The sequence below is a fragment of the Mus musculus genome, chromosome 9 (genome assembly GCF_000001635.26).
Source record: "Mus musculus strain C57BL/6J chromosome 9, GRCm38.p6 C57BL/6J".
NCBI lineage: Eukaryota > Metazoa > Chordata > Mammalia > Rodentia > Muridae > Mus > Mus musculus.
The window spans coordinates 7,743,762-7,815,850 of NC_000075.6; the positions used below are offsets into that span (position 1 = coordinate 7,743,762).

Here is a 72,089-nt window from a genome sequence, read left to right on the forward strand (position 1 = left end):
TAGCTCCCTGCAAATGCATTGTCTGTCTAGACTTAAGAAACTCAAGAGCAGGCCCCTCATAACACTGCTTCCATGCTTCCTGTAGTGCTGCACAGTGTCTTTGTTTGCTCTCTATCGATGACTGAAAGTGACTCCAGAGGGAGAGTTTACCTGGTTTATGGATGACAGCCTGTAGAGCAAAGCCAAGGGAAGAACTCAAGGAAGGAGCCTAGAGACAGGAGCTGAAGCAGAGACTTCGCCCGTGATGAATGCTGCTTGTTAGCTTGTTGGCTTGCTTTCTTCTTGATTGTGAGCCATCCTTTACAGGTGAGCCATCTCTCCAGACCTCAGAATGCTTCCTTATACCGGCCAGGCCAGCCTGTCCAGGGGTGGCATCACACACAGTGGGCTAAGCCCTAACACATCAAACACTAATCAAGAAAATGCTCCCATGAACTTGGCTAGAGGCCAATATGATGGGCATTTCCTCAGCTGAGATGCCCTTTTCCCGAGTGATTCCAATTTGTGTCAAGTTGACAAACACTAACCAGCACAAATAGTAAATGCTCAACAAAGAACTTCAAAATATTTTACTGACTTCATGTCACAGAGTCTGTGTGGCTGGGTCTCAGGACAGCTTCAGTTTCCAAGAAACTTGATTCAGGGCCAAGCAGACAAGCTTCAGTGAGTCAAAGCAGTAGCTGTGTGAACTTGATGGCCTGAGCTCCACCCCAGAAGCCATGTAAAAAGTTAGATACAGGGAAGTACACACATTTGAGATCCTAGGATGCACAGTGAAATGGCAGAGCTAACTCTGCCTCTGACCTCCACACAGTACTGGTGTGGACACACACCTATGTATACATATACTTATACCTGTGTATATGTGCACACATACACAACATAAACACACTTTAAATAATTTATTTGAAAGACAAACACAAAGACAAAAAGGAAGGGAGGGAGGGAGGGAGGGAGGGAGGGAGGGAGGGAGGAAGAGGAGAGGAGAGGAGAGGAGAGGAGAGGAGAGGAGAGGAGAGGAGAGGAGAGGAGAGGAGAGGAGAGGAGAGGAGAGGAGAGGAGAGGAGAGGAGAGGAGAGGAGAAGAGAAGAGAAGAGAAGAGAAGAGAAGAGAAGAGAAGAGAAGAGAAGAGAAGAGAAGAGAAGAGAAGGAAGAGAAGAGAAGAGAAGAGAAGAGAAGAGAAGAGAAGAGAAGAGAAGAGAAGAGAAGAGAAGAGAAGAGAAGAGAAGAGAAGAGAAGAGAAGAAACTTGGTTTAGAAGCCAAAAACAACTTAAAATCATTTGAGGAGCTCAAGACATGGCTTAGCAGTTAAGAACACATATTATTCTTCCAGAGAACCCTACTTCAGTTCCCAGCTCCCACATCAGGTGACTCACATGTACCTGTAACTCCATCTCCAGAGTATCTGACATCCTCTTCTGGCCTCTACAGGCATTTGCACACACATGGTATACACATACACATGCATACACATAAGCAAAAATAAAAGTAAATCCTTAAAAGGTCATTTGAGGTCTGGTAAGTGGCTCTGTGAGTAAGGGTACTCGCACCAAGCTGAATTCAATTTTCCAGAGCCCAGATGGGCATTCTGGGGTACAGATTATCTTGATGGTATTAACTATGGGTCATAACAAACCCTGTCTACCTTAAAGTGGCTTTTGTCAGGGAATTTTATAACAGCAAAGGAGAGAGAAACTTAAGATTATATGTATCTTAATTAGGGTTTTCATTGCTATGAAGAGACACCATGACCAGGGCAACTTTAATAAAGGCAAACATTTAATTGGGTCTGGTTTACAGTTTCAGAAGTTTAATCCATTATCATCATGGTGGGAAACATGACAGCATCCAGGCACATCCAGGCAGACATGGTGCAGGAGATGGAGCTGAGAGTTCTGCATCTTGATTGGAAGACAGCCAGGAGAAGACTATCTCTTCCAGGCAGCTAAGAGGAGGATCTCACTGCCCACTCCCACAGTGACACACTTCATCCAACAAGGTCACACCTCCTAACAGAGCCACTCCCTAGACCAAGCATATTCACACCACCACAACATGTAATAAACACACTGTGTAATATATAATATACAATATAAAGTTAGATTAGTAATTAAGTTTGAAATAAAAATAATTATATTTCCCTTTACCAAAAGTCTTAGTCAATGTTCTATTGCTGTGAAGAGATACCATGACCAAGGCAACTTTTATAAAGAAAAGCATTTAACTGGGTATTGCTTACAGTTCCAGAGGCTTAGTCCATTATCATCAAGGCAGAGAACATGAGATGTACAGACCTCAATGTCCTGATCCACAGGTGGGGAGTGAGGAGGCAGAGAGAGAGAGAGGGAGGGAGGGAGGGAGGGAGGGAGGGAGGGAGGGAGGGAGGGAGGGAGGGAGAGAGAATGAGACTAGATGCTCTAGAAACCTCAAAGCCCCTTCCAGTGACACACCTCCAAGGAGGCCACAGTTACTCCAATAAAGCCCACCTCCCAATTCTTCTCTGATAGTTCATCAACTGGGGACCAGCATGAAAATGTATAAATTTATGGGGGATGTTCTTATTCAAAGTACCACACCAGCACTCAACAGAAGTCAAGACTACTTGGAAAGTTGCAGCCAGTGAAATGGACTTATCTTATGAATTTATTGTCATTCAATAAATTCCGACATTGTAGAAATAAGAGCACAAACATGTCTGTCTGTTTTTCTGACATGCCATGCTCATGACACCGTTAGACATGGAGATTGTTAAGGGGAAAGCCTGGGCTCCAGTTATCTCAATGGTTAGATTCTGCCACTCATTTCCAATGTGCCAACTAAAAAGACACCTAATGTGAGAAGTAGAGAGAATGGCTGTGATCAGTGTAGCCACACTGGGAACAGAAACAGTGACCACACATCTGTTTTCAGCATTCTGACATGGGCTTAGTTTAATAAGAGGCGAAAGGTTTATATAATTAAGCATCCCTGGTGAGGATGCGGTCCCATGCATCATCCCCTCATCATTGTCTGAGCTGCCATCTGCTAGAAAGTAGAACAAATTGTTAATCTGCTAACCACTGTTACTATCCAAGGGGACCAACCTGACTCCTTCCAAGATGGTGACTTCTGATCCCAGGTGATCTGGGTAATTGGCCTCCCCCAGAAAGGCTCTGCTCTCTGAGGCTTTTGCTCTCCCTGAGATCCAAGGGGCTGCAGATTTGGACAATGACTTTATTTTTGTGCTTTCAGCCTTGAAAGAGAAAGGTTAGGTGAACAAACACTGGGGACGATGATTCACTGAAAGCCATGCTAAGGAGATGGGGAGGGAGGGAGGGAGAAGTATCCCCTCGAGGAGACAATGTCCACAGTCTACCCAGAAGCCCCTCCCCTATGCAACACTGGTAGAGCTTCCATCAATCAGCATTGTGGTATGTCTGTTTTTCAGAGTTCCTCAGAAAAGCGAGACTTTTCCTCTTTCCCTCTTCCTCTCTTTTTCTTTCAGATACTGACCAAAGTCTTGGCATGCTTTCCAGACACTGGTCTTTCTTGCTCTTTTTCTCTAAAGCTCCCTCCCCTTCTGCCACATAGACACTTAGCCTTTACTATGAAACTGTCTGCTTTCTTGTTTTTTTTTTTAAAGGCTTACTTTACTATTTTTAATTATGTGTATATGTATGTGTCTGTAGGTGGCTATGTGCACACGAATGCTGGTGCCTGTGGAGGCTAGAAACCTTGAAAACCCCTACAGCAGTTGTGAGCTGTCCCATGTAGATACTAGCAAAATTGGATCCTCTGAAAAGAAAGAATAGTATATGCTGTTAACCAGAGCCCTCCAGCCTCTGCCTGCTTTCTTCAAGGTGTAGGGGCACCACATTTTTTCCTGCCCAGAATGCTCTGCTCTATCTATCCCAGTCATTTGGGTGCTTAGACCCGTGAGGATGAAAGGAACATAATATGCACCCAGGCATCCCGTAAAGGCCATTGACCTTTTGATCTGGAATGCAATGTGGAGGGAGATAAGAACAGGACAATGGACTTCGAGGTGTTAAAAGTTGCCTCTGCCTCTGTAAAACCTGTTTATCACTATGGGAAAGGATGAAGTGGTCTTTTTACTACTATAGAGAGAGAAGGAAGACACAACTCAGGGAAGTAAAAACAATTTTCTCGCTCAACTGTGATTTCCATGGATATTTGTGTGCATACCTTTCTGATGGCTGCCCTTGAAACTCTCCTTAGCCTCCACTTCCATATGGCATGCTGTCTGCCTCTAAGACTGCCTTCCCACTAGCAGAAAGAATAAACTCACTTAACCTAGATTTGAATTGAGTCTAAGTCAATGATTTCTCCCAGTGGATTAAATGCCACCACACTTGCCCACCCATAGTTGATCTCTCAGACTCTAAGAATATTATCCTTAAGCTTCCACCTGAGTCCAGTTCTAAATTATTTCATTAATGAGTCTAGGCTCCCAAAGAGGAAAATTCAATTTTCCCCAGCACATCTCGGTGTGCATTTTTCAAACATTTATTGGGGTTTTTTTTTTGTCAATTTCATATCATACACCCCAATCCCACTCATCTCCCCTCCCCTCAGTACCCACCTTCTACCCTCCCAACCTGCCTCCCAACCAGAGTATGTGGGGGAGGGGGGAATCTCGTTGTAGAAGCTGTAGTGTGTGTGTGTCCCATAGTATACCCTCTTGCCCATACTTCTTTGTTTGCAAATGTTTGCAATTCATTATGATGAGTTGTTTGTCTGGTTTGAGCCCTCTGGCTTCTGCTACCCTATCAATACCTTATCAACCTCACTGGGACTCCTCTTGAATATCCCCTTGTTGTCCTGGGTCCTGAAGATCCTGTAGCTTTGAATCTGTAGGACTGGTCCCTTTACGCACTCTATCAGTTCAAAGCCCTGAATCTGGGCCTGAGAGGTATCTGAGCTGGTCAGCTCTGCAGGTTCTCCCACACTCACAACATCAGGGTGAACTCTCCTGCCCTGCCCTGCCCTGCCCCAGCTGGCCTATCCAATGCCACTGGCAGCAGGGGGCAGAGCCAGCTCTCCCACTCTCATGCCCTTGGGGCTGGTTCAACCTGAGCCCAGGCCATCAGGGCCAGCTCTACTGGGGCAGGGCCAGCTCTCCCACTCTCATGACCCAGGGGCCAGCTCTCCAGCCTGCCATGAGTAGCAAGGAATGAAGGGAGGGAGGAGGGCATCTTTCCCTCTTCCCACCGCACATTCTTTTTAAATTTTTTAAATTTGTTTTTATTTTAAATATGTGAATACAGTGTGGCTGTCTTCAGACACACCAGAAAGGTGTGAACCATTACAGATGGTTGTGAACTACCATGTGGTTGCTGGGAATTTAACTCAGAACTTCTATAAGAGCAGTCAGTACTCTGAAGCCATCTCTCCAGCCCTCTGCACGTACGTTCTTAATGGGGGCTTTATAACATCCAGAAATGACAGAAGGACTGTAAGATAGAATTTCAAAAGTGAAACTATTTTAAAATATGCTATATGGAGCTAACATTGGAATGCCCAAGCACAAAGAAGCCTCTTTTAATTTCTCTCACTCAGTTACCACATCCAAAATTGAATTTATGTTCAATGCATACCCTAAATACACTCCTGCCATGCTAGTTCTAACCCTACACATTCTCCTATGAAGGTTCATTTTCACTGTCCAGTTGGCTGAACAGAAAATCACCATGGAAATACTCTGCTTGGCTTGTGCACGAGTGTTTCCAGAGAGGGTTAACTGAAGGAAGACCCTGCAAGTGGGTGCTAAGTGGAGCTTGCGTACCAGACTGAGTAAAAAATGAGGAGACAAGCTGTACCTCTGCTTTCATCTACCTCTGCTTCCTGGCTGTAATGCCATGTGACCAGCTGGCTCATAGACCGGTGACCATGACTTTCCTGCTGTGAGGACTGTGTACTCACACTGTCATCCATAAATCCTGCCTTTGTGAAGTTGCTTTTTTCAGATATCTTTCAGGACAGTGAGGAAATTAAGTACTCTGCCTCTTAGTCACTCCACGGGCTGGGCGTGGCAGTGCATGCTATAATCTTAGGAGGAGAGCAGCAGGGTTGCTCTGGGTCTGAAGCCAGCCTGGAATACACAGAGAATACCAAACTACCTAGATTATAGAGCAAGACCCTATTGTTTTGTTTTAAGCAAAATAAAATAAAACCAACTAATAATAAATCCTAACCTCGCTTGCCATCCCTTGAATCACTTCGAATGCTTCGTTTTAAATGTTTGCAATGCTAGGTTTGGGTCCACGAGCTTCCCCAGTGCTGACTAGGCACCGACCATTGAGCCATATTCCAAGCCCCTGGTTCTTTTCTAAATATTCCAGTTCCTCATGTGAAAATTCTCAAGACATCATCAAGGACCTCGCTGCCCATATGCAGTAAGACCCAGGCATGCAGACTTGTGCTCTGTTCCCCTTCTCAGAGTTGGTGCAATGTAGTGAGCCAGGCTTCTTTCAAGCCCTCAGAGTTCTGCTAGAACAGTAGTCCCTATTGATTATAAAGTGCCCAACTAATTCTTCTCCAACACATCACAGTCATTGGTGTGTGTGTGTGTGTGTGTGTGTGTGTGTGTGTGTGTGTGTGTGTGTGTGTGATTGTTTTCAGCTGCTCAGTCTTTGGTTAAGTGAATGAACAGTGAGCCTAGTTACTGACTGTGTCCCAGATGAGAGACTGTGACAATGAGCAGGAACCAAATCTGTAGCAACTTCACATCCTTTTTTAAAACTTCCCAGATAGCTTGTTTATCTGTGTCTTTGATCTAAAACCTTTGTTTCTGAAACCCTGCCATTTGAAAAGTGTTTGTGTAAAGAAGAAGGAAGAGACTCGCCCCCCTCTCCTCCACCCTGCCCCTGCAAGGAAACCAGTAAAGGCCTAGGAGCAGAGAAGCAAGAACTCCAATCCAATGAACTGCCAGAAGGCCCTTCTCCACCCTCAGGTTAACCCACTGCTGCTCCCTAGGAATCTCACCAAATTCCTGTAATGGGCCCAGACCTTAACATAAATGACTTCATGAGGGAAGTACCATTCAGGCCATAAGCTCAGCACATGGACAATACCCGCCAAATCAAAAACAAAGCCCTAATCTATCCAAGTCTGGGAAAGTCCCTAACCTTGCCTTTTGCCTTCTATAATTCAACTTCTGGCTAACTGTTCTTATTAAATGAAGTATGTTAATATAGGACATGGTGTTTGTGCTTAAAAGCTCACTCTGAGAAAGGCTTAGGGCTACACTGGTAGTCCCAATACTCTAGGTAGTTGTCAGTCAGTTAGCAAAGACTTTCTATTGCATTAAACCTGTGTCCACATAGTCTTCTCTGGTGGACACCCCTACCATTTATGAAGAAAAGACAGACATGTTCGGAACCTTTATGCAACACAAGTGGACCCTAGCTTCGTCTGTCAGACTATAATCTCACATTTCCTATATTGCTTATATATCCCAGCAAAATCTTTCAAGCAGTGTATAATTACAATGTGATTACATTTTAGTTGTCTTCTCGTGAATGATTATTAATGTTTTTACAATGTGTTTTTCAATACCTTTACAAAATATAACATTACGTAGTACAGGTAAAGAAAACAAATTATTCTCAAAAACCCATGTACTTGTTATACCAAGCAACTCGTGTAAGCTAGCAAGGTAGTTTCCTCAGCCAGTTTCTCTTATTGGCAGGCAGCAATTTGTGGTAATAAAAAAAAGAAATAATTATTTCATTATCTATCTTTAAAAGTAATCTTGTAAGAACCATAAAAGAATCACAAATCTAAACTTTTATATAAAAATTAGTTGTATCTACCTTAAACCCTCAAAATACACATCTACTCATCAGCAATTCTTAATAAATCCTATCAGGAAGCTGAGGGGGGAAACTGGAATAAGAAATCAGTCATCCTCTTTCTCTTCCGGTCTCCGGCGCTGCGGGAGCCGCGGGTTACCGTGCAGACATGGCCAAGTCCAAGAACCACACCACACACAACCAGTCCCGCAAATGGCACAGAAATGGCATCAAGAAACCCCGGTCGCAAAGATACGAATCTCTTAAGGGGGTTGACCCCAAGTTCCTGAGGAACATGCGCTTTGCCAAGAAGCACAACAAGAAAGGCCTGAAGAAGATGCAGGCCAACAATGCAAAGGCAGTGAGTGCGCGCACAGAGGCCATCAAGGCCCTGGTGAAGCCTCAGGCCATCAAGCCCAAGATGCCAAAAGGCCCCAAACTCAAGCGGCTGGCTTTCATCGCTCACCCTAAGCTTGGGAAGCGGATTCGAAGCTACATGGCCAAGGGTCAGAGGCTCTGCCAACCGAAGCCTAAGGTCCAAACCAAGGCAGGGGCCAAAGCTCCAGCTAAGGCCCAGGCTTCAGCTCCAGCCCAGGCTCCCAAAGGTGCTCAGGCCCCCAAAGGTACCCAGGCCCCTGTGAAGGCCCCATAGAAAAGGCTCCTGCCAGTGTGAAGACAGACGGACTGCTGTGACACACCTCCCCACACACTATTTGCAGATGACCAGTGTCCTATGCTGTTCTTACAAATAAACTCAGGCAAGATCTGTTTAAAAAAAAAAAAAAAAGAAATCAGTCCAGTCTCAGTGAAGTCACTTCAGCCAGTGCTGCCATTGTTCTTGTTCCCTGACCATAAGAGGTCCCTAGCTTAACTAATAAGAGTATGCCTTTCTGAACTTCAAATTATTCCACAATATTTTTTGCATCAGAGCCAGTAGTAAAAAATTCTCAACCTACCTTCACTAACAACTTTATTTTTCCAAATATTTTCTAAGGGTGGTGGCCATTGCTGACAATCTACATTGCTTAGTTCTTTTCTAGGATGGTGATTAAATCATTAGTCTGCTCCAACAGCAATGCCTGAACGAGATAAAGCATTGGTACTGTGAATGCCAGAGATGCTGTCCAGTGAGGGAATTGAAGCCCCCTTAAAGTTTTCGTAATTCTTAGATTAAGAGGGATGTGAGGGCAGCAAGCAGAGCAGAACTCCATAACAGAATAAAGTCCTCAGGACACGTAATCCTCTGGGCCATGCCACACCGAGGTTCACCTATGTGGCTGCGGTAACCTGTGGGCTGCATTCCATGGGTTCTAAAGCAATTTGTCATTCCTTCTGCATGGCCCTCAGCACTTATGTCCACATACAAAAAAAATGTATATACTCTGTGTGTGTGTGTGTGTGTGTGTGTGTGTGTGTGTGTGTGTGTGTGTGTGTGTATTATACCAAAGTGGACCTGGCCTTCAGCTTCTCCCAACTTGCCTCAGTCCCTACCTGTTACAGAGCATGGCTGCTATACTCTCCCTCTATGCTGAACTTTCCAACCTAGGGGCTGGACTTCCGCTCGGCCAGCAGTTCTCCAGTATATAGTCCAGATGTTTTGGTTTCCCCTCCCCCCTGCATCTTTCTTCTCTTTCTGCACCTGCACTTTCTCTTTCTCTTCCTTCTCCCCTCTGTCTCTTTCTGCTTGGCAACTTCACTGACCCCCACCCCTCCCCACCCCCCTGTTGCTGACCCCCCCCCCCCCCGTGTGGTGAATGGCCCCCCAGAGTGGCCCTCTATAAACCTTCCTTTATACTTTAATTTGGCTTGAATTGGCTCATTTAGTCAGTGAGCAGAGATAACTTATCAAAAATGTTTTAAAGAAAGAAAAAATGGAGTAAGGGTTTCTTTTTTTTTTAATATTTATTTATTTATTATATGTAAGTACATTGTAGCTGTCTTCAGACACTCCAGAAGAGGGAGTCAGATCTTCTTACAGATGGTTGTGAGCCACCATGTGGTTGCTGGGATTTGAACACCGGACCTTCGGAAGAGCAGTCGGGTGCTCTTACCCACTGAGCCATCTCACCAGCCCGGAGTAAGGGTTTCTTAACAACATTTTGAGATGTAACATGGGAGCCACTAAAATGGATAATGCTGAGAAAATTCATTGAGACTCTCCTTTAAGGAGCTTGCAACCACAGTTGGCTACATTTTTCTCTTTTTCTAAGTGCCTCTTCTCCTAACTCTCATAAAAATCTCTAACTTGACTTTCTCTCAGTGACTAGGTCTGAAATTATTTTCTATATGAAAGCCACAAACCCCGGTTTGGTCTGAAGTAAGATAACTCCACAGGCTGCTGGGAAGCAGGCTGGCAGCCTGAAGCTGCCTCTCTGTCCCTGACAGGGTGACAAGAGGACTTCTGATTGACTCTACAGTAGGGTTGAAGAAACAAGAATCCCTAAGGACAGACAGCAAGATAGAAAACATCCCACAAAGAAGACAGTAAGGTATGATAAGCAACGGGGTACTTACCAGTAGAAAGGCCCTGGGGCTTTCCTGCAGCACCCAAAACTTGGAAGTATCTGCATCCTGCTGAGATAACTTCATTCTGAACAAACCCCCAAAACACCCCAAGGTGACCTTTCCGGGCAACCAATAGCTCTGCATTCCGACACAGCTTCCCCACATTTTTCTGTTCCAATGCCACAGACCAAATCTAGTGTCTAAATATGGTGGTTAGTATCATGTCAACAGAACAGAATCTAGAGTTGCCTAAGAGATGACCTATGGGTATGCCTGTGGGAAATTCTAAACTTTGGTGGGAAGACTCATATTATCTTAATCATCTTTTATGTGCATGGGTGATTTGTCTGCATATATGCCTGTGCACCACCTGCAGGCCCAGTGTCCCGTGAGGCATCAGATCTCCCATGACTGAAGTTGTTGACAGTTGTTCCATCATATGGGTGATGGAAGTGGAACCCAGGACCTTTTGAAAGGCAGCCAGTGCCCTTAACCACTGAACAATCTCTCCAACCCAGGGAGCACTCATCTTAATTCCCTGGGTGGGGATCCTGGGTCTTAAAATCGTAAGACATAGAGATGTGAACTGACAGCAAGCATTCACTACTTTTGTCTCTCAGTTTGGCCCACAGATGCAGTGTGACCAGCTGCCTCACACTCCTGCTGTTGTGACTTCCTCTGCCATGGGTTATAACCTGAAACCATGAGCACACTGGGAAAATGGCTCTGTGAAGATGCCTTTGTCCTGTGGCTAATCATAGCAACCGATAAGGGATAGAAACACACACGTGCCCCTCTCATTGTCCGTCAGGCTGGACTCCCAAGACTGAGAACACCCTCTGGAGCCCCATGCTGGGCCAAGGGAAAGGCTGAAGTTTTGGTGAATGCAAAGGAGAAACTTGTCTCCCAGGAGGATATTTCACACAGTTCTATTTAAGTGATCATGTCTTTTTCCTGGATAACATTTCATTTTTTTCTAGAAAACAGTAATATTACAAAAACTCCAGAAAGACACCAGGACTCTCCTTTGCTCTGATTTGACCAAAGTATAATTAAAAGAGTGTGTGTGTGAGTGTGTGTGTGTATGTGTGTGAGTGTATGTGTGAGTATATGTGTGTGAATGTGTGTGAGTGTGTGTGTGTGTATGTGAGTGTATGTGAATGTGTGTTTGTGTGAGTATGTGTGTGAATGTGTGTGAGTATGTGTGTATGTGTGTGAGTGTATGTGTGAGTGTGTGTGTGTGTGTGTATGTGAGTGTGTGTAAGTGTGAGTGTATGTGTAAGTGTGAGTGTGTGTGTGAGTGTGTGTGTGAGTGTGTGTGTGAGTGTGTGTAAGTGTGAGTGTATGTGTGTGCGTGTGTGTGAGTGTGTGTGTGTGTGTGTGTGTGTGTGTGTGCGCGCGCGCATGCATGCTTCACTCAGGAAATTTGCACCTATCGATGTAGCTGTCAGCATCTTCAGGATTGTTCAGCAAGTACTCTTAACCACTGAGCCTCTTTCCATTTTTCCTTCATCCATTTGCGTCTTAGCTTCCTTTAAGATGGTGGGTTTGGGGATCCAAGATCCCTTTAACAGCACCACTTAGTAGTGCTCCATTGTCTGCACCACTGAGCAGTGCTCCCTAGCCCTCCCCTTCTTGAGAAGCCATTCTTTTAGAACATCAATCCACTAGGAACTTTATTTATTTATCTTTACTTACTTATTTTTGTGTTTTTGAAATAGAGTCTAGCTTAGTATCCCTAAGCTGACCTGGGACTTGCTTTGTAGATCAAACTGGCCTCAAACTTGCAGCTCTGCTGTGTGTGGCTCCCAGAATTCTTTGCTCAGCCCCTTGTTAGAAGTGAAAAGTCCAACTGTGCAAGCATTTATCTTTTGCTTTGTCCTGGTTTTTTGCTTATTTATTCTCCCTTTTACTCATGTACCTCTAGAATCTTGTACCGTGTCAAACACAAAAAATACTCAATTCTTGATTCATTATATACACACTGGCTACAAATGTACTCTGAGAAAGACTGAACTAAAAGATGAGAGGAAGACGTGGTCAGGGCAAAGAAATGGGGAAGTGCACTTTCAATGTAAATTATGTCAATGTCTTAGCTGTCAGTCTGCTAAAATGGAAGGTACAGGCACAGATATGGAAATTTACAGCATTTTGTTTTATCTTTGCACAGCTTTACCTAATCTTTAGCTATCACAATTTCAAAGTCAGACAGATTCTGATTCTTTCCTCATGCAAATATTAATTTACCAAAAAGTCTTATTGGTCCACAACTATGAGTGATTATCCATAGCATGCAGAGCAGATGGACCCAGCTCTAGCATCTGCTCCATTGTTTGTCTGTTTCTTGTGTAGGCTGGCTAGCCTCAAACTATGTAGCCAAAGATAGCCTTCAATGTCTATACCTCCTGAGTACTGAGATTACAGGCATGTAGCCACAAATCCAGCACCTGTTCCTTTTTAACTAAAAATTTACTATGGTGAATTTTTAAGCAAGTAGGATAGTCTGTCTACATTGTCAACTGGACTTACAATCACTTAGCAAGTACACCTTTAAGCCTCTACTGAGGGTGTATCCTGAGAGATTTAAATACAGAGGGAAAATCATCCTGAAAGTGACTGGCACCATTCTGTAAACTGAGATCTTGCACTGAATCAAAGTTAAACAGGGAGAAAATATGGGTGCAACCTTCCTCTTTCTGCCTCCCTCCTGAGGACATGTTGTGACCAGCTGCCTCGGGTTCCTACTCCAACCTTTCACCCCTACCCCTATCCCATGACGGACCATACCTCTCAACTGTGACCCAAAGTACAGCTTTCTGTAAGTTGCTTTCAATCAGTACTTTGTCATGATGATAAGACAAGCAAAGCAGAAAGTTTTGCTGAGAAAACATGAAATCTTTGTAACCTTTACAGAATTATTATAAAGCAGCCTCTGCTGTCCCTATGTGGAAAGCAACTCACATCTAGTCCTTCATGAATATTTTATTGTTTATTGTTATTTTAAATTTTATTTATGATTGGGGCGGGTATGCATATGCCCACCCCATGGATCAGAGGACAACTTTAGAGACTGGGTTCTCGTCTTCCACATTTTTATGAGGGATGTTGTTAATCATAATATTGTATACTTGTACAAAAATGTATTAGAATTAGGAATTTCAAAAAACAAAGATTTAGTACTGTGCCTAATATATAATTTGAAAATAAAATAGCCTTTTGTTTGTTTGTTTGTTTGTTTTTTGAGACAGGGTTTCTTTATATAGCCCTGGCTATCCTGGAACTCACTTTGTAGACTAGGCTGGCCTCGAACTCAGAAATCCGCCTGCCTCTGCCTCCTGAGTGCTGGGATTAAAGGTGTGTGCCACCACACCCGGCTCTCTTTTTAATTTTTAAATAAAGCAAATTTACACCTAGTAGCATGCTTTTTTCAATTTTTATTAGATATTTTCTTCATTTACATTTCAAATGCTATACCAAAAGTTCCCTATACCGTCCCCCTGCCCTGCTCCCCTACCCACTCACTCCCACTTCTTGGCCCTGGCGTTCCCCTCTACTGGGGCAGATAAAGTTTGATAGACCAAGGTGCCTCTCTTCCCAATGATGGCCGACTAGGCCATCTTCTGCTACATATGCAGCTAGAGACACGAGCTCTGGGGGTACTGGTTAGTTCATATTGTTGTTCCACCTATAGGATTGCAGACCCCTTCAGCTCCTTGGGTACTTTCTCTAGCTCCTACATTGGGGGCCCTGTGATCCATCCAATAGCCATCTACCTAAACCCAACATACTTTAACCCCCTTCAGCTTTCTTGTCACCACAGTCAGGGCACTCAGTGAACTCACAGGTCAGCTTGTCACACGAATCCTTCTGACAGTTGTCATGCTTCTGCAGCATTCTGTGGTGAAAACACAGGCTTTCCCCTTTCCCCAATAGGGTAGCTGTTCAGGATCAAGCCATATGCCGATAAGTAGATCCTTTTCATCTCACCTAGACATGACTATGTCTAGTTTTAAGATACTATAAGGCATTTATTAAGTTCTTTGACATCCAAATTTCAAAATTCTTAAAATAGAAATATGATTTATATAATGTGCACGGGGATATAATTCCTCCCCTACTTTGTTTTTTAAGAAGCTATAGTTTAATACCTTGTCTCTGAGAGTTATTAAATTGTTGACAAAACATCTCAAATACTTAACTGTTATAGTCAGTTTTAATATAACATGGGCAGTGACTAATTACACTTTCAGTTGTTTCTCTTGAAGAGCAGTTGTAACTAGAAAGCTTGAAAAGTTATTAATAGTCACATGTGCATAATTTATTTATTAATCAGAAATAAGAGCATTCATTTGCAGCAATTGATTAAGTATAAGTCCTCAAGAATTAATACCATTATGTGAAAACAGGTAGAATCTGAGGATACCAAGAACAATTTTTTTTTCAATTTGACATGGACATTCTCTAAAAATACCAAAATAATATCTTAAGCCATTACTGTTTTGATTATATAAAGAACGAGATTATTCTTATGTAAGGCCTGTAATCTGCCGAGATATAAATCCAGCATAGCATTGCCTTAAGGGGTCTTGTCCAGGCAATCCAGGACAAATTCTTAAATGCCCAAAAACAGTCTTCTTAAAAGAACAGCATTTTTCTTATGAGTTATATATGCATAAACCATTGCAAATTTGAGAATTTATAGTATCTGAGGGATGAACAATTTTAAGCAATTGTAAGCTCTGAGATATAATATTGACTATTAATATACAAATTAAAGCTTGATTATTTAACATTTTAAAGCACCATCTACAGCGCACAATTTAATTATCTGTGCTGAAGCAGGAGGAAATTCAAAAGAATAAACATGTGATCTAATTCACATATACTTTTCTCCCATAGAAGGGCTGTTTTTAAACACAGTAAATGGGATGCATGCATGAATGAACTTATAGAAGGAACAAGAGCATGCATAAAAACAATTTTTAACTTATCTTTAGGATAATGATTATCAATTTTATTTTAAAATGGTATGCAAAAGGCCAAATATCAATATTCTGCAATAACCAAATTAATTGCTGTTTGGAACAAGGAACAGACACTTTGTCAGGTTCTTAAGACACAATTTTTTGTTATAGGTTCTCTAAAATATACGAATTTATCTTACAATTCTTTATTAGCACCACAGCAGCCTTAATAGGATGTCAAAACTTTACTTTGAGGTGAACATCACCACGGCCTCGCCTGTCGCTCCCCAGGCCAAAGAGGCTGAAGCAGCCAGCCAGGAAACCGGAGCACCCCAATCCCCAGCAGGAAAAATATAGCCACCCCCAGCGGGGACAGGCAGATGCCCATGGGAGCAATGGTGCACGTGACCAGCCATGCCACTGAGTCTGCTACAAAGGCGCCTGCTTTCTGGCGCCCTCCCACACCAGCACCGCTCAGGGAAAGCTGCATACCCCACAGCCCTACTCCGCAGCAGCCAGCAGCCAGCCGACCTGCCTTCCGCATAGGCCAACGGTTGGCCGGGAGGTGAAGAAAGATGGCTTTACAATAATGTTTTCTCTTGCCAAAGAATTGCTGTGGGCACATTTAATAACCCTAACTAAAATAAGCAGCTAATATTTAATTACCATTGATTACAATTGATAAAAATTATAAAAGCTTTCTTTATTTTCTGCAAAGCTTTTTGTTCTTTGCCAGTTAATTTGTGTCTCTCAAGATAACATCCGACAAAGGTTTAAGTCACTTTAAGACCGTAAGGCGAATCCTTAGCCAATTAACATCTCCTGGAAGCTTTTGAAAATAAAATGTTGAAGCAAATCAATTTTTCGTTCTTAGATTTTTTTCTGTACCACAACTTTATAGTATAACTAAAACCCTAAATATTAAAAAGATATTGCCTCTGAATCTTTTCTGGAGCAACAGCTACTCCACAGAACTTTAAAGCTCATTGTGTGAGAGCAAAGATTTGAAATAAACTTCCCTTGAGAGGCATTAGCTAATAAAATACTTCCACTTAGGAAACAATATACACTGAAAGATTCAAACTCTTAGCTTCTTGTATTGAAGCAGAGACAATAAAATTTTTCTTACATAATGTAAAGCTATATTAGCCATACCTAGAGGCAAAATTTTCCAGTGATTACCAGTTCACTAGAAGCAAAACCTTTACAATTATCAAGATGCAAAAGAAAAAACAAACCTTTAAACCTATAATAACTTTACATGAAGTAGGCAAGCCAGATTGTAATGCCTTTATAAGTTCTACAGCCTGATTGACCTTTTATAAACTTTGACTTTGAACTTTTTTTAGAAAAACATCTGGGTAGATCTGCAACAGTGTTCTTTTAGCTAAAAGAAAATTCCCCTGGAGGCAGGAGAGGCAAGTTTCAAGAACTTCCTTAGGCACACCGTTTGCAAAACAAAAGAAAGTCACATAAGCCTTGCTGAGGCTGCTCTGAGCTTTGTATGGCTGTATGGCCACAGAGAGCTGTATTAGTGCCCTCATAAGATGATTACTGTTGTAATAATCTTAATTAACAATATATGGGTGAGTAGAAAATCTTAAATTTTCAAACTGCAAGCTGCAGACAATGGAACACTGGCAGTTTTAACCATAATTTTCAAGTTTCTTTTGCAATGCTAGGATAATATCTACAACCTTGGGAAAGCAAAACCCAATTTTAAAACAATTTATCATCTTTAAAATCAATATTAGAAGCATTACTATCATGTTACAAAGTTTGGCTGCCAATTTATACCTATGAGTGCATGACAGTGCAAATTTTAATGCTTCATTAAAGAGACTTGGTTTTAAATCTTATCTTTAAGTCTACCTTTTAGGATAAGAATCACACTAAATATTATCTCAACTAGAAGTATCCCTTAGAGGCCTAGTTTTTTGGCCTGCTTTATGCCACGGGTTTGAAAGACTCCAAACCTGAGTTACCAATTTAAAGCTGTCTTGCTACCAATGTTACAACTTTAAGAACAGTAAAAAACCAAATGCAGCGGCTACACGAGTCTTATAAATTTAGACCAATCAAAGAATTTTATTGTTTATAGCTATAGTTATAAAAAAGCATTTGTCATTTGCTAAACACAATAATCACGATTGCAGAGAATTTTCTAGGAAAAAACCAACTATCAGCTTTTTTGCCTTAAAACTAAGAAGCTGCAGACTCCCTTTCTTTAAAAGCAGTTTTTCCAGCAGTGGCTCCCCTGCTCTGCTTGATTCTTGGCTAAAGTGTGAGCCACTCTTGGGCTTTGCTGAACGAGCAGATAAAGTCTTAATCATTTTTATTTTCCAACATGAAACACAGAACATTGTCATTCAGACAACGAAACAAAACACACATGAATTGACACGTAAACAGATTTGGTGCACCAGACATTAGATAACACAAAGAGGGCAGAGAACTTCTGCCGCAGGGGCCGGAGAGAAAAAAGCAGGGCGTCCCCCGATTTTCTCTCTGTCTCTGGAAGAATTTCAAAATTAATTTTCCTTTATTTTATTTTATTATCTTAAACCCTATTCCTCTAGCTTGATGCAGTTCTCGACTGCAGACAACCGCCTGTTTTATTATTTTAAACCCTATTCCTCTCGCCTGAAGCAGCTTTTGAAAGCTGTGGACAACCGCCTGTTTTGTAGTTTCTAGTCCTTCGCTGCCGAACCATAAGTGGACCCAGCACCAGGTCAGCACTGTTCCAAACTTAGCCCGTAACCTGTCGCACCTCCAGCAACACTTTAAAAAATGAAGTTTAAAACCAGCGCTAGCATAAATACCTGTTGCTCACCGTGCCTGATATGATCTTCTGATTCTTTCCTTCTCGTGGAGCTCCACACAAGACAGCGATTCCCTCAGTGTTTCCCCGCCACTCCCATGTCCCTGGTTCGGACGCCAATCTGTTGTAAGCCGGCCCGGGGCCTACATGAACCGGGCACACCTGGGAGGCAGGCTGGGGCTGAAAGAGACTTATACTGTGAGAGAAATTAATGGAGACCAAGACACGTTTCTGTTCAAGGCCCGCGAGTTTACTAAGAGACTGTGCATATAAGGGGGAAGGCCCTGCCAGTTCACTCTTGGTGCCTGGAGCCGTTCAGTCAGCACTTTGTCGCCAGGCTGTTGCTTATTCAGGAATCTCTCAGGAAGACAGGTTCAGCCTCTCAGCAGGTAGCAGAAGAGCAGGGCAGTTGTCACTTCAAAAGAAGCCAAGTCGGAAAGATGCACCGCAGGTGGCCCCACCTCAGTGGCGACAAGGTTTGTACCAGCCAGCTTCAGGCTGGGGGAGGCTACAATTGTACACTGCGAATAGTCATAGAAATTCCAGCAAGGAGAAGTTTCATGCTTTATTTTGTTCATTTTGGACATGTTTGCTTGTTTTATCGACTGGTTGGTTTATTGAGTTAGGGTCTGATATAGTTCAGGCTGTCCTCAAACTTGCTATAAAGCTAAAGATGACCACGAATTCCAATCCTCCTTCAGCCGCCCAAGTGATAGAGTTAAGGGACTGTGCCTCCATTCCTGACCGGTTTGGTTGAGACAGGGTCTTACTATGGATGAGCTCATCTTGGAACTCGCTATATAGCTCAGATTAGCCTTGAATTTTCAGCAATCCTCCTGCCTCTGTCTCCTAAGTACTGGAATTACAGTTTTTCGCTACTACACCAGCTAGGGAACTGTGTAAACATGTAAGGTTAGATTACATCAGTATTCTTGAAACATTTCTTCTTGGGAAGTCAAAGGTAATGCCAGCAACTGACCTGGTGTCTGTTGAAGGCCCCTGGTCTCAGGCCACTTTCATGAGGCACTTATTTCACTGTTGAGATCCCTGTTCTTCTAGCTCAGTCGCTTCTCCAATACCCCGCCTCTTTAAATCACCACACTGAGCACTGGGTTCCAAAAACTGGAGTCAGGGCAAGCATTCATTCTGAATACAGAATGATCCTTCCTAGTCCATGCCTGGAAGCACTTGGCTAGATTCTTCAGAAATAGAACCATCAAATCCTAAACACACAGCTGTTTTTTAAAGCCCGTGGTAGATGCTGGTATTTTCAGGTTGGCTGGTTGCAGTTTCATATGTCTTGTAAATGTAGAGAAAACGGGCCTAATTAATCCATGATCATCACACATCTATAACAAAGAAGCTTTGTGGAAGTCGAAAAGTATTTTTCATAACAAAGTTTTAGGCTTATCTTTGAAATGCCCTGGATCAGGTGTTAGAGAGCTGCAATACCCTGTGGAAGCTGTGTCCATCTTCCACGTTAGTTGAGTGATGTGTACTAGACACATAATTTTAGAATTCTGAGTGGAATCAAAATGCAGCATTGGCCCTAGGGCTTACGAGGGATTTTGCCAAAAAACTAGACTACAACAGGCTGTTTTTGAGTCGGGACAGCGAACTCTAGAAGACAGGGATCTAGGTTATAGGTGCTAAGTTTCCAACTGGTCTGCAAACTGCACCGCCCACTCTACATGTTTTTCCAGTTGTAGAAAAAAGGAGGCACAAGTGGAGTACCAAGATCATGACGGTTACTTTGAAACTTTTTTGAGTCTGACTTTCCTTCACTCCTCTGAGAGGCTGCAATCATCCAGTCTGTGACTCCCTCTCTTACTCCGCGCCGCAACCATGCCAATCCCACCCGAAAACTTCTAAATAAAGCCTGTCTTCAGGAAGTCCTGGTAGACGACTACCCCTTGAAAGTCAGAGATAGAGCCACAGCTGTCGTAGCACTTAGTCCGGACCACGCCACTCCCAAAACCACGACCTCATCCGCCTCCGAGAGCCCCGCCTCTTATCCGCTCCTCAGTACTGTTCAGAGAGCCACGCCCCTCCCGTCTGAGGCCTGTCCCCCTTGCCCCGCCTCTGTAAGCCACGCCCTCTCCCGGCTCTCCTCTTTTCTCAGAGCCACTCCCTCTCTTGGCCCTGCAGCTCTTCCCCGCCCTGCCTCCTGTGGGCCACGCCCCTCCTGACTTTGCCGACCACGCCCTGGCCCCGCCCCAGGCCGCCTGGCCTATCCCTATTTGGTCACTGGGGGGACTGGCGGCGGCGTCTGCAGGGGAGCGGTAAGGGCGGAAGGGGACGCGGAGCGGTCGCGTGCGCGGAGAGCAGCTCTGGGCGCCGGGCGGTTGCTGCGGGCGCTCAGGGGCCCTGGGAACAATGGCGCTGTGCGCGCGGGCCGCGCTGCTGCTGGGCGTGCTGCAGGTGCTGGCGCTGCTAGGGGCGGCGCAGGACCCGACCGACGCTCAGGGTAAGTTGGCAGGCGCAGAGGAAGCGCACTGCGGCGGCCTGCCTCTCCATGTTCGGCGTCCGCGTGGAAAGTTCCACGCGTCCACGGTAGACTCCCACCCCAACCTCATTTCCCTCTTCGCCCGCGGGCCACCTGCGGAGCGAGACTCCGTCTCTCCCCTGCTTGGGGACGGCAAGCCGGCGTGGTGTGCAGAACTTGCTGAGTTTCCCTGGGATGGCCCTTCAGCCGAAGACTCAAGTTGGTCCTCTTCACTGTAGTTCTGTGGCTGGTAGCAAGACCTGTAGATTGAAATTTGTTCGCTAACTGCCGCAAAAACAGGTCTGATTGTCTACCCACACAGCTTCCTGCTGAAGGTACTCCCAGAATTCAAGTTGGATTCCAGGGCCAGTTCGGCTGAGTGGGAACCTTGGGTGTACGCGCCTTGTTCCCCTGCGCAGATGAGGCTTGTGCTCGGACTGTAGTCACTACTGCTGCATACGCAGCAGCCTTGAGGTCCCTGTGGTCCAGAGCCTACGACGTCATCATTAAGGTCATAACAAGATGATGTTGACAGCCTTCTGTGTTGGGGATTTTGTTTCTCTTCGAAACCTTGACGTTTTGAACACTTTGAGAAGAACTCTGAGTTTGTGAAAATTCTATTGTCCCTTGTCATCTACTAGAGTCCAGTCGCTAGGGAAATAGTAAACTAGGATAAGAAACTTTAAATGACCAAAGTCTTTGTGATTTTCAGCTCAGTCATCTGTTGTGTTTTTCAGTCTCATCTATGAAGGGATAACCAGTGAGTTTACTTAAGCAGATGATTTAGGCCCAACACCTGCTTTGGCTGGAATAATCTGGGTGAATTAAACAACCCTATTTCTGTTGTGCTGAATTTCACTGTGTTTTGTAGAGTCAGGATCTCTTGTATCCATGAAGCCCTAACTGGCTTTGAACTCCCTATGTGGCTGAAGATAACCTTGAACTTCTGATATGCCTAACTCTACTTCGGGGATTACAGGGCTTCTTCACTTCGATTGGTTATGTTTTATGTTTGCTCTTTTGACTTGTACCAGTGACAAACTGGAATTGCAGGACTACTTCTGAGATCAGTTAAGGAAAGAATGTTGAGACTCTGTCTTAGAGCAAATATTAGACTGCTTATGGGAGGAGGCCTTTATCCTACCCAGCTGCTTGCCTTGTGTGTACAGATTTTTTTCCTCTCACGAATTACTGATTGAAGTGGAGTGCCCTTTTCTATCTTTTGCCCTCAAAACATTTTTGTTGTTGTTGCTGTTGGACTTTCTCACTATGCTCTGATTGTGAGTGTCTCACTAGAGAGGTTAGTGCTATTTGGAAAACCTGAAATGCTCTGATGCCATGATTTCATGAACTAATAGAACCAATTCAGTTCTATAGAGATACCTTCAAACTGTGCTAAAAGAAGGTGTTGTTAAGGGAGTGTCAGGACCAGGCCTCTGGCTAATCTGAGGCACTTTTTAAGGCCAGCCAGGGCTACTTAAAGGAGACAATATCTAAAGATTTTAACAGCAAGCCAAAAAAACCAAATAACTAATATTTGTAGTCTTTATGTACAGCATGTAATTAGTCCAATTGGCATTACAATACATGGTGATTTTTAACAGTGTTCTGAAACATAGCTAATATTCCAGGTTCATTTTCTGCCATTGTTCCGCACCACCACCACTATGCTAAATTGAGGTTTGTAAATCACCCTTAGAAACCTTACCAGCCATCTCCTTTTCATAGCTGAGAAATCCTAGACTTCATGCAGTAAGCTAACTTATTTAAAGTAAAACAAGTATTACACCTTTGACTTCAGAGCAGAATCCAATCTCAACCATTTCATCATCATGCCACACCTGCTGTCCAGGGTATTGTAGAAAAGAGGAAATAATGCCATTGAACTTTTGGCTTTTTAAAATACTATTCTGCTTGACATGGTGGCATACATTAATCCCAGCATTCCAGAGACAATGCATGTTGATCTCTATGAGTTTCAGGCCAGCTTGGTCTACATAGTACCAGAATAGCTGGGGCTGTATAAAAAAACCTCTGTCTCAAAACACCAAGATAATAAAATAAATATATTATTAATAATAATGATTCCAGGTGTGGCGGCACATACCATTAGTCCTAGCATTTGGGAGGCTGTTAGTATTTTTTGATGGCAAATAACAAATTCATTTTCAACAACCTTAGGAGAATGAAATAATTTTTCATTAACTTGTAACTAAAGTTACAAAACTTTAACTTGTAACTGAAAGTGTGGCAATGTCTGTTCAAACATTCAAATATTTTGCCCAGAAATGCTGTCTTGGGAGTGACAGTAACTGAGTCCAGACACAGGTTGACCATGCTATAGAGATGTGCTGAGTATTGTAGCAGTGGGACACATTGCTTGTTAATAGCTTGTTCACCTTGATGCCAGAAGAGGGAGGACTCACGATGACTTGGTTGAGGAAGGAGCAGCTGATGATGCAACAGCAGGACGATATGGGAGGAAGAACATAGATCTATGCTGGCTTTGCAGATAATCCACCTGATCCACATCCAGACTCACTAAAGAGTTGAATAGTTTTTTTCTGGGCCTCAGTTCCTGTCACTGCAAAACGATGCTCCTGTCATAAAATTACCAGGAGGCTAAGATGAAGGAAACTTCTGTCTATAAGCACTTTATATTGTTGGCCCCAACTTGATACCTGCCAAATACATCTGCATTGATCCGACCTTTCTGAGTTCTGTCTCACACTGAATGATTATCCCATCCGGAGGAAGATACATGAGAAATAGATTGAACAGTTGCTAAAGATTTCAGTTATTATTGCTGGCTTTTCTTTGCATTTTAAAGGTTTCTTCGGTTTGTTTTGAGTGAAGGGGATTGTTGGGAGTGAGTTACGTTAGAAACAACACCTTTGTGCCTCTTTACACAAGGAGTATCTCAGAGTAGGACTCAGCCTGATATCAACAGGGTTGGTCTCTATGACAAGGAACAATAATAGTATTATTTGAGCTCCCTTCCTGTGTGGGTTGTAGTCTTTATTCAGATTCCAAAATAAACCACTGAAAAGTTGCTTACCTGAAAAGTGAATCCGCTTGACCTACTGAAGTCTTAAGGCACTAGCTTAAAATTACAAGTCATACTGAGATTGTCACTGAAAAGTGAGAAGCCTACAAATCTCTTTACACTGATTGACACTGGGGTTGCTGGTGGTTTTAAGACCAGGAGGCACCCATGAACAAGGAGGGCCTTTCCAGAGTGTCCATACCACCCAGAACAGCTGACATCACTTCTGCAGGCACCTCAACAGAGCGGTTGTCACCAAAAGGTGGCACATGCCAGTTGCTAAGTTGCTAGGGAAGGAAGCTTGCTGTGTTCTGTGTGAAAGATCTAACAATGCAGCCTCAAACTCACTGACAGCTCCAGGATGTTTCTTAGCAACAATGGTACAAGCAGAACTCCAGTGGTATTATCTCCCCTCCCCCATACCACTGCCATCCGCAGGCCATGCCCATCTGCAGCTGCAAGTTCCCCTCCCTCTCATCTGCATACAAGCTCCAGAGACTCACAATATCTGGGGTTAGGGGAGTGGGATGTATGCATGATGGATTCACATAAACTAAATGGGTCTCTCATTTACTTCAAGCTCACAGTTCCTTCTTCAAAATGCAAAGCCCTTGTCCTTCCCACTGTAGCCCAGGAAGCAGAGACAGCCTGGCTGTAAGCATGTCCAATGGACTGCTCATCAACCTGGTGACTCTGCCACATGGGCCTGAACTCTTCCTCAGGGCCCCCATCACACTGTCTTTCTATGGTATAGCAACTCTTCAGATCTCTCACACAAAGACAGTCAGACAGTTGGCTTCAATGTGTACACCCCTTGGAGCCCCAAACCTTTGATTGAAGGTTAGAGGGCTCCTGCTATGTTCCAAGTTAAATCTTCAGTATGCTTTAATAATGGATGTCTTTATTTTTGTAGGCTCTGCAAGTGGAAACCACTCAGTGCTGACCTCCAATATTAACATAACAGGTAAATATGAAAGATTCAAGGTTTCCTTCCAGGTAGCTATAGCCATACTGGCCTGGTAAGTGTATTTAAGCTGATATAACAACCTCAGCCTCAGCTGAGGTTCCCTCCTCCCAGATGACTGAAGCTTGTGTCAAATTGACAGAAAACAGTAACCAGGACAGGCCAAGTCTCAAACAAAAAGAAAAATACTGCTTTTTTTTAATATTGCAGGAAAGAATTTTATATTCTGCATGTGGCTGATGAATGTGTGAGTCTTCAGGTCCTCTAATGAGCAGAATTCCTCTGCACCATCCTGGCTGTTTCTAAATGCATCTCTCTCTCATCAGATTCCAACCTGCCATACTTAGTGAAACAGTTAGGCCCTCAGCTCACACTTAGTTTGGGACAAATGAGCTCCTTCTTGGGGCTGTGCACTCAGTAGCTTGCAAGTGTTATCATATTGCATAACAGGGCATCTTCTCAATGGCCTTGTTTCCAAGGCTGAGTCAGAAACTGGAAAAGGTTACATATATCCTGGTCTTCCTCAGTACTTAACTGCATGTCTATGATACACCATCACAGCCTGGTTGCTTGGGGCACAAAGTGGGCTACACCTTAACCTCCCTCAAGTGTTTGTGTTTAATATTCTCCTGGCAAAACATAGATGAGATAAAATTACTGACTTCTACCACTTAAGTTTACAGTTCCTGCCATTATGTGCATTCATTCACATTGTGCAACTGTATGGAGTTGTCATTGTTAATTTCTTCGGACCATGCCAATCAACACAGCTTAGGCTTGCCTCAAGTTCACTGTGTGAAATACAAGCTGGTCCTGAACTTGTAGTCCTCCTGGCTCAGCCTTGTGGGTACTAGGATTAGAGACTCTCAGCACCTCCCTGGTCATGAGCTTCTGTCCCAGTGGGTCCCCTGGAGTCCCGTTTGTTTCTCCCTCACAACTTTGTGCTTTGTTCTCCTCAGCCCCGCCTTTCCTGCCTGTGCCTGGGGAGACATAGCTGTGCTCCTGTTATAACCATTGTAACAGCTGTGCTGAGTTTCCGAATATGAAGAAATATTACTAAATACAGAAGACTTTTCACTGGGGAGAAGAGGGCTAGAAAGATGACCCCAATAATAGTATTTATTCCTGAGTAGTTAAAACTGCTTTACATATATGTTATTTGACTGTTAGGAGGGTGTCTTTTCCTATTGACCTATTTTAGAGGGAAGGAAGACGTGTGTGTGTGTGTGTGTGTGTGTGTGTGTGTGTGTGTGTGTCAGTGTGTGTGTGTGTGTTGTAGGAGATGACGTTATCAGATAGGAGCTTATATTGTTCTTATCAGCAGATAACGTGAGCTCAGTTCCCAGCCCCCACATCAGAGGACTCACACACACCCGAACCACTAAGTCCAGGGAATACAATGGCTTTGGCCTTAGCACGCACCTGTACTCATGCACACACAGGCACACATGCACATAGTTATAACTAAAATGATCTCTTTAAAAACAAAATAGAGCTTTAAAAGGTGTGGGGGAGTTACAGGGTGGGGGGAGGACTTGATTTGGGCATTCCTAAATTTCCATGAAGAGCCACTTCACACTCCACCTGTTCAGTTCTTCATGCTGTTATTTACATTCACATTTGTGTGTGTGTGTCTATATACTGGCATCTGAAGATTGCTGGTAATGTGTGATGTCCATAGATTTCTCCTCATGGGGTGTGGAGTGGAGTAATCACACACTGTTATGTCTACTTACTGAGCATATGTATTTTTGGATAACCCACTTGACTTGGTGCTATTTCAGGCACAAATAGATCTGTGTTTGCAGTCATGAATGTTCCATCAAGGGATGGGAAGGGAGCATAAGGAAGTAAGGATGACTTTGGATGATGCTAACAAGTGAGCAGATTAAAATACATGCATGCATGTGTTCACACGAGCGCAAGCACACACACACACACACACACACACACACACATGCAGTCGAGACCTAGCAAGGTCTGCTTCAGGTTCTTCTGTGTGGGTTGACCTGTATAAGGCTGGAGGGAGCCAGTCCTACCCATCCCAGAGGAAAGAATGTTCCATGCAGGAGAAGTCACTAGCGTAGACACCTTATTGCTGGTGCTCTTGAGACTGGAGTGAGCCACTTCCAAGAGTATCAGCAGTGACCACCTGGCACATAGAGGCTGTCTGCTCTTCAGTTATGGTATCATGCACAGGAGCCAGAGAAACCAAACAATTACATATTAGCTGTCAAAAACATAGGTGACCAGAAGCAGGAGTCCTGGCCACTCAGTTAGCTCTTCAGACAAGTGAGAGCTCTTTTTTGTACAATATCTTTCAGTGAGTCTAACCTTCTGCACTCTCTCATTTTCAACAGTTAAAATGATGTAAGCAGCCTGGCTTTGTTTCCATGTGTCTATAATACACTGGAGTTGTAGTCGGGAGCCTTACTGCTTGTGATTCAACCAGGGTTGGCTGCTGTACTGTTCTGTGGAGTGCACAGTAACACTTTCAGCTTTTGTAACTGGGGTTCTTTTTGTTGCTGTTGCTGGCTTATCTGTGCCTTTCCCCACTTTATGGTTATAAAGGTAATTCTGGGTTCATGTGGAAATTTTGTAATGTATAATAAATAGCTAACATCATTACTTGAGGTATTTTATTTATTTTGTGTGCATGTGTACATAGGAATGAGTTCTCTCTGTCCACCCTGTGGGTCCTGGGGATGGAACTCAAGCTGTTAGAATTAGTAACATGTGCCCTTACCAGCTGAGCCACCTTGCCAGTCCAGTAACAATGCTTTACACGTGAAAATTGCTAAAAGAATAGATTGTGAGGTCTTACCATAAAAAAATAAATGTGTGAGAGAGGACATGACTTGGCCATTCCCAGTGGGTGAAAACGTGTTATACATAGTAAGTGTGTACACAGTTTTACTCTACTTTGGTTAGTTTTGGGTTTCTTTGGGGTTTTTTGTTGTTGTTGTTGTTTTGTGTGTTTGGGTTTTTCTTGTTGTTTTTCCCAGCTGAAATTCATGAGCACAGTATTTGAAACATGGGGCTACAGAAATTCATAACCCTATTCTTACAATAGACTTCTGTATGTGACCCACTGTCCTCCCTCCTTCCTTTCTTTCTCCTTTCTTTCTTCTTTCTTTCTTCCTTTCCTTCTTTCTTTCATTCTTTTCTTTCTTCTTTCTTTCTTTTTTTAAACAACAGAAGCAAAATTACGTTATCTAGAGAAAAGCAGTAGTACATACAGTTCAGAGTGGGCTATATAGTCAAGTATAGTCAAGATGACCAGTAGGCCGGCCACATGAACAAGAGAACAGTCACTGTGTGAGGCTTCCTTTCTGGGGTTCAGGAGGCGGAGATTGCTCACCAGGGGATGAGCATGGACACTGTTCTGTGGTTTTTATTTTTTATTTTGTTTTCTTTTTCTTGTTTGTTGTTTAAATTTTTTTTTCATACAACATCTCATCACAGGCTCCCCACCTCTAACTCTCACCAGATACTGATTTATGAATTTTGCTTTGAATCGAGTTTCCTTTCTACTTTGCCAAGAAAGGAAAAGAGGGGAGGAAGGAAAGGGAAAAAAGAGAATTTAAAAAAAAAAACAACTAATAAGGTGTGCTTCTGCTCCGAGACTGGCCTGAGGGCTCTGGGAACTGGTTTGGCTGCTTACTGTCTCCACTAGTTTTTTGTGTCTACCCATAGTATGTATTTCATGTTGTTGGTTGGCTATGGGTGGTATGCAGTCTCTCTGAGTCTTTCCTCTCAGCTGGGCAGCACAGGGTAGATGGAGTGGTATATAAAGCCCCTGACACACAGCACCAAAAAAAACCTAGAACTCAAGTGGTTCTGTTTTTACTCCTCCTCCTTCTCTAGACTCCCCCTGCTCCCCTGCTTCAGGGCCTTTACCTGGACTGTTCTTGATACGTAAGGTACTGTCCTCTCCTGTCTCTGCCTTTGCCTGCCTGCTGTTCACTTGTCACACAGAGTGCTGAACTCTGAATGCTCAGGCTCTACTCCTTGGTGAACAGTCCATGATCTCTGGTGTGTGTGTGTCTGTGTCTCTGTGTGTGTGACCCAGTAGCTCACTAGTCTAACTATAAATAGTGCCTGAAGGAGCAGTGCTGATTTCAGTCACCATCTTTTACCAGGGTCCAGAGCAGGACCTGGCACACATTACTGTTGGAACAGTAAGCAATAAGCAAGTGTTCTGCATGGAAGAAGGCAGTAGTGTGCAGGCTGCTCCAGCCCTGGGTGCCAGGAGTCACCAAGGTGTAGCCAGCATAAGAGCACAGGGCTCTTGTGATCATGGATTTGCCATAATTAGATTCTGTGTAGAAGCAACCTTGACTCTTGCTTCTTCCTCAGATCAGGCTCTGTCCTGCTGTATTCTGGGTAAGGCCTCCACAGCGGATGCTGGCACCCGGCAGCTTCTGGCTCTGCTCTGTGTTTCTGTGAGCGCATAGAAAAGACTGGTCCCAAGGCTTCCTAAGTGGACAGAGACTTGCTGAAGTCTCCCCTGGCATTTGAAGTTGATTGTGTTGATTATGATTCAACAGAAGCCACAGAGAAACACAGAGCTGGGCAATCCCATGGTTTGATTGACACTTCAAAGAGCAAGGTTCATGATTAGGAACCTGTCTGCTGAGTACAAATGGCTCTGAGCCCCTCCCTCCCAGTGGTGGGAAGCCATATGCAGGTGCTCTGCTGATGAATTGGGTATAGCCAGTGGGAGCAGGGGCTTCAAGCTGGTGTTTTGAGCTCAGATGTTTTGTTATTCGGGTCACACACATTTGGAGACTATTTCAGAGGGAGAAGTTAAGATGGAACACTGGCAGGTCACAACAAACCAGACAGACCCAGCAGGCAGAACTGTGCGAGGAGGGAAAAAGACTTGGCCTACAGAAGAGAGAGACTCCCTCTTGCTGTGCCTCCTTGTCTGTGCAAGGCAGAAGTGACAGGGGTGGTCACATGTGGAAGAGGGCAGTGTAGAGTTTCCCATTGAGAAGGGTCCACGTGGATCAAGGGATCCCTGAATCCTGGAAAGTATCTGGCAGTTGGCTTATCTATCACTTTTTAACTTGTGACATAAACTTTACAACTTGCTGCAGTCTTTTACTTCTGTATTTACATGTGGATTTGTCTGTGGGTGTGGGTCAGTGTCTGTGTGTCTGTGTGTCTTGACACATGCATGCAATTACCATGGAAAACAGAAGAGACACACGTGGTGGTGAGCCATTCTGTGAGATTTGGGAACATGATTTCTCTAAAAGAGCAGTAAGCATTGTCTTAGTCACTCTTCTGTTGCTGGGAAGAGACACCGTGACCAAGGCAACTCTTATACAAGAGAGCATTTAATTGGAAGCTTGTTTATTCATTCCTCTCACAGCAAAGAGTGTGGCAGTGAGCAGGTGTGGTGCTGGAGAAGTGGCTGAGAGCTACACACTGATCCAAAAGCACAGATCCATGCTGAGCCAGGTGTAAGCTTTTTGAAACCTCCCAGCCCACCCCAGTGACATGCTTCCTCCAACAAAGCCATGCCTCCACACGTGTTCTCAGAACCTGTTCCCGGATTAGCCATGAAATTTCGGTTCAGGGCACCTACTGGTTCACAAGCACCTACAACTCCAGCGTGAGGGGACCCAATGCTCCTTCTGGCCTCCGTGGTCATTGCACTTGAATGTAAACACATAATTAAAAACAAAATAATGTTTTAAATGTTGGTACTATGGCCATTGAGATGAGACTGGAAGGTAAGTGGGTGGGCACTAAGACACATGTAGGTTGTCCTGGAGATTCTGAGAACATGTGTGTTAAGCTGACCTAAATGGACTTAGTCATGATGGGGACCCCTCTGCTATTCTCTGTAACGGCTCATGATTCAGTTCGGAAACTTGAACAAAGTTTAACTTTCCTGGAGACTGTTCCCTTTCCTCTCTTGACAGTCTTCTGCAAGAACAGTAACCATTGTTTGGGATTTGAGTGGGTTTTTTCTTTTTTTTCTTTTTTTCTTTTTTCTTCTTTCTTACAAGGTCTGTCCATTTTTCCTGATTGTGGTTTCTCGTGGTCTACCTTACTGTAGGCTGGCGGAGCTGCAGGTGCTCACCACCACACATGGCGTTGACAGCAAACTCTTTAGAGTTCTCGTGTGTGTGAGCAGGTGCTGTTTTGCTCAGTTTCTACCTTGTGTCACATATTGTGATGATCCCCAGCCTATTTGTGTCACAAGATGGCCAGTGTCATTCTCCTTTGCCTGCTCTGCGCTGTCTTTGTTCAGCAGCGGGTGGACAGTGAGGCCGTTTGCATTTTGTGCTGATCGTGACTAGCTGCAGTAAGTGGGTGTGCAGATACTCATCAGCAGGCTCGCTTCCTCTCCTCTGCATTGAGACCCAGGCACTTGTGAGCTGCCCGATGCTGACCGGGAAATGCTAAAGTGGTCAACTAATGTTGAAATTTTATCTCCACAAGACCGACTAATGTTTGCCTTCGGTGTCTGGGAGCTCCGGTGTTGAGTATTCAGAGCCCTCACTTCCTCTTGCTAGCTAGACTGAACTCCCAGCATTGTGTGATGGTCATATTTATTTGGACTGCTTTTGTATTAACATGTATTTTATCTGTAAGGTCTTTTAGGTTCCATTTTCATGGGATGTTGTCTTCCATCTTGTAAATTCCAGTTTTCTTGTCCCCAAACAGTTGAACTTAGTTTATTATAAAGACCGTATAGGAAACCCCAAATTTAGTGATTGCCTTTTAATTGGAGGATTTAATGCATTCACATACAAAGTTACTGTTGCTAGAATGAATCTGAGTCTCGATATTTTACAACCAGTTCTCTAGTTTTGCTGCATCTCTTCCTTGCACATCCTTGTGGCTAAGTGACTCATAGTATGCTTTGGTTCCTTGTTTACTACATTTAGGTTTTAACTACTACTCTTGATTTGTGTTCCTTTTTTTCCATGTAGCTTGGAAGAAATCAACCTTGATTATAATTAGCTGTTTCAAAATGAATTCACTGATTACCTTAGCACTTAGGGACAGGAATAGCTAGCTGATTACTGGTGTGCCAGTGGGAGACTATCACCAACGATCTTACTCAGCTGCCATATTACTGGGAAGATTATTTTTTTAAACATGCCATGTGCTCTCTTTATCATCCTTTTCTAGTTTAAGAAAAGAAAGGCTTTCAATGTTACATAGCAACAAAAAACACAGCACAATGTGGTGATTGTAAACATCCTTCTTCATATTATAGAGTCAAGGTGGTTCTTGTAATTCCTTAACAGAGTGGAAACTTAAGGTTGTAGGTTATTTAGCACCATTGTAGAGCACTTGCTTAGTGTAGAGGAAGGAGTGCAGTGCCAGAGTTCTATACCTGGCACTGCAAATAAAATAAAACATAGATACATAGATGAATAAATAAATAAAACAATTATGTATATCATAATGAACTCTTTAGTGTGGAATAATTCTAGTAAAGAAATTGATTCTAGATTCATTTCTACTGGAGTTTGGGTTAAATTTCCTACTTGTGAGAGTTCTTGTTTTACTTGGCTTCACTTGTTCTCATCTTCCCCAATGCTGGGATTACAGGCCTTTGCCTCCAGCACCTCACTAATCCTGTAAAGGATCAGTTTTCTGAAACAGGAGGCCTTTGATGTTAGGGGTTGTCTTAGTTAGGGTTTACTGTGAAGAGACAGCACAACCTCAGCAATTCTTATAAAGAGAAATATTCAATTGGAGCTGGCTTACAGCTCAGAGGTTTAGTTCATTGTCATCGTGGTGGGGAGCATGGTGACATGCAGGCAGACACGGTGCTGGAGGAGCAGAGAGTGCTACATCTGGATCCACAGGCAACAGGAAGAGGCAGTGAGCTGGCTTGAAACCTCAAACCCCAGTGACATACTTCCTCCAGGGTTAGACCTACTCCAATAAGGCCACATCTCCTAATAGTGCTGCTACCTATTGGGCTATGGGGGCCGTTTTCTTTCAGACCACCACATTCCACTCCCTGGCCCCATAGACTTATAACCATATTATAATGGAGAAATGCATTCAGTTCAATTTCAAAAGTTTCCATTATCTTTCAGCGTCAACCCTATTTAGAAGTCCAAAGTCTTTTTGAAGACTCACAGCAATGACCTAACTGTAACCCCCTATAAATTCAAAATCAAAGCGCAGATCAGATACTTCCAACATATAATGGCACAGGATATCCATTACCATTCCAAAAAGGAGGACAGGGAGCATAGTGAGGAAATACTGGACCAACGCACGACTGAAAACCAGCTGGACAAACTCTTTATCACTGTGTCTGATCTCAATGCGCTCTTCAGATCTCCAACCCCTTTTAACTTTGTGGACTGCAACTCACTTCTTTCTCTTGGGCTGTTTCCACTCCTTACTAGCAGCTTTCCCACAGATATCCACAGATATTACTAGCAGGTATCCACAGATCTGGCATGTCAAGCATCTTGAGAGCTCTAAGGCAATCCATCCTTCACCTTTCCAGCTTCACACAATGGCCTTTCTAGGCCTCCATGCAGGGACATGCCTAGCCTCAGCCATTTTCCTTACTCACATCAGGAGATTCTATACCCCTTTCTTTTATCCTGACTCTAAAGCCAGAACTATGTGGCCAAAGATGCTAAGTTCTGCTGCTGATAAAGCTTGAACATGGGCCCTTCTTTTAAAATAGACCTTCTTCTGCTCTCTGTTTTCAGTGGTTTCCTTCATTGCCTAAGCTTGCTGTCCTGGAACTTGCTCTGTTAAACAGGCTGCCCTTGAACTCTGAAATCCACCTGCTGACTCTCCAGCACTGGGACTAAAGGTGTGCACCACCACACCCACTGCTAAAGTCCCCTTTAAATCCTTCTCACAGGTTGGAAGTTTAGCAGGGTGAGGTCTTGTCCTGAGGTCACCGCTCCCTTTATTCCCTTTAGCATCAGGCTTTTCTTTAAACTTCTCATCTATGTTTTATATTTTTCCTTGCTGAGCTTGCTCATTTTCATTATAGATATGCGTAAGACTGGCCACTAATAACTGTGCCACATAGGCTGTTTTGAAATCACTTCTACTAAAGCTGTTAATCCATGTTTTCAGTTTAGCCTCAGGCAGATTTTTTGGAGAAGGCCAGAAAGCAGCCACATTTTGCATGAAATATAACAAAAATAGTCTGTGGTTTCACATACTAAAATCCCTTTCTGAAATCTCTTGAGCCAGGTCCTCACATTTTAGATCACCCCCAGGACAACTGTCCTTCATGCTTCTATTAGTATGACCCGTTAAGAACCACTTAAAAGCATTCAGTTGCTTTTCTAATCCAAAGTCCACATTCCAACAACAAAAAGTATGGTCTGCCCTGTTCTAGCAATGCCCCATTCCCTAGTACCAACTTCTGTCTTAGTGTTCTAGTGCTGTCAAGAGACACCATGGCCACAGCAACTCTTAAAAAGAAAAACCATTTCACTGGGCTGGCTTACAGTTCAGAGGTCCATTATTGTCATGTTGGGAAACGTGGTGGCAGAGTGCCAGACATGTTGCTGGAGAGATAGCTAAGAGTTTTACATCTGGATCTGCAGGCAGCAGGAAGAGACTGTGAAGCCACTAGGTCTAGCTTGAGCTTCTGAAACCTCAGAGCCCACCCCCCAAGTGGCTTACTTGCTTCAACAAAGCCACATCTAATAGTGCCCTATAGGCCTGTGGGTGGTTTTTTTGTTTGTTTGTTTGTTTGTTTGTTTGTTTGTTTTTTAAAACAAAATCTCAGTGGTTCAATTTTACCGATGAAAACTCAGGAGCCAGATGTTAAGAGTGAAAGCCTATAGCTCAGAGAGGCAAAGAAAGCACCCAGCTGACCTTCCTCCTCAGGTCTTGTCCCAGAAGCAATGCCCCTCTCTCTTGCTCCAAACTGAATGTCCCTCCCCTCTACTTCCTGTGTGTCTGTCCATAATCCACATTCCCTACTCTCTGGTTTAATAATAGTATGTTCACTTCTTGTCAACTAGTTGTTTGCTCTAACTCTTGACCGTTGACTTTATTTAATCCTGTTTACAATAGTCAAGCAGAAAAGTCTTGGATTAAAGGTGTGTGCTAAGGCTGAGCCACACCACAACTAGAAACAGATTTTTTTTTTCCAGTAAATAACACAATCTCGGGTTTCAAGGTATGATCAAATACCCTGTAGCATAAGGGGCCATTTTATTCAAGCCATCACAGGGGGTCAGGGATCCAGCCCAGGTGTTCTGCCCCTGAGGTTTGTCCCCAGACATTTGTTTTTAAAATATCTTACCATGTATGCTTTGGAAGTCTGCTAGTTACCCTGAGGCAAGGAGAGACAGAGCTCAGCCAATGTCTGTGAACCTGAAAGCTTTGCTGGACTTTGACACTTGATGCTGAAGTTGCTCATAGAGGGTTGTATCAGCTCCTTTCAGTCACTGTGATGCAGTGTCTCAGCAACTGCAGCTAAGGGAGAAAGGGTTTATTCTGGCTTGAAGGTTAGGGGGTGCAGAGCTGCAGGAGCATGGAGCTGGCCCAGCAGTCAGGAAACAGGCGGGTCCTATTTCATCTGCACACAGGAAGTACGGGGGACAAGAAATGGGACACAGCCTGTCCTAGTGACTTACTTCTTTCATCGAGGCTCTGTCCTGAAGTGCTACCAGCTGGGGACCAAGTGTTCCAGAACAAAGGCCTGTGGGGGACGTTTCTCATTCAGGTCACTACAAGTGTAGGTGGTGGAAACCTCCTGTGCTTCTGAGCGGTGAGCACCCATATGCATGAGAGGAGGTTCTGACCACAGGGAGGGCCTGAAGTTCACGCAGGCAGAGCGCCTGACTTGACTGTAAGGTGCAGACAGTGTTTGGGATTAATAAATTCCCTTTGGATCCTGTAGCTCTTAGACTTTTACTGTCTGTTCCTGGCTTTGCCCCCTTGCCTCCTACACATGGTGAAGATGGAAGCCAGGCCTCACACTGCTAAGCAAGACCTCCCCCAGGGAGTGGCACTTTACTGTGTACTTAGGAGGAGGGAAGTTACTGTACAGCGTTAGGGTCTGTGCCTCAGTTTCCTTCTAGTACTGCTTCTTGGGGTTACAAGGATCAGAATTAGTACAGGCAAATGCCTGGAGCAGCAGCTGACACGCGCAGGTACTCTGAACCTACTAGCATCCTTGTTAGGATGGAGTCCAGCATGCAGGAGTGGAAAAGTCAAGGTTGGAGTTAGGGCACCATGGCTACTTAAGAGTCTTAAAGCTACAAATCGCCAGCTGCCTTAGTGATGTTTGCTGGCAGTTCTGCTGTTGAACTGGATATTCTTTTGTTGGTGGCAACAGAGGTTCATTTGTATCCCAAATGACATAGGAAATTTTTCAGGTCCATAAAGGCACAGAGACGTAATTGGACATAGATAAAAACTGCTAGGATGCCTCAGGTGAGGTGGAAGGTAGGAAGAAGGAAAACTGTAATAATGGACAAGCATAAATGTGGTAATGCAGATACAGGTTATCCTCAGGTCAGGGAGGAGCAAATACTGGGAGAAGCATCTGGCACTGGGGCCATGTTGAGGGTGAGGTGAAAACCTAGTGCAATGGAATCTACAAGACTCCTAGAAATGGGGACAGGGCCCTCTCCTCAGAGTCCTACCTTGCAGCTGGAGAGATGGCTCCGCAGTTAAGAGTGCTTGTTCTTACCAAGGCCCCAGGTTAGATTTCAGCACCTGCATAGTGGCTCACAACCATTCATCCAACGCCCCCTTCAAACTTCTGTGGGCACCAAGCACGCACATGGTGCAATTACATACGTGCAAAAAAAAAACATATTGATAACACTCTAATCCCAGCACTTGTGGGGGGAGGGGATAGAAGCAGGTGGATCTCTGTGAGTTTGAGGCCAGCCTGGTCTACAGAGCAAGTTCCAGTACAACCAGAGAAACCCAGTCTCAAAAACAAGACAAAACAAAAAATACAAACCATATATTCATATAAAATATGTCTCTTTCAAATTCTTTGAAGAAAATCTTAGAGGAAATAGTCCTTGAACAGGCCTGACAGGAGGTGTGGCAAGGTAGGAGGGAAGTGACACAAGTCTTTTGAAGATTAGAGCTCAGCTGAGGGGAAGCAAGCCTGAGTGCTCCCCAGGGCCAAGCTGATCTTCCCTGTGTGTTCACAGTGTGAGTGGTAGAGCCCGCACTGCATGGTGCTGCCAGGCGTGGCACAAGTGGTCTTGCATCCAATCCAATGCAGTAACCACAGAGGTTACTTTATGGCAGGAAAAGCTACACAGAAAATGTGCCAGGACAGAGCTCAGTCTATTTTTTATTCTATTTTTTATTAGATATTTTCTTCATTTACATTTTAAATGTTTTCCCAAAAGTCCCCTATACCCTCCCCCCGCCCTGCTCCCCTACCCACCCACTCCCACTTCTTGGCCCTGGCGTTCCCCTGAACTGGGGCATATAAAGTTTGCTAGACCTAGAGGCCTCTCTTCCCAATGATGGTCAACTAGGCCATCTTCTGCTACATATGCAGCTAGAGACACGAGCTCCGGGGGTACTGGTTAGTTCATATTGTTGTTGCTCAGTCTATTTCTAATGCGCCTGGCCCTTGGAGGCTTTCATGTGGCTGACTGATAAGGATGTGGTATGCCCTGCTGTTCTTGACCATGAAAACTGATACAACCAGGACTTCATTTCCTCTTGTAGAGTTTTACAAAGATGGATGTTCTGCCTTCTCGGTGTTTCTCAACACTGATGATGAACATGTCCTTTGCCTTAGAATGCTGTGTTTCTAAGCAGGCTTCCTGGTGTTAGGTAGGATGTCCAGGTGAACCTCATCGACTGGTATGAAGTCTGGAAAGCAGTAGTGTTTCCAAAAATGAAATTTGAATTCTCAGGAAAGGAATCCAGAGTCTTCTGTGTCCTGTTCCACATTGATTTCCATTCTCTAGGATGACAGTAACAGCCCTGCCCAGGGTCACAGAAGGTGAGCTCTGCATGCATGTACAGTGCTTCCTAAGACATCCCTCAGTCACAGACATCTGTAGGGGTCTCTGTTCCCATTGTCTAATAGCTTCAAATAGCTTAAGTTAGCTGTCTGTCTGTTAGTCATCTGTCTTTGTACCAGGATTATGCCTCCTCTGATTGCCCACTCCACCCTCAATTTGCCTCTTATAATCAGTACTCAGCCAGGAAACCACATAATAGAGCTTGCTCACAATGTGTCTAAAGTTAAAATATTTTGTACTTTTCTTTTACAAGAGTAGAGATTCAGTTGTTTTAGGAATACATAAGCCAGGAGGAGAGAAAACTGGGGTCAGGTGGTCTGGGCACTCAGTGGAGACACTGCAGCCCTGGAGGCTCTGTGTGTTTATTATATAGAGCTATTGAATAGAGGGATGGGTCGTTGCATATCACTGGACAGTCTCAGTAACTGTAGTCTCTGTAGGGGAACACTCTTCAGGCTGTAAATATGGGGAAGGGGGGGGGGAGCTCTGGTGGACATTTTCTGCACACACTGTCAACACTTGGGTCCAAGAAAGGCTTTGCCATCCCTCTGACTCTGAGGCTATAAGGTCTTAGACTTGGCTGTGCCATTCAGACAGGGCTCCCCTGCTCCTTGCAGAGTGTGTCTTGTTTAAAATCTTTCTAGGCCTTTGGACAATTGTGGACATTAGTAATGTATGCATTTATTCTCTGAAGTGATGCTTTAGCATCTAAAGTAAAAACTCGAAAGGATCTTGGCCTCCTCCCATTCCTTCCAGTAACTCCTAGATACAGCCAGTGTTCACTGGAGTGAATAACAGAGAGACATGCCATGTTATTGGCTTTGTCTCTAATATAACTGCAAGTTCAGAGCTCTGAGCGTGGTTGTTTAAAAATATCCCATTATGTGGCATCCATATATATCAGGAATTAGTAACTCCAGTAGGGCCAGTTCAATGTTGGCAGTGATTATATAGGTGTGACCAAGTAGGAGTCCCCTCTCGGGTGACTGACATGGCCAGCTTATACGGGAAAGGTAAGTAGTAAGTGTCCCCAACAGCCTGCTTCTGGAGGGAGCTGTGGAAGCTAGCCTCAGAGGCATGGCTTGTACCATATTCTCTTTCTTAGAAGATAATCTCGAGACAAGGGATGTTTATAACAAAACAACAACAAAAATCCCTCACCTTTTGGAAGGAAACATAGCAAAGAATTTGAGGGTATAGTGTGGGGATAGGGATATATCACACACTGTGCATGTGTGGAGTTCAGAGGACAACCTGCAGGACCCTGTTCTCGCCTTGTACCATGTGAGTTTCGAAGATTAAACCCAGGTCATCAAACTTGACAGCAAGCACCTATGCCCACTGAGCCATATTGCTAATTTTAAATGTTTCCTATTTTGTACTATTTCATTATATATAGGTGGTATAAATCCAGATAGTTCCTTAGCCAAACCCCATAGTGCGTATTATATTCTTCTAAGTAGTTCTGCAGTGATCTTACATATGCATCATTAGCAGCTTGAGCTATAATTGACTAGACTCCTAGATGTGGGATTTTGGACTCAGTAGTTGTTAGATTCTAAGGACCATGGGGAATAAGAAAAATACCTGATTATATAACAAACCTATGTAACAGTACAGCTCTTAGGAAAAAAAAAAAAAGGTTTGAATACTTTAAGAAACCAGTTGTGTTTAGTGCAAAGAGCAGATGTCAGAAAACATACTGTCATGGAGTAGTTACCTAAAATTTAAGCCACAGAGAGTAGTATTATATGTCATAGAAACATTATCAAGTGAAGTAGTGTAATGAAGGCCTCAGTTTAGGACAGTGGCTTCTGAGATGGAAGCAGTTGTGAGAATATGCTCGCACTTGGGCGGGTGGAGGGGGTTATTGGCAGCACTGTCTTAGTTAGGGTTGATATTTCTGTGATAAAACACCATGAACAAAGTAACTTGGGGAAGAAAGGGTTTATTTGGTTTCCACTTCCACACTGCAGTCCATCATTGGAAGTCAGGACAGGAACTCAAACAGGACAGGACCTAGAAGCAGGAGCACAGAAGGGTGCTGCTCACTGGCTTGCTCCTCCTGGCTTGCTCAGCCTGCTTTTTTATAGAACCCAGAACTACCAGCAATGGGCTGGGTTCTCCCCCACCAGTCACTAATTAAGAAAATGCCCTACAGGCTTACCAACAGCCTGATCTTTTGGAGGCGTTTTCCCAGTTACGGCTCCCTCCTCACAGATGCCATTTTAGCTTGTGTCAAGCTGACAGAAAACTAACACACAGACTGAGGCGAACACAGGTGTTTCTGTTGCTGGCATTATAGAAACATTATCAAGTAAAGTAGTGTAATGAAGGCCTCAGTTTAGGACAGTGGCTTCTGAGATGGAAGCAGTTGTGAGAATATGCTCGCACTTGGGCGGGTGGAGGGGGTTATTCTTTGTATGCGTCAATATTGGGAGGTGGGAAGGGGCTGTGGCTACAGCCAGCTGGCAGGTTCCACCTCCACCAGAAAAACAACAGCAATCAAAGTTGCGAGACTCTGATTTTAAACCTGTGCTTTTCTACCTCAGGTATTTGTGACTAAGTATGCACACGTATTTGTTCCTGCTGCCTGTGGTGTCTGGAACATTGTCAGTGGGAAGTCAGTGTCTGGGTGAGCACTTCACAGGACAACGTGGCATCCGCTGGGCGTTCGCTGTTGAACAGATAGTGCAGCTGCGGCAGGCGCAGCAGGCTTGGAGGAACCATGAGGGTTAGCTCAGTTCTCTCGCTGTCACTCCTCTGAGGCTGTGACAGGAATCATACAGCGAAAACATGAACACCTGGCATGGCCTCTGGCTCACAGTAGCTGCTGCTGTCTAAAATGCAGTATTCCTGGAGAACAATAAGCATGTGTGTATTTCACTGTTGCAAGGTTTCATTTTCCATTTGTCTTTCTTTTTTTTTGTTTTTGTTTTGTTTTGTTTTTCGAGACAGGGTTTCTCTGTTTAGCCCAATTTGTCTTTCAAAGAAAATGTTGGACATTAAGTATTAAATTTTCTAGTGCTAGAGCCAGGCCAGATGGCTTATGCAGTAGTCTGGGGCTACCCTTTACACCGTGTAGTGACCTGAAACACACTATACCATGTAAAGGGTAGTTTCAGACTGTTGGCAATCCTCCTCCTCGTGAAGGCTGGTTACACGCATAGGCCATTAACCTGGCTGGACATAGAGACCTTTCCCTGTAATCTCAGTATTCAGGAGACTGAAGCAAGACGATTCTGAGTTTAAGGTCAGTCTGAGCTACACAGCAAGTTCCAAGTCAGCCTTAACTATGTAACAAGACACTGACTCCAAAAAACAAAAACAAAAGCTGTGGTACCTTTCCACAGTGAGCTGAAACCATCTGCTGGTTTGGTTCAGTGCAGTTGTTGCCTCCAGGGGCTTCATTGCTGACATTTGAGCAGACACTGTTTTGCTGACCGACTCTTTGTTGTGGGCTTGCTTTAAGCTTGTGGATGACCACATTCTTTTGTGGCAGCTGCAGGGTTGCACATGCCTGTTCTGTGTTTAGGCCTAAATCTTTTGTAACTGAGTGACAGGACCATCTGCATAGCCTATGAAATTGCTAGTACAGCTTTAATAGTGTTATCTCAGGCATAATTAGCCCTGCAAAGACAGACTCTGGTATGAGGAAGGCCACTGTCAATGCAGTTTAGTTCCCTGATAGAGATGAGCTGGTGTTTCTTCTATGCAGATTCAAGGAACATTAACATGTTTGGTGCGCACCTAGCTGAAACATGTATGTTTTAAGTAATTCTGAGCATGTTAGTAATTTTTTAACCTAAAGTCTATTCACAATTTTCCAGCCAGGAGCATGGTAATGGTTAGTCCTGGGCAGTAGTCTAACTCTTCACCCTTTCCAGCCACGGCTTCCAGACGTCATGGTGCTGCTGCTGCTTCGTGTAACATGGCCAGTTGGTGACTCAGGTCAAGGGCTTTTCAATCAAATCGCCTAACTTTACTGGACAAGTTCCCATCTGTATGTATGCCTTTATCTTGTCTATAAGTGGGAGTAACAGGAGTAACAGCATCTGTCTCAAAAACCTATGAAAAGTGCAAATGTTTATAAAATATATGAGTCTTAGGCACAGTGTTCACTAGGGAACGCTGGCAGCTGTAACAGAGGGCATGGGGTCAGCTTTGCCAGCACACTCCAGGTCCCACTTCAGTTATGGTAACTCCATGTGCCTCTCGGGATAGAAAATGCTGGCAATGGGATACCTGCCCTGCTCTCAAATGGATTCCCAAGGCTTGCAGGCACACTCAGGCCGTTCCAAGTACCACTCCACAGGGCCCAGAGCAGCCAGACCAGGGTGGGCCTTGGGTCCCATTTGTGCCAGTTTCTACATATGAATCTTCTTCTATAGCCTTGTAGTATGCTTTCTAATTGTCTACAGGAAGAAGTTGCATTCAGCTTGTAAAAAGGAAAGTAAAAATTGCCTAAAACATACTTCCACATTAGAATACCAACACCTAAAAAGGGAAGAAACCATCTCCTTCCTTCTTGATCTAGAAAAGCCATCGACAGTGTGGGAGAGAATGTTTTAATTATGTGTGTGTTTGTGTGTGGGGGGGTGTGTGTACCATCATGATGGCCCCAAGAAACATTACATTCTAAGGTAATACTATACAACTAAGAACTATCATTAAAACCCATATATTTGATTGAAAGGGAGATAAGACGCTTTGGAAGGAGAGAAAGGCTGCCCTCACCTCTAGCCTGGCTTGTAACTGCACTGTTTCCTCTCTGTCAACTCCACTGTGAACCCCTTACAGTAAGGCCTTCTATGTCAGTGGACATCTAAGCATCGTGTTTGGTGTGGAGGTAGCACGCACGTAAGCACATGTATAGACAGAAGCAACTGAGGCCTGATCTGCTGTGTAGCTGGTGTGTTAACAGAGTAGGATAGGTCTGTAGTGGTGGTGCACACTTCCAGTCCCAGCAGAGGTGGGGGTGGGGACAGAGGCAGAAGCAGGCAGAGTCTCAAAACATTTAAGGGGGAGTTGCTGAGAGGCTTGGAGGGTCTGGAGCGGGGACACCGTGCAGCACTGGTGATCTCGATTCCTTCTCACTGTCTTGGGCCTTCTAGAGCTAGATAGGCTTCTTGTGAGCGTAGGATGTGGTTGTGGGATGTACTGAGCAGGCCCTAAGGAGCCTAGCTAATTGAATCTTCAGGGCAGCCTCACTGCCCTGAGCAGCCAGGCCGGCTACCCTGCACTTTGCATCCTGCTGTGCAGGGAACAGCGCTCCTGCAGAATTTCTCAACAGACTGGATGGATCTTGAGATGACTGCTTTGATTGAAATAAGGTTCATAAGCTACTTGGTGTTTAGGAAATAGGTGCTCCCTGTGCTGATGTGATTCTTAAAAGGCCCAGTTTTCTCAGAGGCCTCACTTTCGGTACAGATTGTTCTAGGTTTTTTGGTTTTTTTGGTTTTTTTTTTTTTTTTAATCTAGATTTTCAGTTCTGTGTTCTGTCAACTAATTTGAATTTAGGATTTTTAGAACGTGCCTGTGGACTTGCAGCAAGAAAAGGCCTTTTTGGTTTTAAGCAGTAATTATCTCTGAGTTTGTTTACCCAGCCAGCGATCGCTTGACAGGGTAAGGTTTAGGCTGTCACTCTGAAAAGTGGTTCTAAGGGTTCCTCTCTATCTTCCTTCCTTCCTTCCTTCCTTCCTTCCTTCCTTCCTTCCTTCCTTCCTTCCTTCCTTCCTTCCTCCCTTTCTTTCTTTCTTTCTTTCTTCCTTCCTTCCTTCCTTCCTTCCTTCCTTTCTTTCTTTCTTTCTTTCTTTCTTTCTTTCTTTCTTTCTATTCCAGGAACTCACCATTTTAATTTTATTTAAGTATTCAAGCTACAAACTGTTCTTAGCCTCAGCCTTCTGAACCTGGCCCTCAGGCATCAGAACATTCCAGTTGTGTTGGAAATAGTTCTATTTTTTTTTTTTTTTTTTTTTTGGCTACTTTAGTGAATTTAGAAGGCTACAACTTCATACTGAAGAATTGAGTTTTTAAACCCAATGAGAATGTTTTGTTTTGTTTTATTTTGTTTTGTTTGTTTTTCGAGACAGGGTTTCTCTGTATAGCCCTGGCTGTCCTGGAACTCACTTTGTAGACCAGGCTGGCCTTGAACTCAGAAATCCGCCTGCCTCTGTCTCCCGAGTGCTGGGATTAAAGGTGTGCGCCACCATGCCCAGCCCCAATGAGAATTTAAGTGGGCATTTGATACCCTCCCATCTTTTGGGACTTGGTTACAGGATAAGGGAGATTAGCTTCCTTCATAGTAGCCTCCCCGTGTTGAGGTAGTTGAAGCCATCCAAGTATTCAGGTCAGCGAGGGAGACAGCTTCACAGAGAACATCATTGGCTCTGTTAGACAACAGTGGCTGTCTACTTCTTCCTAAGATGAAACTCGTCATAAACTGTGACGGAGTTGGCTGCTAACAGCTACCATGAACAGTAGGAGACAGGAAAGCGCCCCCTTGCTTTACAGGGGCCTTTTCCAGAGCAGCTGTCACTGGTGAGCTAACCGTACCTCAGCGCATACCCACCTGTGGTACAGGACTTTGCAGGCGCTGGCTCTCAAGGACTTTAGGTGACTTCGAAGCTCTGCTCCTGGGGCAGAACTAATCGGGTAGAGGAGTGACGTGGTCAGACGGCTGGAGGCCCCAGACACGAGCGTGTGCATGTGCTCTTTTGCATTGCATCTGCTGTAGGTATATGAGGCTGTTATTGAAAAAGAAGAAAAAAACTTCAGTAAAGGAAGCATCATAAATTTTGTTGATGCATAGATTTAAAACAAATCACCACCAACAAATAAGAACTATACCTGAGCCAGCCTCCCTTTGGACTTGATGTCAGTCCTTGGCCCTATCTTTGAACAGAAAGCTGTCTGGCTCTTCAGAGAGTTGCATTTAGGCCTTCATGTCTCCATGAGAAGTAATATTCTGTTACTTTCTCTCCCCGAGCCAAGGGTAGAAGAGAACACTGCTCCCTCACCTGCCTTTTCAACCTCAGCTTAGAGCAGTGCTTCTCACCCTGTGGGTTGTGACCCCTTTGGATGACACAACCCACCCAATGACCCAATCCTTTGATAGGGATTGTATATCAGATATTTACGATTCATAACAGTAGCAAAATTAGTTACAAAGTAGTAATGGAAATAATGTTATGGTCGGAGGTCACCATAGCCTGAGGAACTGTATGAAAGGGTTGCAGCGTTAGGAAGCTTGCAAACCGCTGCCTTGAAGCCTAGAGGAGAATGAGGAGCTCGGCTGGGTGATGACAGCTGGTGGCTGGCCTGCCTGTCCTAGTGATATCCGTGCAGGTGACAACTGGGTACTCATCAGTCTCTGAACAGTAAAAAGAGAGGGGAACACCAGGCTTAATATGCTGTCATTCACATATTACATTTAGTGTTTATACTTTATTCCATTTATTTATTGGGGGTATATGAGTCTGCATGTGTGTGTGACGTAGCACGAGGCAGAGGTTGGGAGTGGCTTACGTGAGTCCTCTCCTTTTACTGTGAGGGTCTCGGGGAACAAACTGCTTCTCAGGCTTCACAGCTAATACCTCCCCACCCGTTACCGTTTTTGTTGCTTGAAGCAGGATCTTGCATTTTAACTCTGGCTAGCCCCAAATGTGCTAGCTTCCCCTGCTTCCGCCTCCTGGGTGTTGCCTTTTTCCAGTTGTGTGCCTGATTGCCCAGGTTTGTAGTAATTCACAGAAGGAAACCACTGACGTTTAATTATACTTCCGATTAGAGGAGTTAAGAGAGCAAGTATAAACACTGACCTTACAGACAGCGTCCTTACATTCAGTGCTTGTGTTACGCTCTTAACAGCAGTTTTCCCTTTGGCTTATTTTACCAATGAGTAGGCATTTCCAGCTAGTTGTTTTTCTAGCACGTTTGACTTCCCAAGTAGGGAACTAATATTTCCTGTTCTGTTTTAGCAGTGTCACTTTACGGGGTCTGAAGGCTGTCTTAGTGTGCAGTTGAATGGAAAGCAGTGTTGTTGTCTCCTGCAGAGGCCACTCTGGTGAGCAATAGGATAGGAAGACTGCCTTTCATTGTGGCTTCTTTATAATAGAATTCATACAGCCGTTTTAAAGTGTTATTGCATGTTACAGTATTCAAGATTGAGTAATAAAAGGCTAGTTCAAGTATGACACCTTCTAGAATAATGATAAATGTTCTCTTGAGCTTCAAAAAAATAGCTAATACTGAGTGGGAGAACTGAGTAGAGAGGCTAGGTTAAAAGCAGACAGATGCATCTGAAATGTACATATTAAGAGCTGGGGTAGAGCCCCTGGAAACCAGTCTGTACACCTGAGCTTGAAAGACAGTTGTAGATGTGACATTCAGAGTCATCATTTGGAAAATAAGGACTATGGTGCTGATGGGGCAAGAAGTCTGTGATACTAATTTTTTGCATCTTACTATTTATGAGAATAAAAATGGTCAACAAGGGAAAGCAATACGCTTTTTTGTTTCTGAGTGGTGGAAAGCCAACACAGAAATAAACCACACAATCTTAGAGAGTCAGAGGCACAGTCCAGGTCTCCACCCCACACATGTCTATGCTGTAAGCAGCTGCAGAGCTTCCAAGTGGATATTGTTTGGACTGTTAATGTACAAGGATTTGCTTTTGGTCACATGGAGTATTTTATAGTCCCTCGAGGGAAATGCCTACCAAGTAAGACATGAAGAAGACATATTTCTGTAGTTGGGAGTTTTATTTAAGGACTGACCTCTCTCTCCACTTTCCATGCACATAATATTTTATACCAAAAATTATTTACTGGGCATTAGCTGAGGCGTTGGCAGCTGTCAAGCAGCTCTGTAGAACTGGCTTTGACACGGGAGGCGTTCAGAAAGACATCCTCCATCTGTGGGCAGCTGTCACCATCACACAATGAGCACTTAACTGAGGCAGTTAGCCCATAGCCACCCCAAGAAGTTGTTTCACCTTAGGACAGTTCCACCTGCTCCTCGCCTACTGCACCCGTGGATGTCCTCAAAGTTCTTGAAAGAGTGCGACACAGAACCTGAAACCCTTTTCATACTCACAGTTTATCCTTCTAGACATGAAATAATTTGCTGCAGGTTTTAGTGGCCTGTGTTCTCAGCACTCAGTTGTGCAATGGGATTGCCACAACTCTGAGGCCAGCCTGGGCTACATAGCAAGGCCCTGACTCAAAACAAAACAAAACAAATCTTAAAAAAGTCTAAAATGTGAAAGGAAGCAAGGTGCAGTTTCATCATCAGAGAGGCCTCATCTTAGAGGGTTGTCTGCTTCATCTCTTTACTAAGCGTCCTCGCTCTGGACTTGGCTTTGCTGGTAGTTTGGGTGTGGCACAGCAATGTTATCGCCAGCACAGCTTTCCTGCTATCACCCTGATTAGACCCGTTCTGTGTGGCACCAAGACTATTAGCGTATGTGGGATCTTTTACCATAGATCCTAACGACAATTCTTATTCTGGCACTTTTTCAGAGAATACCAACCAGACCATGAGTGTGGTTTCCAACCAGACCAGTGAAATGCAGAGCACCGCGAAGCCTTCCGTACTGCCAAAAACTACCACACTTATCACTGTGAAACCTGCAACTATTGTTAAAATATCAACCCCAGGAGTCTTACCACATGTGACGCCTACTGCCTCAAAGTCTACACCCAATGCAAGTGCTTCTCCAAACTCTACCCACACGTCAGCATCCATGACAACCCCAGCCCACAGTAGTTTATTGACAACTGTAACGGGTACGTAATAAAATCACTTTCTTTTTTCCTATACTGTGAATTAGCTGTTAAATGCCACGTGAGAGCCAGCATTCTATTCTACAAAAATATAAGCTTTATGTGCCTAAATTTTTTTTCTCACCCATACTTCAGTGTTCTTACCTAGAAATTCGGACTTCAGACTATTTCAAACAAAGCACAGATATCTGTTGTATCTTCTTAGTTTCAGCAACTACTCATCCCACCAAAGGCAAAGGATCCAAGTTTGATGCCGGCAGCTTTGTTGGTGGTATAGTGTTAACACTGGGAGTTTTATCTATTCTCTACATTGGATGCAAAATGTATTATTCAAGAAGAGGCATTCGGTACCGAAGCATGTAAGTTGGGCCATTTTGCATACTTTATCATGACCAATACCATAGTTAGGCAGTGCTCACCTCCAAGATAGACTTAGGCTGTGCTTGAGTGCGGGCTAGTGAGTGTGGCTACGTACTGGTGAACCCGTCTGTACTTTACCAGGGATCAAACACTGTTTTACCAGAGTTTAGCAAGCTCCTTTTGTTGGCTTTTACCACTCTCATAAAAACTGACATGCCAGGTCTCATCGTTGTCACAACTTAGTACATGTGCCCTGGATATGTCATCAGAACCAAAGAGTATTTTTGCTACAAACATGTTTTGTTTTGGTTTTTTTATTTTTAATGACAAAGACACATACACAAAAGAAATTCCTCTGACTGCTTGAATTTCCCTGGTAGTAGTAGTACTTACTGTAAGTACAGACTTCTATAAGCCAGGTGTGGCGGTCCATGACAGTACGCCTGGCTCTTTTAGTGGCCTAACTTCCTAATTTTAACCTTTCTGGGCTAATTTTCCCCTCATGTGTGCATGGCCTGTGCCCTGTGGAAGTCAGAACAGAGATGTGGCTATGCACCTGTTTGGCAGTCTTAACCACTACAGTATGGCGGGTATGCACAGAACTTAATGAGCAGTGATAATTTTGATTGCAAAAATTAAAATTATTCTGTTACCTTTCTTACAAATGACAATTTTACAATAATTTTAACTTTTTATATATTTCAGTGACGAACATGATGCCATCATTTAAAGTACTTCAGTGGTCAAGGAAAGAAGAAAGACTGCAGCCTTATCAATTATTTTGGTTTATATTAGTTTAAACTATTATTTTCTTGGAAGTAGTATAAACAAGTCATGCATATAATGAGCAGTGTATTCCATGAATATCTGGAAATTTCTCATTACTATAGGTAAAGGGTATAGTCTGGGTAAAATGAATATTGGGAGCTAACAGGTCATTTATCCAGTGATTGCATTTCCTTTAGCAAGACAAGTCCTATCTTTTGGAATATGTGCATGGCATTGATTGGTCATGTAGGACCAACATCACTGAGTAGCAGGGCCCATCTGCATACAGGTGAGGAGCCTGTCACAGCATCCCGGATCTCAGTATCTTCTCTGCTCACATAAAGCACTTGAGTGCCAGTCAGAGCTGGGTGATCCTAATTCCTGCCTCAGGTTCCATGGTTGCGCTAACCAGCTTTCAAGTGCAGTTGAAGTAAGTTTCAGTATTTTAGGGTTTAGATTAGAGTTCATCTAGAAGTAGAACTTGCAGTCCAAATACATCCCCCACGACCTCCTATGCTAACGGCCACCGAGCACTGGGAGCTCAGACTTGGCTCGTCATCTCCCTTCAACTGTCAGGATTGGTATTTCTTCCTTTGTACATAATTTAGGCAAGCTGCAGTGCACACCCAGCTTCTCAAAAGGCGTAGCACATGAAGACTGCTGCCATGCTGCTGTGGAAACCTGTCCCAGCATTGCAAACTGGTCTTCACGGTCACTTGTCAGCTGAGTTCTAGTGAATGTCTTTTAGGCAATGTGGAGCTGCTTCCCATAGTTAGAATTTTTTAATTGAATCAGAAATGCCATTTTTAAAAAGCTCCGTGATATGACGTCCCACCCAGTGTTTAGAAGTCTATATTGACCGGCATCCTGCTTGTTAAGCCAGGAATTGTAAAGCCCAGGCCTTTGAACCCACAGGGTACAAATGCAGTATTTTTGTACACTGTCAACTTAGTCAGATTTGAGAAAATGACTTTTTTATACTAAAGTGTATTTTGGTGAATTCTGGTTTCCTTATCCCCAAGCCTACTCCTTACCCTTGGAAAGAGAGCTGCATCCTGATATTTCCAGGGAAGCAGCCACGCTGTCTGTGGCACTGTAAGTTCTAAAGTTTATACTCAGGTCAAACTCAGGGCCAGGTTTAACAAAGAAAGTGTTTAGTTACAAAATACTAATATAGTATGCTATTGTAAAAGGACAAAGTGAATTATAGCAATTTCAAAAAGTATAGAAATAAGCCAAAAATATCTGAATGAGCACACATCTATGTTAGAATTAAAAATGTAAGTATAACTTTTGTAATCTGCTTCTGGTTTTCAAAACAACAAACTACCAAGAATTTTTTTATATATAAGAATCATTTCTACTTGCTTTACATCGGGTCCAACTGACATGGTGAGGCATGGACTGCTCAGGTTATGTTAACACGGAGAGAGATGCTAGGAAATGGACCATGGAATTAGACTAGTTTCAAATGAGGGCTGCTGAGAAAGCCACACTTCTCATTGGCTTTCAGCCACTGCTCTGCTTTCTATGTGAAATACAGTTCAGGGCCTGGGGGCAACAGGGTGGTGAAAGTTTAACTTTGTTTGTCTGTTACATTCTTGGTACTTCAGTACCTGCCAGAGATCCTCTTGAACACTTGTTTCTTTAGCACTTTGGAGATATAAACCACTTTATAAAGGCACTGTTATTATTTGCCTCTTACATTTCCACTGAGTTGGGGGTTAAAAGTAATTTACTTATTATCTTTTCTAATTTGTTACTTTCAAATACCAGGACTTTGTTGAAGAGACTTCTTTTTAATGTATAAAAATTGAATGTTTCCTAAGCATAAGTTGTCTTCCAAGTCTCACTTAAGCAAATGCTTACCTTTCCTAGCTTTCCTAGAGAATGTGTTTATTAAGATAAAACAATGAATAAATCCATAGGAGGACTAATTCAAATATGACAGTTGGCAACATATTTTATGGTGTGGTAATTTTGTATCTTGAGAAAGACTAAAGCAAACCCTTATTGCCCTTTTTCTATTTTAACGACCAATTTTGGTATTTCATTGTTACTAAGATCTATTTTTAGAATAAAATTTGTTCTCCATTCAAAGTGTTTAGTGTTTTGTTGAATATGCCCAGAATATGCCTCTTTTATTTATCTAGTATATAATTCTATTGAATACACAGTAACTAAGCTTTCACAATGGGCCAGCCCTTGAATGGTTCCATTTCAATAACAACGTCCATTCCTTGGCACAGGCTTGGGAAGTTTGCCATTGTGTTCTCTCATTTCTTCAATATTCTTCAGTCTCTTTTGCAACAGCTGAGCAGCCATCCATTTATATCCGAGACCACCACACACCACAAAACAGCCACTTATTTCATGCCAGGAACCAGAGATGCCATCTCTCCTGACCCTGTGTAAACTCAAAACTATGGCCTCTACCTACATGCCCACACTCTTATCTACCTATGTTTCAGACCTGGGAGACTCCCCACGGAAAGTTCATTTGCACCATGGACCTGGAGCCATGTGTACATATAAAGTACCAGCTCAGTGTTCAGTGAAACTTAGAACTTGCTTCAGACCTTGGCTTTAAAGCCTAGACATCCCATCATCAATGCGACTGCCTTAAAAATACCTCATGCCTATGGCCCTGAGGCCACTGTGTTAATGTGCCTATCCTAACTAATGCTAGCTCATTCAGACACCAAAGAGGCCTTAGACCTCACATTCACGCTGTAGCTACTGTAGCCATGTGCATGCTAACATGCCCTTGTTCCCAGTTTCTTGGCTGGCACCTCAATACTTTTCAGCTCATCAGCAGATCCACTGATCACAAGAACCCTTGCTCTAATCTCTAGATCCATAGCCACTCCACAGGCACCATCCTTCAGGTGATATGACAGTAGGCCTACAAGCTGGACATGATGCCTTGACAAGCCTTAGCTATGACCTCTGGGGGTCCAGCAGACATCACAAGTGAAGATCCACAAAGCAGGCTCACAGTTCGGAGCTCTGAGGGCCCCTACTATGTTGGCCAAACTAACCCAAGCAGCCAGCTGCAGAGAATAAGCTGCTTTCCCCCAGCTTATTCTCTGCAGTCCCAGACCACTGTACTTCTCCCCAACGCCTACCAAGTGTGAGCCCTTTGCCCCAGAACCATCCTACAAGAGTGTCAGAGCCACTAAATGCACGGAAATCAGCTAACAATGTGAACCAAGGAGACATTGGTACCAAACAACCACCACTTCCCAGTAGGTGGAAAGCTCCAATCTATTAATATACAAAAAAATAATATATTCAGGATAGTCATTTTAAGGAAGATTGAGTGTTAGAAGATAATATTCAGTTCAACAAAATTAAACAAGTGGTGACATGCCAATTGCAATATAATGATGTGTCAGCTTCTCATAACTGTAGTGGAATAACTTGATAGTCAAAAGAGGACTGCTCTTGCCTAAGTTGAGCATGGGGGAAGGGGTGTTGGGAGGAGGCTCTATCCATGATTGGTTGGCTACTTGCCTGCTTTTGGGCCTATGGCAGAGTAGAAGGTCATGGTAACATACAACAGAGGAAGTTGTTTCTGTGGTACCTGCAGGGCACTGGACCCAGGACTCCCCAAGATACCAAAATCCAAGCAAAATCATGACTAGATTACTTAAAATACCTAGCACAATGCAAACTGGACAACAAATTGTGCAGTCATCAGAGATAAAAGATATTAAGAAATGAAATCCTATGCAGTTTATGAGCCAGTATCACAAGTGAAAGTACTGACAGTGTTAAAGGAAGAAAAATTCAATATCAGCTAAAAAAAAAACATCCCAAATCTGGAAAAATTCGTCTTAAGAACTCAGGTACAGAAAGATCCAAAGTCACAAATCATACTTGATTCAAATTGAATGACAGCATGATATTACAATCACATTGCCCAACACTGACAGGATCTGAATGCAACAATAAAAAAAAATGTATAATTCACACAAAAGCTCCTATTTTGCCATCGTGAGTTCAGTGGGAGCTGACATGCAAGAAGAGTCGGGTGGCATGATGTAATTGAGGTTCTGAGGTAAAAACAAAGCCAAGACTGTCCTTCAGACACTGATAGACTCGCCAAGACAAAAGTAGGGGCGGTGCACTGTCAAGGACATAGCTTTTCAGAGTAGTCTTGAGAGTCATTGTCTTTAGATTGGACTTAGAAAGACCAAGCATTTGAGATGACAGCTGCACTAGCTTGTTATTATGACCGTAAAAAATGGGGAGGGGTATGGTTAAAGTACAGAGTAGTTTATACAATCAAAGTGGTTACTACCTAAAAGAAATAACCACAAAGAAACAATCAGTGAGTGCAACAAAATAAATAATAGAGCATATTACCACTGCTGGTACAGAAGATTACCCAGTCCCAGGGAGACAGCCAGGGACAAAGGATTTGCAAGAGCTAAATAATACGATTCCTGCCTGTCCTGTCAGCTCAGCAACTGACAAATGCTGCAGAGCAGAGAGATGTTTCAGGCTCTGTACATTAGAATATTTGCATATGCAAATGATGGATTTTAGGGATATTGTAAGATTCTTAGGGATAATCATTTATGCTTATCATAAACACTAGCTGAAAGATAGCTTCTATGATATTTTTAATGTGCCTTTATTTTAACTATGTGAGATCAAGTATGGAAATTTCCTCATGTCACTCAGGAATTTCAGATTTTTAGTCTTTCAGGTGTTAAAAATAGGAATAATCAGCTTTATATTTAGTAAATATAAATAAACTAAAACCTGTAATCAAAATCATTGACTGTGCTGAAGAGATGCTCAGTAAACCCAGTGATCTGAGTTTGGATTCTCAGCACCCACAGAAGAGCTAGGAGTGGCGATGCAGACCATAACCCCAAGTCCTGGGGAGCAGAGACAGATACAGAACCCTGGGGCTTGTTGGCCAGCCTACCCAAAAAAGTAAACTCTAGGTTCAGTGAGACATCCTATCTCAAATAAATACATAGATGATAGACAGGCAGACATCATGACGATGATGATGGTGGTGATTCATGATGATAGACAGAGATAGATGATAGATAGATAGATAGATAGATAGATAGATAGATAGATAGATAGATAGATAGATTGATAGATAGATAGATAGATAGATAGATAGATAGATAGATAGATAGATAGATAGATAGATAGATAGATAGATATAAAAAGACAGTAGTTGAGTGAGAAAGGTATATCAAAGTCAACTTCTGACCTCATACACATGGGAAGATGAACACACACAAGAACACAACATTGGATTTAATAAACAAGACTCAATTTCATGCTACCTGTAAAAAATTCACTTTGGTTTTAAAGACAAAGTTTGAAAGTGGTAGATGTGTGTTGGCTATGCTTGGTTGTCAGCTTGTCTACATCTGGAATGAACTACAATCTAGAAGTGGAGGGCTCATCTGTAAGAGACTTTCTGCTTGGTTTGAAGTGGGTGAATCCATTTCTAGTCCAGACCTTTGAGGTAGGAAGACATATCTGTGATCCAGAGCTTGAGGAGGGAAGACGTGTGCCCTTGGTCCAGATTTTGAGGCAGGGGATATACACCTTTGATCTGGATCTTGAGGTCACACCTTTCTGCTAGAATCCTGTATTAAGACAAGGGTGAAGGAGGCTCTTGCTCTTCGTCAGCTTTCCTTCACCTTGCCAGCAAGTCCATTCCTGGAGTCTACCTATTTCTTCAGGATTCCAGCATATACAGAAGACTCAGTCTTATGAGACAGAACAATTTCTAGATTCTTGGACTTTCCATTCACAGCTAGCAATTGCTGGATTAGCTAAACTGCAACTTGTAAGTCATCCCAATAAAAATTCATATCTATATGGCTACATTTTGATGAATCATACTAAGTTAAAAACAAATGAGAAACAAGGTCAGTATATGACAGCAGGCTAGTTGTCAAGGGGATAACATGTGAATGTCTGCTGTACACTCATAATGGTGGAGAAACTCATTATTGCCTTAACAATGACAAGTATCAGATAGAAAGTCAGCAGGTACTTAGACTACACAGTGAATGAAAAAAGAAATAAAAAGGAAAGGACATGACTATTCCTGGTATGGTGGAGGAGGAAGTTTGTTGTAGGTATGTAGGAGAACAGAGCCAGAGGCAGAGACATCTGGGAGAGTCCAGAGTAGACATGAGTAGACTGAACTGGGCCATGTGGGGTGATGGGGAGGGGAAAGGAGAGAGGGGAATCAGGTATAGCAGCCAGGAAGCTAAAAGCACAAAGGAAGAAGAAACCCAAAATGTCTGGATTATATAGGGAAGAGCCTCTGGGCAAAGGGTAGCCCAGAACCTGGGCCAGAGAATTTCAGGGTAGAGGATGGGGAATGCCAGTCATAACCTGTAGCAGGCTATAGCCAGGCAGGGATACCTGGGACAGTCCAGAGTGGTCATGACCAGACTGAGCTGCGCCATGTAAGGGGTGGGGTGTGGGGGAGGAAGAAGGGAGAAAGGAGAACCAGGTTCAGCAGGCAGGAGGCCAAAAGGTACAAAGGAAGCAGGTAAACAAAATAGTTGGATTAAAGGACAATCCAGCTCCCTACGTTGGAGAGTTCAGGGTAGAGGGCGGGGTATTCCAGCCTGTCCTATAACAGGTAGGGACTGAGGGCTTCTGGGAGAACCTGGGGACCAGTGTCCATTTTGATCTGTTAAATAAGCACCTTAACCATTTGTCCCATGTTGGAAGCTGTTGCGGCCGCCAGCAGCTCGCAACGTGAACGGTTCGACTGAGAAGGCCGCTCGAGCTGTAAGAGAGGAATCTAGACGGGGCGGAAGAAAGAATGTAGCCAAGACAGTTACTCTGATCAAGGCTCAAATTTTATTGTTGCGACACTAGTTATGAAGGAAGGGGGAGGGGACCCGATTCCCGCCGAATAATCTCTGGTCCAGTAGAAAGGTGCACGGGTGTGGCTCCGCAGGTTCCAGCAGTGGGCGTGGCAGAACGAATGAGCAGGAAGCTCCACCCCTGAGCAAGCAGGTTTCAGGCTGGGGGAGGGGAGACTACATCTCCTCCCTATTATTAACAAAATAAAAATAAAAAAAAAGAAAAAGCTGGCCTGAGGGGGGAAAATTATCTATGCTCAATAGTTCTGCCTGGAATCTAGGGCTAAAGAAAAAACTTGCTTCACTGGGAATCTTTAACTTTTCTTATGGTAAACTGTATCTGGCTTAAGACTGTCCTTTCTAGTAAACAACTAACTGAAAGGCCTGGAGCTGCAGACTCTGACTTTATAATGCTAATTAGTACTTGGTAGGTAACTTTCTAGTTGAATTTTAAGTAGGGCGTTGGAACTCTGGCTAAGTTTGACTGAAAGATGTGAAAATAGCACTAAGTTGATATTCCTCCGCATTTTTGGAAGATAGGTGGGAAACAGGGAGAAGGAGTGACCGGCTCTTGTAGTACAAGGCCAATTGGCTTTTTTATTTGGGTGGGAGGCAGTGAAGGGCTTGCCCTTTCAATAGTACGTCTCCAATCTCTCTCCCCCCTATTAATTAAGTTAAATAAGGCAACGCTTAACTGAGGTGATCAAATGATTTTCTCATCCGTAGATGAGTGGGCTTTTAACCTTGGCTTGGGTGGACATGGACCCGATTCCTCCCGTGGGTAAAACCCACACATGTGGCTCTTGGTACCTTTTGGGGAGGCGAGGTAGAGCCGGAGAATATTTTTTATTTTTAACCAAAATTTGGTACCAACCTCTTTCAAACCCGGTTTATCTCACAGGAAACTCAGAAATGGTCAAGCCGGACCTTCCCTTGCAGTAAGTATCTCTGCACCAAGCGGTGCCCATACTGAATTTGTACAATCACAAACCAGTATGCACAGTTCTGAGTGCTGTGCAGCTCCTAAAGGAGAATTATCAACCTCAGAATTAGCAAAGCCTAAGCAAGAATTATGTCGTTAATAACACCACGATTTGTGGGTAAAATAGGAGCTGGAAGTCGTTCCTCCTCATCCCTGTTTTTTCCACAGCCTATTGAGCTAAGGACACCTTGCAGTAACAGCAAGGGTGAAAAGCCAGAGGTCAGCTAAGGGGCTAAGCCTGTCTATCAAAATAAAAACCAATCTTTATTAATATAGAAAAATCTACTCTTCTAGCCCTCTAGGTAAACCTAAATTTTTAACTCAGACTGAAAGCCACATGCTGGAAATGTCCTGAGACTGGGGGTAACAGCTGCCACCTGTGTGCTCTAGGGGGGCAGGGATGCACATCCGCTGGTCCGCCTCGGGAATGTTGATTTACCTGCTTGAAAGACAAAATCTTGAAAGACAGTGAGAAAGTAGGAAAGCAGAACTTCTTTCCGGGAAGTCTAGGTACTTTATTCAAATGCAAATTGTAAAGCTGAGGCTAGTCTCCGGCCTCCTGTCGGGAGCTGGTTCAGAGAGTAGCTGGAGAACAGCTTTGAGAGCTGTTGCTCTCAGCTGAATTTTAAGCACAAAAGGAATTTTAGTCTTTAGAATGATACTTACCAGAAGAGTCACGTTGGGCCAAAGCAACCCGATCTGAAACTAAGGCTTCTCCTATTAGAGCTCTGTCAATGCGATCATTACCCTCTGCCAGAGGTCCAGGAAGACCAGAGTGAGACCGTATGTGGCCAATATAAAACGGATTTTTCCGGGCGAGAATGATGTTTTGTAATTCTGAAAATAAAGATCCTGACGGCGTATTGAAGTTAAACGTACCACAGGTTTCCAATAAGGGTACTGACTGAGCAACATATAAACTGTCAGTAAAAATATTAAAAGCCTCATGCACAGACTGAAAAACCTTCAGTACTGCTGTTAATTCGGCGAGCTGAGCCGAGAGACCAGGAGTCTCTACGATAACCTGTTGATTACTAATAAGATATCCAGCTCGCCCTTTAGAGGAGCCATCAGTAAAAATCAATAGAGCATTATTTAAAGGCTGTAAGGAAGTCATCTTAGGAAATATCATATCATGCACATTTAAGAATTTTATCAACCTATCTTGGGGGTAGTGGCTATCTAGAGTTCCTTCAAACCCTAATTGCGCAAGCAACCAATCTGTACTATGCTGTTTCAGCCAAGTGTCCTGACTCACGCTGTAAGGCTGGACAATGATATCTGGCTCCTTTCCAAAATAAGCCAATGCCTGCCTTCTTCCAGTGATAATCATCTGAGCCACTGCTTCGTGATATGGCAAGATATTACGTTTGGGAGAAATCCTCGAATGTATCCACATTATAGGAAATTTTTGCCATAGCAATCCCGTAGGCACATGAGTCGTATTAAAAATTAACAGGTGCAGCGGCAGGGAGTAATCTATGTAAGTGACGAACTGTTCTTTAATAGCCTTTTCCACTAGCTGTAAGGCCAGTAATCCTTCTGAGGTTAGGGATCTAGGGGAAGTGGAGGATGTGCTCTGAATTAACTTGCTAGGTAATTTAGAATATAGGAATCTCTAACATTGGACTGAATATTAGACCAGTCTAAGATTGAGTTAGAAGAGCTGGTCACACTGAAGAAAAGAGAAAAATCATTATGACTCTATTAAATGACTAATTTTACTAAGTCTGAATATACAGTCTCTGATGTACTATTGCCATAAAGTTAAAAGGCTAGAAGCTAGTCTAAACTGGAAAAATGACAAGTAAGGATGGATCTAAAACATGAATTTAATTTAGTTTTTTAGTCAATTCAATCAGGACATGAGTCAACTTACCTACCAGCTCGTCACACGAATTAATATGTTTCTGAAGCGTTCTGTGGAGAAAACCTGTTTTTCCCTTTTCTAATAAGGTAGCTGTTTTAGGATCAATCTATAAGCCAATAAGTAGATCCCTTTAAGATACTATAAAGCCTTTATTAAACTCTTTGACATTAAAATATTAAATTTTGAAAATAAAGGTAAGACTTAAATAGTGTGCATGGGAATGCACTAAATAGTATGCACGGGGATACAATTTCTCTCTTTTTTGTCTTTTAAGAAGTTAAAGTTTTAAAATTTTACAATACCTACTTTTGAATTAATAACTAGTTGACAAAATATTTTAAATACATGGCTGTAAAGGGGCAGTGACTAATTGCACTTTCAATCAATTTTCTTAAGGAGCAGTTGTAACTAGAAGGCTTGTAAAGTTATTAAGAGTTACATGTGCATAATTTATTTATTAACTAGAAATATGCATAAGCAATTGTAAATTTGAGAATTAATAGTATCTGAGGGATGAACAATTTAAGCAATTGCGAGCTCAGAGATATGGCATTGACTATTAATATACAAATTAAGGTTTGATTGTTCAGCATTTTAAAACACCATCTACAGCACACAACTAGATCATCTGTGCTGGAACAGGGGAAACTGTGTCTTAAGACTCCGCCCCACAGAAGCTAGTTGGGCCCACATGGGCCAACGATTGGCTGGGAGGATGAGAAAAATGACTTTACAATAATGTTTTCTTTTTGGCCAAAGAATTGTTTTGGGCACAACCAATTTTTAATTACCAATTAATAACAATTATAAAAGCTTTATTTTTTGTAGAAACTTTTGTAGTAAACTAAAACCCTAAGTAATAAAAGGATATTGTCTCTGAATCTTTTGGGTGAGAGCAAGGATTTAAGGTAAACTTTAAGAAGCATTAGTTAATAAAATACTTTTCACTTAGGAAACAATATACACTGAAAGATTAAAACTCTTGGCTTCTTGTATAGAAGCAGAAACAATAAAATTTTTTCTTACATAATGTAAAGTTACATTAGCCATACTTAGAGGCAAAATTTTCTAGTGATTACAGTTCACTAGAATCAAAACTCTTTGAATTTAAGTCTTATTTTAAACATCTGAATAGATCTGCAACACTGTTAAAAAGAATTTCTCTTGAACACAGGGAAAAATCTTTCTCAGGCACTGTTTGCAAAACAAAAGAAAGGCCACAAGCCGCTCTGGGGCTGCCCAGAGCCCTGCATTGACTCAAACGTAAAATACTTTTTAATCTGAGCATCTTGGCCCTCCTGTAATAAGGACCGATTCTAGAGAAACAATATAACTGTCTACGCCTCCAAATTTTGATACTCTTTCTTAAGATGACTTACAGTTAAAACGTTCTTCACAACTTTAGTGTTGTGAAAAAATTGCCCGTACTGCAGTTTCCTGCCAGGCAGCAACTATAACCAAACTGTTTGTCTAATCTATTTACAAAGACAAACATAACTAGATAACTCTGTCACAGTTTTGTATGAAGTGAGCTGTATGAGCACTCTCATAAGATGATTACTCTTGTAATTATCTTAATTACAGTATACAGGTGAATTAAAGATCTTAAATTTGAAATCAAACTGCAAGCTGCAGTCAATGGAACAATAGCAGTTTTAACCATAATTTTTAAGTTTTTTGTGCAAGGTTAGGATAATACCTGTAACCTTGGGAAAGCAAAACCCAAGTTTAAAACAATTTATTATCTTTAAAATCAATATTAGAAGCATTACTATCATATTACGAAGTTTGGATGTCAATTAATACCTATGAATACCTATTAAAGCAAGCTTTAATGCTTTAATAAAGAGACATTGCTTTAAATCTTATTTTAAATTTTACTATTTAGGATACGAACCACATTAATTATTACCTAAACTAGAAATATCTTTAGAGACCCAGCCTCTTGGGCTGCCTTATGCCATGTGTCGGAAGGACTCTAAACTTGAGTTATCAAATTTAACACTAACCATCTGTAGCAATGTAACAATTATTAATCTTAACCAACAACTTATGAGCTGATTGTGAAAACACTTAGAGCACATTACCAATAAAAAGGAACCAAATGAAGCAGTTACATTTAGACCAATCAGAGAATAATAATTTTTGTAGCTACAACCATAAAAATAAAAAACACTTTACCATTGTCAAACACATTAATCATGAACCATTTATTAGCTTTTTTACTCTGAAACTTAGAGGCTGTGCACTCGACCTTATTTCCTAAAACGAACAGTTTTTCCAGCAGGGGCCCTCCCGCCACGTGTCTGATTCCTGGATGAAACACGTGGCAGCTCTCGGCTTTGCAGATAAAGTTTTTTATACCATCTTTATTATCCAACACAAAACATAGAACATTCATTCATACAGACTGGACACGAACATACATGAATCGAACACGAGAACAGATTGGTGCACCGGACATTAGACAAGACACAAAAGGTAACAGAGTACTCCTGCTATAAGGCCCAGAGAGATATTTCTCTCTGCTTTTTGGGACATTTTCCTCCCTTATGATGCATTTTTTATTAACTGGGGCAATCCGCCTATTCCTTTTAATAAACCCTTTCTTCTTCCACCTAAGCAGCTTCCTAAAAAGCTGCGGCTAACCTGCCTGTTTCCGTTTCTAGTTCCGATTAACACGCTGCTGACCCAAGCAGAACCAGCGTTGGGTTAGCACTGATTCAAGCTTAATTCGTATCCTACCGCATCCTCAGCAACACTTTACAAAACTGAAATTTTAAGCTAGCGCTAGCATGTGTACCTGTCCGTTGCTCCGATGTCCGATACGAAGATCCTTTCCTGTGGAGCTCCAATGCAGCGTTCCTCTTAGCATCTCTCTGCCATTCTTCAGGTCCCAGTTCTGGCGCCAAAATGTTGCGGCCGCCAGCAGCTCGCAACGTGAACGGTTCGACTGAGAAGGCCGCTCGAGCTGTAAGAGAGGAATCTAGACGGGGCGGAAGAAAGAATGTAGCCAAGACAGTTACTCTGATCAAGGCTCAAATTTTATTGTTGCGACACTAGTTATGAAGGAAGGGGGAGGGGACCCGATTCCCGCCGAATAATCTCTGGTCCAGTAGAAAGGTGCACGGGTGTGGCTCCGCAGGTTCCAGCAGTGGGCGTGGCAGAACGAATGAGCAGGAAGCTCCACCCCTGAGCAAGCAGGTTTCAGGCTGGGGGAGGGGAGACTACAGGAAGCCTAACGCACAGTAGACCAAAAGGCCTAAATTATAGTAAAAAGGCAGTCCTAAAAGTCTTGGGGAGAGGTGTCGGAGCAGGTGCCTTTATTGGAGGAGATGCATGACTAGGGGTGAGCTTTGAGGTCTCAGAAGCTCAAGGCAGTTCTTCTTGCTGCCTGACCATCCAGATGCTTCCAGCTCCTTCTCCAGCTCCATGTCTGCCTGCATGCTGCCATGCTTCTTGCCATGGTGATGATGGGTCACACCTCTGAACTGTAACCCAGCCCTAATTAAATGTTTGTCTTTATAAGAGTTGCCATGGTCACGATGTCTCTTCCCAGCAGTAAACCCTAAGACAGTACACATACACACACACATACACACACACACACACACACACACACACACACACACACACATACACACGTAATATATATATATATATATACATACACATGTGTATGTATATATATATTTATTTATAAGAATATATTTAATATAGCATAAATATACAAATATATTTACATATATTTATATATTAAATAAAAATATATAACTCAACAATTTAAAAAATCACTAAAATGCCAGGCAGTGGTAGCACGTGCCTTTAATTCCAGCACTTGGGAAGCAGAGGCAGGCACATTTCTGAGTTCAAGGCCCAAGGACAGGCACCTGGAGAGTTCGGCCATTTATCACAGGGAGAGTTAGTTTTTGGCGACGCAGAGGTGGGAAGGCTGTCTCAAGCAAGCCTATGGCTCCTTGAATGTATTTTCATTAAGGAGGGTTTTATGGGCAGGGCCATTCTAATGCCAGGCTGAGCTCCCTCAGAGCAGCCAGGGATGGGGAGGGAGCCCTGAGCTTGCTGTGGGGGATCTCAGCAGAAACCAGCTCCCTGCATACTGCACTTGCCACTGAAGGAAGGGAGGGAAGATGGGAGCTTTTGCAGGGGAACACACAGAGGCAAACCATCTGCACACAAGACTGGAGTCTCTTTGGTGAGGCTTCCAAGAAGCAGGACAATTAACCTCAGAGATTTAGCATTGGTAATTTGGAGGCTACAACACAGAGTCCAAAAGTAGTTGCCTCACACCGATAGTTGCTCAGTCCACAAGCCTGGAAGTCCCAGTGTGGTGCTGCAGGTTTAGAGGATTACTGGAGAGCTACTGGTTTTCACTGGGCAGTGGAATTCTGAAGAAGTTGCTTCTAATATCAGTGAAGGAATGCCTCCACAACAGGACAGGTGAAATTACCAACCAGAGTAAGGGCAAGCGGATGAAAAGCCAAGTTTCTTTCTTCCTCGATATTTTTATATGAGCTGCCACCAGAAGGTACAGCTCACATTTGGAGTGGACCTTTATGCTCCAGATAATCTGACCAAGAAAATCTCTCTCAGAAGTGCCCAGTAGTTTTTGTCTTACTTGTCAAGTGGACAACCAAGATTAGCTATTACAGCTCTATAAGGTTTATTATATCTCTTTAAAAAGGTCACTGAGGGGCACTAGAGAGACTGGTCAGTGGTTAAGAACAAGTTGAGTTCTCAGCCACAATAGTGGAATCACAACTTCCTGTAACCCAGCTCCAGAAGATGCAATGCCTCTGGCCCCTTTGAGCACTTCTGCACATACATACACATAAGACACAAATGGACAAAGAAAATCCATTTTAGACTGACAGACCAGAGATTGCCTAGAGCTATGATGATGGGGTGTGGCATTTTACCTAGTCAGGGTTATGCCAGGAAGGCTGGCATGTACTGGCACCAGGACCTCTGGGGGCTGAAGTCTGGGAACACTTAACATTGCTCCTACATTTATGTGGTTAAATGTTCCAGACACTGAGATATAAAATGCTTTGTTTGCCATCCCAGAATGCACCTTGAGGGGAACTTGAGATATTCTGAACTCCCTGTGATTCTAACCCGTCTTCTGCTTCCCTGTTAGAGGGCTGTCACCAACCTGTGCAGCTCTCCCAAACCCACCCTTGACTCTTTCCTTTCAGATATCTTTATTTTCATCCTCCCCCCCCCCCCTTGGGACCCTGTCTAGAACCCTGGCACAGCCGGTCTGGGACCAGTTGAGGGGCCATGCAGATGGTTCATCAGGCAAAGGCATGTGCCACACAGCCTGATGCAAGTCTGATACCTGGAAACTTAAAGAGGAAGAGGCGGCCAACTGCACAGTGTCTTCTGACCTCCACACATACACCTAAGCACACACTAATAATAACACATTTTATTACTTTTATTACTTCTTATATTCTGAGCACCCCCCCCCCACCTCTGCCCCTCCGCAAACCACTCATCCTCTTTTTTTACTGAAAAAAAAAAAAAAAAAAAGGCAGGATCTTGTATTCTGGGTCTCTCAGAGACCAGTCCACGCAGGAGAGCATGTGGGCCACAGGAGTAACAGAGCTTCTTGGACAGGGTCCCTTCGGGTCTTCATCTTCAGCCAGGAGGCAGAGCTGAGCTCCAGACCTCTGTGCACCTTCCCTGCCAGAAGAGAGCTTGCCTGCAGAGAGTGCTCTGACCACTGGGATTCAGGAGAGAGTTAGACTCCCAGGACTGCTGACAGAGGCTAGCACAATCACAGGAGGAACAAGCTCCAACCAGAGACAGCTAGAACATCTAACATCAGAGATTACCAGATGGCAAAAGGCAAATGTAAGAATCTTACTAACAGAAAGTAAGAATACTTGGTATCATCGGACCCCAGTACTCACTCCCACCACAGCAAGTCCTGGGTACCCCAACACACCCAAAAAGCAAGATTCAGATTTAAAATCATATCTCATGATGCTGGAGGAGAATTTTAAGATGGGCATTAATAACTCACTTAAAGAAATACAGACAGGGTGGTGGTGGTACACGCCTTTAATCTCAGCACTTGGGAAGCAGAGACAGGCAGATTTCTGAGTTCAAGGCCAGCCTGGTCTACAGAGTGAGTTCCAGGACAGCCAGGGTTATATAGAAAAAACCTGTCTCAAAAAACAAACAAACAAACAAACAAAACAAAACAAAACAAAAATACAGGCAAACACCACTAAACAGGAAGAAAAACTTAAAGAGGAAGCACAAAAATCCCTTAAAGAATTACAGGAAAACACAACCAATCAGATGATGAAATTGGACAAAACCATCCAAGATCTAAAAATGGAAGTAGAAACAATAAAGAAAACCCAAAGGGAGACAACTCTGGAGAAAGAAATCAGGACAGCATCAGCAACAGAATACAAGAGATGGAAAAGAGAATCTCAGGTGCAGAAGATTCCATAGAAAACATGGACACAACAATCAAAGAAAATGCAAAGTGCAAAAAGATCCTAACTCAAAACATCCAGGAAATCCAGGACACAATGAGAAGACCAAACCTAAGGAAAATAGGTATAGATGAGAATGAAGATTTTCAACTTAAAGGACCAGTAAATATCTTCAACAAAATTATAGAAGAAAACTTCCCTAATCTAAAGAAAGAGATGCCGAGAACATACAAGAAGCCTACAGAACTCCAAATAGACTTGACCAGAAAAGAAATTCCTCCCTACACATAATAATCAGAACAACAAGTGCACTAAATAAAGATAGAATATTAAAAGCAGTAAGGGGAAAAGGTCAAGTAACATATAAAGGCAGACCTACTAGAATTACAGCAGACTTCTCACCAGAGACTATGAAAGCCAGAAGATCATGGACACATGTTATACAGACACTAAGAGAACACAAATGGGAGCCCATGCTAAACTCTCAATTACCATAGAAGGAGAGACCAGAGTATTCCATGACAAAACCAAATTCACACAATATCTTTCCACAAATCCAGCCCTTCAAAGGATAAAAAAGGGAAAACTTCAACACAAGGAGAGAAATGACGCCCTAGAAAAAGCAAGAAAGTAATCCTTCAACAAAACTAGAAGAAGACAGCTGTGGGGATTTGCAGGCTGGTCTCCAGTTAAGCTGAGGTCTGAACCCCGATGGTCATAATTCACCTTCATGACACTTTAGGCATTCCCTTATGCTCCTGGAACTCTGGCTCCTGCCTAAGTTATTGCCCCCCACAGCCCCCACAAGAGAAGCATGGTCAGTAGTCACTTAGGCAATGGCCCAAGCTTCTGACCTTCAGGCTAAACTCCTCCCCAGTTAACTAGCTACAGTAAAGACCATAAAAAGGGGTGTTCAGCCCCACCTTGCCCTCTTACTGCTTACTCTCTTGTATCCCTCTTACCCCTCACTCTCACTCTCTTTGTCTTCTCTCCTCTCTCCTTTGTTTTTGTCCTCCCCTCTCTCCCTCTTACTCTTTCTTTCTAGCCTTCTCTCTCTCTCTCTCTCTCTCTCTCTCTCTCTCTCTCTCTCTCTCTCTCTCTCTCTCTCTCCCCCCCTTCTTGCTTTCTCTCTGCATTTCTATAATAAAGCTCTTAAACCATAGAGAGTCTCTGCTCCATCAAGATCCTCTGTACACTCTGGTCAGTGTTGGGACCCTCTTCCCTTATCCCTCTCTCCTATAGCCCTGGGCTTTAGCAAGGTAGCTCCAGGGTCCCCAGGCAGGAAGGACTGCCCCTTGGCCACCCCCTGAAGAGTGGGATAGAGGAATGCCCACCCAGGGATGAGTGGATAGGGTAGGTAGCAGCCCTTCCACACCTGACAGACCAGAGAATAGGGGACTCTGGCAGGGTGTGGGCCTTTTTCCATCCCCCACTCCCCCCCCCCCCACTTTTTAGTTCCCACGGACAGCCACAAGAACAGAATCCCAACTCTAACAACAAAAATAAAAGGAAGCAACAATTACTTTTTTTAATATCTCTTAATATCAATGGATTCAAATCCCCAATAAAAAGACATAGACTAAGAGACTGGCTACATAAACAGGACCCAACATTTTGTTGCATACAGGAAACCCACCTCAGAGTAAAAGGCTGAAAAACAATTTTCCAAGCAAATGGTCCAAAGAAACATTCCGAAGTAGCCATTCTAATATTGAATAAAATTGACTTCCAACCCAAAGTTATCAAAAAAGACAAGGAGGGACACTTCATACTCACCAAAGGTAAAATCTTCCAAGATGAACTCTCAATTGTGAATATCTATGCTCCAAATGGAAGGCATACACATTCATTAAAGAAACTATAGTAAAGGTCAAAGCACATATTGCACCTCACACAATAATAGTGGGGGACTTCAACATCCCACTCTCATCAATGGACAGATCGTGGAAACAGAAACTAAACAGGGACACATTGAAACTAACAGAAGTTATGAAACAAATGGATTTAACAGATATCTGCAGAACATTTTATCCTGAAACAAAAGGATATACCTTCTTCTCAGCATCTCATGGCACCTTCTCCAAAACTGACCATATAATTGGTCACAAAACAGGCCTCAACAGATACAAAAATATTGAAATTATCCCATGCATCCTATCAGATCACCAAGGACTAAAGCTGGTCTGCAATAACAACATAAATAATGGAAAGCCAACATTCACGTGGAAACTGAACAACACTCTTCTCAATGATAACTTCATCAAGGAAGAAATAAAGAAAGAAATTAAAGACTTTTTAGAGTTTAATGAAAATGAAGCCACAACATACTGAAACTTATGGGACACAATGAAAGCAGTCCTAAGAGGAAAACTCATAGCTCAGAGTGCCTCCAAAAAGAAACTAGAGACAGCATACACTAACAGTTTGACAGCATACCTAAAAGCTCTAGAACAAAAGGAAGCAAAGTCACCCAAGAACAGTAGATGACAGGAAATAAACTCAGGGCTGAAACCAACCAAGTGGAAACAAAAATAACTATACAAAGAATCAACCAAACCAGGAGCTCCTTCTTTGAGAAAATCAACAAGATAGATAAAGCCTTAGCCAGACTAACTAGAGGGCACAGGGACAGTATCCTAATACACAAAATCAGAAATGAAAAGGGAGACATAACAACATAACTTGAGGAAATCCAAAACATCAACAGATCCTACTTCAAAAGGCTATACTCAACAAAACTGGAAAACCTGGATGAAATGGACAATTTTCTAGACAGAGACCAGATACCAAAGTTAAATCAGGATCAGATTAACAATCTAAACAATCCCATATCCCCTAAAGAAATAGAAGCAGTCATTAATAGTCTCCCAACCTAAAGAAATAGAAGCAGTCATTAATAGTCTCCCAACCAAAAAAAAGACCAGGATCAGATGGGTTTAGTGCAGAGTTCTATCAGACCTTCAAAGAAGACCTAATTCCAATTCTCCTCAGACTATTCCACAAAATAGAAACAGAAGGTACTCTACCCAATTCATTCTATGAAGCCACAATTACTCTGATATGTAAACCAAATAAAGACCCAGCAAAGAAAGAGAACTTAAGACCAATTTCCCTTATGAATATTGATGCAAAAATACTCAATAAAATTCTCACAAACTGAATCCAAGAACACATCAAAACGATCATCCACCATGATCAAGTAGGCTTCATCCCAGGGATGCAGGGATGGTTTAATATACGGAAATCCATTAATGTAATCCACTATATAAACGAACTCAAAGACAAAAACCACATGATCATCTCATTAGATGCTGAAAAAGCATTTGACAAAATCCAACACCCATTCATGATAAAAGTCTTGGAAAGATCAGGAATTCAAGGCTCATCCCTAAACATAATAAGAGCAATATACAAAAAAGCCAGGCGGTGGTGGCGCACACCTTTAATCCCAGCACTTGAGAGGTAGAGGCAGGTGAATTTCTGAGTTCAAGGCCAGCCTGGTCTACAGAGTGAGTTCCAGGACAGCCAGGGCTACACAGAGAAACCCTGTCTCAAAAAAAAAACAAGATAGATAGATAGATAGATAGATAGATAGATAGATAGATAGATAGATAGATAGATATAAAATAAAATAAAATAAAATAAAAGCAGTATATAGTAAACCAGTAGCCAACATCAAAATAAATGTAGAGAAACTTGAAGCAATCCCACTAAAGTCAGAAATTAGACAAGGCTGCCCACTCTCTCCCTACCTATTCAATATAGTACTAGAAGTTCTAGCTAGAGCAATTAGACAACAAAAAAAGGTCAAGGGGATACAAATTGGAAAGGAAAAAGTCAAAATATCACTATTTGCAGATGATATGATAGTATATATAAGTGACCCTAAAAATTCCACCGATGTACTCCTACAGCTAATAAATAACTTCAGCAAAGTGGCTGGATATAAAATTAACTCAAACAAATCAGTGTCCTTTCTCTACAAAAAAGATAAACAGGTTGAGAAAGAAATTAAGAAAACAACACCCTTCACAGTAGTCACAAATAATATAAAATACCTTAGAGTGACTCAAACTAATAAAGTGAAAGATCTGTATGATAAGAACTTCAAGTCTCTGAAGAAAAAAATGAAAGATCTCAGAAGATGGAAAAATCTAGTCTCCCATGCTCATGGATTGGCAGGATTGATAAAGTAAAAATGGCTATCTTGCTGAAAGCAATCTACAGATTCAATGTAATCCCCATCAAAATTGCAACTCAATTCTTTACAGAGTTAGAAAGGGCAATTTTAAATTCATCTGGAATAACAAAAAACCTAGGATAGCAAAAACTATTCTCAACAATAAAAGAACCTTTGGCTGAATCATCATGCCTGACCTCAAGCTGTACTACAGAGCAATTGTGATCAAAACAAAACAAAACAAAAACAAAAAACAAAAAACAAAACTGCATGGTACGGGTACAATGACAGACAGGTGAATCAATGGAATAAAATTCAAGACTCAGAAACGAACCCAAAACCATCCAGTGGAAAAAAAGACAACATTTTCAACAAGTTGTGCTGGCTTACCTGGCGGTTATTATGTAGAAGAATGCAAATTGATCCATTCTTATCTCCTTGTACAAAGCTCAAGTCTAAGTGGATCAAGGAACTCCACATAAAACCAGACACTGAAACTTATACAGGAGAAAATGGGGAAAAGCCTCAAAGATATGGGCACAGGGGGAAAATTCCTGAACAGAACAGCAATGACTTGTGCTATAAGATGGAGAATTGACAAATGGGACCTCATAAAATTGCAAAGCTTCTGTAAGACAAAAGACACCGTCAATAAGACAAAAAGGCCACCAACAGATTGGGAAAGTATTTTTACCAATCCTAAATCTGATAGGTGACTAATATCCAATATATACAAAGAATTCAAGGAGCTGGACTCCAGAAAATTAAGTAACCCTATTTTTAAAAATGGGGTACAGAGCTAAACAAAGAATTTTCAACTGAGGAATACCTAATGGCTGAGAAGCACCTGAAAAAAATGTTCAACATCCTTAATCATCAGGGAAACGCAAATCAAAAACAACCCTGAGATTCCACCTCACACCAGTCAGAATGGCTAAGATCAAAAATTCAGGTGACAGCAGATGCTGGTGAGGATGTGGAGAAAGAGGAACACTCCTCCATTGCAGGTGGAATTGCAAGCTGATACAACCACTCTGGAAATCAGTCTTATGGTTCCTCAGAAAATTGGACATAGTACATTGAAGATCCAGCAATACCTCTCCTGGGCATATACCCAGAAGATGTTCCAACTTGTAATAAGGACACATGTTCCACTATGTTCATAGCAGTCTTATTTATAAGAGCCAGAAGCTGGAAAGAACTCAGATGTCCCTCAACAGAGGAATGGATACAGAAAACATGGTACATTTACAATGGAGTACTACTCAACTATTATAAAAATAATGAATTCATGAAATTCTTAGGCAAATGGATGGATCTGGAGGATATCATCCTGAGTGAAGTAACCCAATCACAAAAGAACACACATGATATGCACTCACTGATAAGTGGTATTAGACCAGAAACTTAGAATACCCAAGATACAATTTGCAAAACACATGAAACTCAAGAGGAAGGAAGTATGGATACTTTGTTCCTCCTTAGAATGGGGAACAAAATACCCATGGAAGGTGTTACAGAGACAAAGTCCAGAGCTGAGACAGAAGGAAGGACCGTCCAGAGACTGCCCCACCTGGAGATCCATCCCATAAACTACCACCAAACCCAGACACTATTGTATATGCCAGCAAGATTTTGCTGACAGGACCCTGATATAGCTGTCTCTTGTGAGGCTATGCCAGTGCCTGGCAAATACAGAAGTGGATGCTCACAGTTATCTATTGGATGGAACACAGGGCCCCCAATGGAGGAGCTAGAGAAAGTACACAAGGAGCTAAAGGGGTCTGCAACCCTATAGGAGGAACAACAATATGATCTAACCATTACCCCCCCAGAGCTCATGTCTCTAGTTGCATATGTAGCAGAGGATGGCCTAGTTGGCCATCAATGAGAGGAGAGTCCCTTGGTCTTGTGAAGATTATATGCCCCAGTACAGGGGAATGCCAGGGCCAGGAAGCAGGAGTGGGTAAGTTGGGAAGCAGGACATGGGAGGGTATAGGGGACTTTCAGAGAGGAAACTAGGAAAGGAAACATTTGAAATGTAAATGAAGAAAATATCTAATAAAAATTAGCATTAAAAAAAGGCAGGCCTCCTAAATAGGTCATATCAACTTGCTGTAAGACAAGGCACCTCCCCTCATACTAAGACTGGATGAGACAGCCCAGTAGGAGGAAAAGAGTCCCAAAAGGAGGCCATACAGGCAGAGACAGGCCCTGCTCCCACGTTAGGAGTCACACGAGGACCAAGCTATAAGTACAGCATAGATGCGGTGGGCTTAAGTCAGCCCCGTGGAGGTTCCCAGGTTGCTGGTTTTAGTCTCTAAGCCCCCATGACACCAGATTTTCTTGTGGTGTCCTTACCTCTCTGGTTCCTACAATCCTTTCTCCCCTTTCTACAGGATTCCCTGAGCTCTGGCTCATGTTTGGCTGTAGGGGTCTGCATGTGTCTCCATCAGTTCCTTGGCAAAGCCTGCTGACATGGTTAGGCATCAATCTATGAGTATAGTAGAATATCATTACATATCATTTCATTGACTTTGGGGGGTGGGGACAGTTGTGTTTGGTTCTATCCTAGATCTCTGGGCTATCAGCCTCTGGGTTCTGGCTATTCAGGTAGTGTGAAAGGTCGAGTACTTCTTGTGGCACGGGTTTCAGGTTGGATCAATTATTGGTTGGCCACTCCCACGATCTCTACTCCATCTTTACCCCTGCTCATCTTGTAGGAAGGACAAATTGTAGGTCACTGGATGTATTGCTTGTGGTCAGTTCTGGCTCCATATCCCCCATTGCTAAGGGTCTTAACTAGGGCCTCTCTCATCGATTCCTGAATTCCCATTGCACTAGGTTTCTCTTTCCTCATATACCCCCCAATGTCAGTAATCTCTCCCACTACTCTCTCCATCCTCCTCACACCTGATCCTCCTGTTCCCGTCTCCTACCCTCTCCTCTTCACCCCTGATGTCTATTATATTTTCCCTTCCCAAAGAGGTTCAAATGGTCACCCGCACACACACACCACTACTCTTAAGAAACTGCCACTTGGCGAGGCATGGTGGCATGGTGGTACATGCCTTTAATCCCACGACTCGGGAGGCAGAAGCAGCCTTGTCTACAAAGGACAAACAGGGCTTGTTACACAGAGAGACCCTGTTTAAAAACAAACAAACAAACAAAGCCAAATAAAACAAACCCAAAACCAAACCAAACTAAACCAAAAACCAAACAACCCCTGCCACTTGTCAG

At 43.0% G+C, this 72,089-nt stretch overlaps 1 protein-coding gene, 1 non-coding gene and 1 pseudogene across 3 annotated transcripts; all 3 read left to right on the forward strand.

Annotated features, from left to right (window-relative positions):
- Gm10709 (predicted gene 10709) lies at nt 7,911–8,564 on the forward strand (annotated as a pseudogene).
- On the forward strand, nt 20,316–50,572 carry Tmem123 (transmembrane protein 123). Of its 2 annotated transcripts, NR_152989.1 has the most exons (6): nt 20,404–20,551; nt 24,529–24,579; nt 41,450–41,565; nt 47,081–47,347; nt 47,550–47,703; nt 48,410–50,572. NR_152989.1 is itself a non-coding variant. In NM_133739.2 (5 exons), exons 1-5 carry the CDS (start codon nt 20,461–20,463, stop codon nt 48,432–48,434), a joined length of 588 nt encoding a protein of 195 aa, NP_598500.1. In that variant the 5' UTR covers nt 20,316–20,460; the 3' UTR covers nt 48,435–50,572. The 2 variants fall into 2 exon arrangements, 1 of the variants encoding a protein (NP_598500.1); NM_133739.2 differs by lacking the exon at nt 41,450–41,565 and having other exon boundaries at nt 20,316–20,551.
- Mir5618 (microRNA 5618) lies at nt 40,629–40,679 on the forward strand. The gene has a single exon (NR_049191.1). It is a non-coding gene; the product is annotated as a microRNA 5618 (primary transcript).
- Nucleotides 50,573–72,089: the final 21,517 nt, after the last annotated feature.

What these genes read in the sequence shown, in the direction of transcription:
- Tmem123 (NM_133739.2), top strand. Translation starts at nt 20,461, where the DNA reads ATGGCGCTGTGCGCGCGGGCCGCGCTGCTGCTGGGCGTGCTGCAGGTG. An exon ending in GGACCCGACCGACGCTCAGG is followed by an intron (nt 20,552 to 24,528) that starts GTAAGTTGGCAG and finishes TTATTTTTGTAG; the next exon opens with GCTCTGCAAGTGGAAACCAC. An exon ending in GGCATTCGGTACCGAAGCAT is followed by an intron (nt 47,704 to 48,409) that starts GTAAGTTGGGCC and finishes TATATATTTCAG; the next exon opens with TGACGAACATGATGCCATCA.